Source organism: Ptychodera flava, unplaced genomic scaffold, assembly GCF_041260155.1.
Source record: "Ptychodera flava strain L36383 unplaced genomic scaffold, AS_Pfla_20210202 Scaffold_28__1_contigs__length_4768798_pilon, whole genome shotgun sequence".
NCBI lineage: Eukaryota > Metazoa > Hemichordata > Enteropneusta > Ptychoderidae > Ptychodera > Ptychodera flava.
In genome coordinates, this window is record NW_027248350.1 from 4,708,305 (window position 1) to 4,771,094 (window position 62,790).

At 37.8% G+C, this 62,790-nt stretch overlaps 2 protein-coding genes and 1 long non-coding RNA gene across 4 annotated transcripts; 2 read left to right on the top strand and 1 right to left on the bottom strand.

Moving 5' to 3' along the window:
• The first annotated feature begins 7,877 nt into the window (after window positions 1-7,877).
• LOC139127066 (uncharacterized) lies at window positions 7,878-15,631 on the top strand. The gene is made up of 3 exons (XR_011550917.1): window positions 7,878-8,021; window positions 9,410-9,569; window positions 10,723-15,631. It is a non-coding gene; the product is annotated as an uncharacterized lncRNA (long non-coding RNA).
• Window positions 15,632-19,611: 3,980 nt separating this feature from the next.
• On the bottom strand, window positions 19,612-21,508 carry LOC139127009 (uncharacterized). The gene is made up of 2 exons (XM_070692939.1): window positions 21,305-21,508; window positions 19,612-20,854 (listed from the first exon to the last, which is right to left on the bottom strand). The coding sequence occupies exons 1-2, from the start codon at window positions 21,426-21,428 to the stop codon at window positions 19,809-19,811; spliced, it is 1,170 nt and encodes a 389-aa protein (XP_070549040.1). The 5' UTR covers window positions 21,429-21,508; the 3' UTR covers window positions 19,612-19,808.
• A 2,967-nt stretch (window positions 21,509-24,475) lies between these two features.
• On the top strand, window positions 24,476-60,206 carry LOC139127076 (breast cancer type 1 susceptibility protein homolog). 2 transcript variants are annotated; one of them, XM_070692999.1, is made up of 12 exons: window positions 24,476-24,800; window positions 27,044-27,092; window positions 39,350-39,472; window positions 41,572-41,736; window positions 41,999-42,191; window positions 46,105-46,618; window positions 48,822-48,909; window positions 50,190-50,267; window positions 51,956-52,136; window positions 55,664-55,807; window positions 57,330-57,458; window positions 58,249-60,206. In XM_070692999.1, exons 6-9 carry the CDS (start codon window positions 46,172-46,174, stop codon window positions 52,027-52,029), a joined length of 687 nt encoding a protein of 228 aa, XP_070549100.1. In that variant the 5' UTR covers window positions 24,476-24,800; window positions 27,044-27,092; window positions 39,350-39,472; window positions 41,572-41,736; window positions 41,999-42,191; window positions 46,105-46,171; the 3' UTR covers window positions 52,030-52,136; window positions 55,664-55,807; window positions 57,330-57,458; window positions 58,249-60,206. The 2 variants fall into 2 exon arrangements, with proteins under 2 accessions (XP_070549100.1, XP_070549099.1); XM_070692998.1 differs by lacking the exons at window positions 24,476-24,800; window positions 27,044-27,092; window positions 39,350-39,472; ... (3 more) ...; window positions 48,822-48,909; window positions 50,190-50,267 and having other exon boundaries at window positions 52,024-52,136.
• Window positions 60,207-62,790: the final 2,584 nt, after the last annotated feature.

Here is a 62,790-nt window from a genome sequence, read left to right on the forward strand (position 1 = left end):
TTCGAAAAATACCATTTTAATATTTAAAAATCTTCTTCTCAAAACCAAAACACCGATTGAGCTGAAATTTTGCTCATGTCATCCTCAGAGGGATCTCTTTCAAGTTTGCGATAGGCGTTTTGATCAGTGACGCGGTTTGGCCGCCATATTGGATTTTGTGAAAATCGTGATTTAATATTTAAAAATCTTCTTCTCCACAATCAAAACACCGATTCGACTGAAATTTCACATGTAATATCTCAAGTGTAATCTCTTTCAAGTTTGCGAAAGGCGTTTCGATCGGACACGTGGTTTGGCCGCCATATTGGATTTTGAGAAAATCTTGATTTAATCTTTAAAAATCTTCTTCTCCACAACAAAAACACCGAATCGACTGAAATTTCACATGTAATATCTCAAGTGTAATCTCTTTCAAGTTTGCAAAAGGTGTTTGATCAGTCACGTGGTTTGGCCGCCATATTGGATTTTCCGAAAATCGTGATTTAATCTTTAAAAATCTTCTTCTCCACAACCAAAACACCGATTCGACTGAAATTTCACATGTAATATCTCAAGTGTAATCTCTTTCAAGTTTGCGAAGGCGTTTTGATCGGTCAGTGGTTTGGCCGCCATATTGGATTTTACGAAAATCGTGATTTAATCTTTAAAAATCTTCTTCTCCACAACCAAAACACCGATTCGACTGAAATTTCACATGTAATATCTGAAGTGTAATCTCTTTCAAGTTTGCGAAAGGCGTTTTGATCGGTCACGTGGTTTGGCCGCCATATTGGACTTTGTGAAAATCGTGATTTAATATTTAAAAATCTTCTTCTCCACAACCAAAACACCGATTCGACTGAAATTTCACATGTAATATCTCAAGTGTAATCTCTTTCAAGTTTGCAAAAGGCGTTTCGATCAGTCACGTGGTTTGGCCGCCATATTGGATTTTACGAAAATCGTGATTTAATCTTTAAAAATCTTCTTCTCCAGAACCAACACACCGATTCGACTGAAATTTGACATGTAACATCTTAAGTGTAATCTCTTTCAAGTTTGCGAAAGGCGTTTTGATCGGTCACGTGGTTTGGCCGCCATATTGGATTTTGAGAAAAATCTTGATTTAATCTTTAAAAATCTTCTTCTCCACAACCAAAACACCGATTCGACTGAAATTTCACATGTAATATCTCAAGTGTAATCTCTTTCACGTTTGCGAAAGGCGTTTCGATCGGACACGTGGTTTGGCCGCCATATTGGATTTGAGAAAATCGTGATTTAATCTCTAAAAATCTTCTTCTCCACAACAAAACACCGATTCGACTGAAATTTCACATGTAATATCTCAAGTGTAATCTCTTTCAAGTTTGCAAAAGGCGTTTCGATCAGTTACGTGGTTTGGCCGCCATATTGGATTTTATGAAAATCGTGATTTAATCTTTAAAAATCTTCTTCTCCACAACCAAAACACCGATCGACTGAAATTTCACATGTAATATCTCAAGTGTAATGTCTTTCAAGTTTGCGAAAGGCGTTTCAATCGGTCACGTGGTTTGGCCGCCATATTGGATTTTACGAAAATCGTGATTTAATCTTTAAAAATCTTCTTCTCCACAACCAAAACACCGATTCGACTGAAATTTCACATGTAATATCTCAAGTGTAATCTCTTTCAAGTTTGCGAAAGGCGTTTTGATCGGTCACGTGGTTTGGCCGCCATATTGGATTTTGAGAAAATCTTGATTTAATCTTTAAAACTTCTTCTCCACAACCAACACACCGATTTGACTGACATTTAATATATAACATCTTAAGTGTGATCTCTTTCAAGTTTGCGAAAGGCGTTTTGATTGGTCACGTGGTTTGGCCACCATATTGGAATTTCCATAAACATGCAATTCCTGGTGAAATGTACAGTAACTATGAGATGATGTTCAGAATCCTACTTTTCCAAGCTCGAATTTTGCACATAATATCATTAGTGCAAGAACTTTCAACCATGTTTACCGCTTGGGCCCCGCCAACGCTGCTTCCAGCTTTAATCTTAATCTTAATCTTTATTTCTTATATAGCGCATTACATGAAAAATAATCTCAATGCGCTTTACACTTAAAATCAACAAAGAGAAGGATGAAACATAAAATTGTTTTAAACTGACAGTAAAAAAGCAAAGTTAAAAATTAGCAACATGTTATAAAAATTCATCATAAAAACTACAAAAATTATGAATAAAAGACGTAAAAGGTGAGTTTTCAATTTACTTTTAAAAACATCGAATGACTGAACTGCTCGAATATGTAATGGCAGAGAATTCCATAAGCGAGCAGCGTGCGAAATTAACGCTGGTCGCTGGTCCGAGACCAACAGAATTCCCGACGGACCAGCAGTTTTTCCAGACCACTGGTCCTTTGGACCAGCGCAAAATTCACATAATAATTTTGAAAACCGAATTTGTTTGCCTATATATATCCAACTATTTGTCGGTCCGAACCCCTCTTGCATGAGTGTTTTTCCAAGTTTTGCTACTGCAATACGCAACGAATTACAAACTCTTCGGACAGAGAACGACAGCCGCGACAGCTTAAACTTTTTTAAATAACGCACGTAATTGGCCGATTTCAAAGGCAGGCTGTTATTTGACCAATCACAATTCTTGATACTGACAAAGTTTGTTAGAAAGGTCATAGGTCTTGCAAGTCTGCTGTCACACGTGCGCGACCTGACTACAGTGACTACGCTGTTGCGGATCGCCCTACCAATATGTGGCGGGGGTTTTTTTGAAAGATGTTAGCCCCCAAAGAAGAATACAAAACAAACGACGAGGAGAAGCAACAGGCACGAAGGGAATATGAGGCCAAAGAAAAAAATTGTGCTGTCCCAATCCCCGACCTACCACATTTTTTGCCTGCCGACCCTAAACTTTTTAGAGCTACGTAAACACGGAAGCAAAAATGAGAAAGAAAAAACCCGTAAAATAACTGTTCGTTACCTGGCACTTGAGTTTTGCTTGAACGAGGGTGTCTCTTATGTTTTTATTCCTTTTATATGTATGATACGTTTTTCTGGAAATGTTGTGGCCAGTGTTTGATCGCCCCGAACCCCTGAAAATTGCATATTTTAAAATGAAAATGTTTTGGAAAAAAAATCCCTACCGTCCTACCTACCCTGTTTTTGAAAACCATTTTATCGGAACAGGACTTTTTTTGCCTCATCGAGAAAGACAAAAACCGCGATCTTTTCAGCATGCATGGCAGAATGAGTTCCGCGACTGGTTGTTATTTGATAGAGTCGAAGATGCATGCCATGCCGATGAGCATACGGCGATCTCTCTGCCCATAAGGTAGCCGCATATCTTGTCGGTCTGCTTGCTCAACTTATTCTAAGGGTCAGTTTGTGGTTGGCACTAACAACTTTAGACACTCGAATTTAGCCTCGCACAGTCAGTCAGAGGTTCATAACATCACCGTGGAACACGCTAAGAACCGCCACAGCTGAGGTAAAACTGTAAAAAATGAATAGTGCGGTCTTCACAAAACTCTGCTGTCAGTATCTGTTCCGTAATGCCCATGCCATATGTATGAATAACCGTCCATAAAAAGATTTTGTCTGGATGGCTTCACTCGACGTCAAAAAGGAGTTGCTGACAGATGCTGTGACAGTGACTGCATCTACATCTACTCAGGAACAGGAAACCGTGCAAATGGAGGCAGATGCTACAAATGCAGTTGCTACTGAGTGTGCTTATCAGGACACTTATGTAGAATTAGAATATGAATCTGACTTTGAGTTTAAAGACTAGCTATATTGAGAATGATGATGCCCATGATCTGTTTGAAATAGCTGATGGTGTAAATGAAAACTGAAGACTTGTTCTTAGTAGAGATATGAGATGAAAACTGAAAGACTTTCCCCATGTTTATTTGAAATGAAAACTGAGACTATTTCCCATGTTAATTGGAAATGAGGACTGAAAGATTTTTTTTCATATTAATTTGGAATAAAAACTGAAAGACTTTTTCCCCATGTTAATTTTGGGATGAACTATAAAAACCTTTTCCTATATAGATCTTGTTCCGGGTGATACCTACCTCTGGTCATGGCATATATTATTTAGCAAAAAAATGTAAATTTTAAAATATTTATATTTGTTAATTTATTTGTATCAATGTTATATAACAACACCAGAGTATAAGAGACTGATAATGTACCATGTTATCAGCTATTTTATATTGAAAGTACATTTTTGAAGGGTTTTTTGTCAATTTTTTTTTGGACCAACATACATCATGAAGGACCAGCAGATTCCCTTGGTATTGGTCCTTCGGACCGGCATGCATTTCAAGTTAATTTCACACACTGTAAGCGAGGTGCTCAAATTGAGAAAGCCCTATCACCGTAATACACTGTGTTTCCTATTGGCTGATATAAATTTACAACACTAGAGTGAGAGCGAAGTGTGCGCTGAGTGTCACGGACTGTAAGCAATTCACCTAAATACTTTGGAGCGTGACCATTGAGTATCTTATAAGTGATGCCAAGAATTTTGAATTCTATCCTTTGCTTAACTGGAAGCCAATGTAATCTGTAAAGACTAGGTGTGATATGATCTGTCTTTCTTGTTCTAGTAATTAAACGAGCTGCAGAGTTCTGAATCGTTTGCAGCTTTTGAATTTCATAAGCTGGCAGGCCAAAAAGCAAACTGTTACAATAATCTAAGCGAGACGTGATGAAAGCGTGAACAAGTTTCTCCGTAGTGCTCTGATCTAAGATGTTACGAATTTTCACTATCTTCCACAACGCATGGGAGGCTGACCTACAAATATTAACAACATGGGCCGACATACTACCGACTGTAACCATCCTGTCTGTTTACACGATAACTCAAAAACGCCTGAACGGATTCAAGTCAGGTTTTGTACACGGGTACCATATGCTACTTGCAAGAACTGATTAGATTTTGGTCAGTGTGGCTTGCATATTAATGAAGTTATGCAATATTGTTTTTTCCGTACAATGGTTTCCCTATGGAGACGGTAATGACAGTGTAGACATATATCAAGAAATACTGCACCAAATTTCATGAAACTTTTCACAGATGACAGTCTTAGAACATTATGATGATACTGTGAGTATCATGTCAATTATCTTCTCATTTGCATATTTAATGAACTTTTGTTATCAGTGACATAACTCTGAAATTCCTGCACCAAACTTGATGAAACTTGCTACAGATGTTGATCTGATAAATATCCAATTGTACTGAGAAGCATTTAGCAGTGTCAAGTTAATAATTAGCTCATTTGCATATTTCATGAAGTTTTTATAATTAGTCATATAACTCCGGAATAACTGCATCAAACGTCATGAAAACTGCTACACATACTGATCCGACAGATATCTAACTGTGTTGTAAAGCAGTTAGTAGTGTAAAGTTAATTAAGGGTTCATTTGCATATTTAATAAACTTTGTAATGAGGTATATAACTCTGAAATTATGGCACCAAATTTTGTGAAACGTGCAACAGAAATTCATTGATAAATATTTACTTGTGCTATGAATCATTGTACAGTGTCAAGTTAATTTAGGGTTTATTTGCATATTTAATGAACTTTGTAATTAGTTACATTACTCTAAAATTACAGCACTAAATTAAATAAAACGTGCTACAAATGTTGATCTGATGGATATGTAATTGTTCCATGAAACATTGAGCAGTGTCAAGTTAATTAACAGCTCATTTGCATATTAAATAAAGTTTTGTAATTAGTGATTAAACTCTGAGAGTACTGTGCGAAGTTAAAAAAACCTGCTACATTTAGATATTATTCCCTAATATTTTTCTTCGTTCAGCGAAGGAAAATACGAGTGACATAATGACCGTGTCAACACGAAGACTCGTGGTGACACGGTCTTTACGTCACGAGTATTTTCCGAGCTGAACGAAGAAAGATATTAGGGAATAATATACTTATCACATGCACAAGCCAAGAATTCGTTATTTTTTGCAAAATAAAATAAGTTTTCCATGACGATTCCGCGTTTAAACTTTTGAACTACTTTAGGAATAATATCAGTACGCCGTGCACAAGTTGTCAATCATCAGTCGTCCGTCGTGTGCGTTAGCGCTCACGTTCGTTAGTGTGTGGAGCAAATGACAGCTCTCGATCTACACGTAGGCTACCTTCCGCAAAGTTATACTGTATTTCAAAGATAGCATAGTCCTAGAAATTTATCACAGACGAAGATACGCTATTTTTCGGGAACAAATATCGACTGAATCTCGACGGCGCGAACACTGTAAACGTCGCGCCTGACCCTGTTTGCAATGCGTACGGAACCCACGGTATACGCGACCAGCTTCGAGTTCGTTGTTTCCGCAAATTATTCACGTTATTCCTTCGGAATATTCAGGCGGTACACTTTTGTGTTTACATTGTTCGGATTATTAATGTCGTCGTCTGTGAAAATATCGATTTCAGTACATGACTTTTGATCGTGGGAGAAACATCGGCCGACATGTTGTTTGTTTACATATTTACGAGCACACCGAAGATCGACCAAAAAAAAGTCCGACGCACCAAAATTGATAACATAGACACGGGTTGTCGTGATGTAGAACGACCAGAGAATAATCCTGTATTTTTTGTTCGGAGACGACAAACTTGGCTTGTGCATGTGATAAATAGTGATAACATATATCTTATTGTTCTGTGAAGGGTACTACTATTAATAAACCGTTGTAAAACACGTTAGCATATTTAGTTCATATGTGGTTACGGTATAAATATATGTATTAGGCACCTTGTTTCTCTAGTATTAAACTGTTCATGCTGACTCCTGATTATTTTTCTTGATTTTGTAAGACACTTGTTGAAAGTTTAAACACTGACTGCCTTAATTTGTATAATATATTCAAAGTAGACATGCATTTTGTGATTGCTTGTAGTTTGTACTCAGGATATAAAATTTCACGCTTAAAGCGATGAAATTCGTTTCTTCGCTTCGATAAAGTGTGTATGTGCGATGTATGATAGTGAGCATGCGTGCGTGTGAGTGCTTCACGAACTCTACAACGTGTTGAAAGGTCTCAGTCAGAAAATGTTACAACTTAGCCGGCTATTGAACCACTTTTTTGGGAGTGGAGATTTAGCCGACTGGTTCTGTCTCATGCCTCTCAGCTAGGCGACTGATGCCGTATGTTGTGGGTTCGAATCCGATTGAAAACTATCCGTATTTCAATTCATGGTCCCATACTAATGCATTTTCTCAATCTCATTTTTAACATCCTTCATGATACTTTAAGTGTGAGTGTGTGTGTGTGTGTGTGTGTGTGTGTGAGTTTGTAAATTGTGTGAACTGTGGACATTCATTTGAATACACATCCTCTGACTGTGGACACACCTCCATAGAGGACGTCCACGGTTGTCAAATTTTTTAAGTCACTTAAAAATATATTTCTGTGTATTTGTGCATAACTTATGGGTTGGAAAATTGATTAATATTGTATAACAATGGTATGCTATGAATCTGTTGTCAACAGTTACAATATTATAGAAGAAATAGTGACTTGTTCTGGACCATGTAAACTCTATGTAAAAAGTTTTTTTATCTTCGTATTAAAAATCCATCAACATTTTCCTTATTGTTTTGTTCTTAAAGTTATTGCTTAATTAATATATTGCGATACATAGTATTAGAAATTATAATGATAAAGCAACTCTCGAGAAAATGGCACAAATGTTCGCACGTTCTCGCCCCCTGCTCAAATTAGCCTGTTGACTAAATGTTGAATAGCGCCACCAAACTTGCTATTATACACACGGAATCCATATGTCCACTATCGTGAGGTGAGAAACCAAGTCACATGATTTCAGCATGGATAGTAAGGAAGGCATGCGCATGCGCAAGATTTAGAGTGAATGACCTTTCAAAATGGCCGTGTCCACGGAGTTGTCCAGAGCGGGAAAACGGCGATTTTTGCCGCATTTCGAGGGTCCCTTGAGTTATTTTTAGTAAAATAAGGGCATCTATCGATTTCGTAAGTATGCTCCTTGCTGAGTGTGAAGTTTGAAACTCTGAAAATGCCAACGACCCCTTTATTTCATCGATTTTCGAAAATTCTTGACCGCGGACATCCGGGAACTTGCGGATTTTTACGTCATTTTTGCGTCACACTGCCGTGAGAACAAAATATGAAGTGTGGATTTTTCAACATTTACAACAGTATTCAAAGTTTCAACATTATGTCAATGATAAACACTAACTTCTGTACTTAGTCACACAATTTCTGCATTGTTCACTGTCCTGTATAGTCAAATCCCATTTCACCTCACTCGCGTGCGTGAGGTGAAAGTGACGTCAATCCCGCGGTCAAGAATTGAGCCGTGAAGAGTTTCCAACTTTCCCTTTTTTGTTGTGACCGGGGTGCGATATTGCAAGGCCCGGACATCGTTACGGCTGCCTGTGGTACACAGTACTACACAACTACAATTTCACGAGCTTTTTCGTTTTGTGTAATTTCAACACAAAATATGATGAAAAAATGTGTGGAGAGCTTTATAGTCATTTTTTTCATGGGACTCTTTTCATAGCCATCCGCCATACACGATACAGTCTCCTGCATGCTAACGTCTTGCTGCAGTTTCGTAGCCCCGCAACTCCCCTAGACGATTTTGTGTTGTACGGGGAGGTGCTCCCCGTACAACACAAAAATCGTCTAGGGGAGTTGTGGGGCTACGAAACTGCAGCAAGCTAACGTCATGACAGTCGACTATGCCCCTCCAAATTTTGGCTTGAATTTTGCCATTTCTGTATCCATGGACCTAAAAAAAATGTATTGTTTTTGGTCCATGCTCGATCTTAATTTTTTTTGCTGAATAATTGTCATATATGTTTCTCATCTGTTTCAAGGGGCAAAGTCTCTCTGTTTTTACTTTTTCTTCATGAATTTTGTGTGATATCAAGAGCTGCTATACATGTAGTTGTTTGACTACTTGAAACATGTCGATCTACCGGCGAACTGTACACAATCTCTGCTCATTGACAGACATCTGAACATGCATAAAAATAAAAGGTCTCTACCAGATATTCAGTGTTGACTGAACGTTAGCAGACCATATAACCAATGTTGCATAACGTTTAGACCACAGAGGGTTTGTAATGGGGTCTCAGAGTGTGGATTCCTTTGTTAGTAGATATGTTTTATTACAATGATTGTCAATAGAGAACTTGGTGCAGTCAACAGCAGGTTGTATGGTTTCTTCATGGTACAGGACAAAATTGCGAGTGAGAGAGAACAAATTTCAGTGATAATGCTATTAATTGATGTTTGTTTTTTATACTGATTACACATTTTGTAACAATTATGTACACATTTCATTAATTCCTGTACAAACTAAGACAAATAGTGTATATGTTTTCTTACAGAAGAGAGAGTACTTACTGAAGTGGACAGATTGTCCCATTTGGAGGTCAACTTGGGAGCCAGAGGAAAATCTGAACACTCCTCTAATACAAAGTTATGAAAATCCTGAAATTTCATCTTATGTACTTGAAGAAAACTTGGCAAACTTTTATTTGAATATTGGTAAGAAATCACCTTAATGGAGTTTTAGTGCATAACTATTTACAGTAAATGTTTTCCTCGTTCATGTATTAAATTGTTAAAAAAAATGAAGCAAATATAGAAAGAATGAACTTACTGCAATCAATTGAATGTGATACTATTTGACTGTGTTTGAATTAGCAAAAAAGTTTAACATGTAAGATTATATGAAACTTCTTCAACTACAAAATGTGTTTGTGTGCAATCTCACATAAATGAAAACCAGTCATTTGTTAAACATTTAGGGCAATGTCACTCAAACTTACATATGAGAAATGTAATGATCTGATTAATCATTGCTTAGAATAGAGCTTGTTAATTTTCTGATTTATTGTCATTGCATATCATGATTATTTGGCTTCGCTGTCAGCGATGTAGAGCTTTTCAGATAGGCTGATTGTCTGTCATCATCAGTTGTCTGTCCGTCGTTCAGCAATTGTCTTCGTCACAGAAACTGCTGGATCGATTGCTTTCAAATTTGATATGCAAGTCCCAGGGGGTGACCTTACTTGTATTTTTATATCAATTTTGGTTGGTTTTTGTCAAATATGGTCTTCTCTAGGATAGCCTATTTGACTGCTGTAAAAATTACTATGGAGGTCTCCATGAGTGAAGTGAGTCAAATCAAGTCAAAGTATGGTAAAATTTACATATTTATATTTCAGGACATTTGTTTCCTATGTCAATGAAATTCACTGCCACAGCCCCTACCCCATTTTGTCCAAAATTGCCTATGCAGCTCCTCTGCAGTTGCTATGTATGCTTCTGAGGTTGACTCTGGTATGATTTGTTAGAATGGCATGTTTCTGATTTGAGGGCAATGTAAAATAATAATCTCATGAAAAAAATGGTCAAACAAGTCATTTGGTATTTTTGTACAAATGTATCCTTAATAGCTACCTTGTATCAGTATGCCAATATCACAACGGAGCTCTGCAAGTCACTAGGTTGCTTGTTTTTAATAGCAAGCGCAGTATTGGAAAGGTATGGAATGAATCTATATGGACACCTCTATACCCTACTGTTGCTGGTATATTATATCATGAATCAGTGCTGCTTGTTCGACTATTAGTATAGATTCTTCATTTGGTTTAGGTATGCTAATTAGAATTTTTTTCTTTTTATTTCTTTATAGTACGAAAACTGAAGGGAGCCAGTAGGAATCCTGTCACATTCCCTTTTCGCCATGATGTGTACAGACTTCTCTTTCCTTTTAAAGATGTTGAAACAGGTTCAGATGTACACAGTTTCTTCACTTAGAAGATTTCTGTCATTGTCAACCACTCCCCCCTCATTGGTATCAATGGTTAGATAAGCATGGTGAAGGCTACAAGATATCCTTTCCTATGAAATTAAAACCTATCCTGGATGGTCACCATCGTCTTACACTGTAGTCGATGGACAATTCCAACAATTAAGATCCCCAGTTGAAAGCTTAAAAATTGATTTCATCAAGGTTGTAGTTAAGATGTAAAGACACATATCAGAGTTATACTTAAATCTCATGTAGACTCTTGATGAGGTAAAATTCCAGTCTTGACATTTGGTGAGTTAACATTCAGATAAAATTCCAATCTTGACATTTGGTGAGTTAACATTCTGGTAAAATTCTAGTCTTGACATTTGGTGAGTTAACATATTTAATTGTCTTATTAAAATTAAGATTTGAACCAAAAATACCCTGTCACCTTGTGTTAGGCGAAATTATAATTTTGACATTTGGTGAGTTAACATTCTGGTAAAATTCTAGTCTTGACATTTGGTGAGTTAACAATATGGTAAAATTCTAGTCTTGACATTTGGTGAGTTACCATTCTGGTAAAATTCTAGTCTTGACATTTGGTGAGTTACCATTCTGGTAAAGTTCCAGTCTTGACATTTGGTGAGTTAACATTCTGGTAAAATTCTAGTCTTGACATTTAGTGAGTTAACATTCAGGTAAAATTCTAGTCTTGACATTTGGTGAGTTAACATTCTGGTAAAATTCTAGTCTTGACATTTTGTGAGTTAACATTCAGGTAAAATTCTAGTCTTGACATTTTGTGAGTTAACATTCAGGTAAATTCTAGTCTTGACATTTGGTGAGTTACCATTCTGGTAAAGTTCCAGTCTTGACATTTGGTGAGTTACCATTCTGGTAAAATTCTAGTCTTGACATTTTGTGAGTTAACATTCTGGTAAAATTCTAGTCTTGACATTTGGTGAGTTAACAATATGGTAAAATTCTAGTCTTGACATTTGGTGAGTTACCATTCTGGTAAAGTTCCAGTCTTGACATTTGGTGAGTTAACATTCTGGTAAAATTCTAGTCTTGACATTTAGTGAGTTAACATTCAGGCAAAATTCTAGTCTTGACATTTTGAGTTAACATTCAGGTAAATTCTAGTCTTGACATTTGGTGAGTTACCAATTCTGGTAAAGTTCCAGTCTTGACATTTGGTGAGTTAACATTCTGGTAAAATTCTAGTCTTGACATTAGTGAGTTAACATTAAGGTAAAATTCTAGTTTTTGACATTTGGTGAGTTAACATAGTAACTGAATGATAAAAAAGTAAGACTTCTTAAACCAAAAAATTTTGACATTTGATGAGTTGACATTCTGGTTCTCATAATTTATGGCCCTAATGGAAGAAATTCTGAAAGAGAAAGTTTTAGTAAATACAGCAGTTGATAAGAGATTGACAAACAAATACTCTGATATCTGTCTCTCATTAGAGATACCTTTCACTCTAGTAAAAGTGTATGTTGAGCTGAAAACCAAGAACAAAGAGCTGTCATATCTTAGTCTGTTAAATTCTTCGTTACCAAGTTTTGTTCAAGTCAAAGCTGACTGCAAAAGAATAGAAAAGAAACTGAAAAAATTATGTTATGACATTCCGGCTTTGTTCAGGAGGAGTAGAGGTGGTACTGAAACTAAAAAACTCAATGAAAGAGTTTTTAGACTTGCAGTCTACAGATATGAGGTTGTTGATGTCGCTCATGTTTTGAAAGAAATCACAGAACTGAGGGCAGAAAATGAACATTTGGAAAAAAGATGTTCAGATCTTTATTCAGACTTGTTGAAAGCAAAAACAGAACGAGAAAAGGTAGAGTTCCAGTTTGAAAGTTTAAAATCTCAAAACCAGAATTTGTTTAACACTATTAAATTTATTGAGGAAAAAGATCTTCACAACGCTAACAAATGTTCACTTATTTGCAATCCCAGAAAAAAAGATGTTGGTCAGCGTCAGAGGAACAGACAAATTAAACAATTGAAATCCAATGTGGACAAGGCCTTGTGGTTTGCAAAGTCTTTTGCCTTCAGCTTGATTCTGTGAAACTTCATGAACAATATGGACAGACAGTTAAACTTGATTACACAGAAACAAATGGTAATGGTGGCACTTATGATAAATTATCTGAGCAAGAAAAAGAGAAAATTAGAAGTATTCTGTACATTATGGATAGGTTTTGCATAGGTGATGCATCTTATCATGAGTTCACCTACATATCTGATGACCTACCTAAAAGTTACCTCATCAAACAGTGTCGACAAAAATGAACGAGTGTTATTTTATTGAAAGAACACCTGGCTGGGAAGAGGGTGTCCAATTGAGTTTCAAAGCAGAACTTGAATCGCAAATTGCTTTCCATAATCTTGCTACAAAATCTAAGCAACCCATTAGAGTCAAAATTTCTGGTGATGGTGCTAAAATGTCGAGGATCACTAATTTTCTCATTATTTCATTTTCATTTCTTGACTCTGAAAACAATGTTGATGGTGAAATTTTTCAATTGCCATTATAAAGGCTTCTGAGTCGTATGAAGTTTTCAGATGATGTTTGCGTGACTTAATTTGTGAAATTAATGAAGTAATTGAAAATGGGAGTATTTTAGTAGGTGGCAATCTGTGGCTGTTTACCTGTTCTTAGGTGCTGATTATAAATTTCTTCTCTTAATTATGGGTTTTGCTGGAGCCACATCAAATCATTCATGCATTTGGTGCAAGATAGAAAAAGATCAGCGTTGGGATACAACAAAACCCCTTGACTTCTATTCTTCATCTAATATGATAAGATCATTAGATGATATTGTGAAGAATGCTAGAGTAAAACAATATGGCTGTTTGCATCCTCCTCTGTTAAAAATACCACTGAACAAAATTGTTGTTGATGAGCTTCATTTGATGCTAAGAATTACTGATGTACTTACCAATAATATAATTCAATACATGATAGATCTTGATAAAAAGAAAACATTTATGGGATGTGGCAAAAAGGAACATCTTTCCAAGTTATGTGATGTGATAAGGTCTTTTGGAATTTCATTTAATGTTTGGGAGAAAAAAAATGCTGATGGAACTGGTTCTGGAACTTATGACAGTACAAGTTTGATGGGTAATGATAAAAAGAAACTACTTAATCTACTTCCTGACAAATTTATTGAAATTATACCAGATGAAGGCTTGGCAAGACATTTGTCTTCACTTTGGAGAGAATTCAAATACCTGTATGACATTCTGTCAGAAATGTCACCAAAAGAAAATGATATACACAACTTTTTCATGAAAAGTAAACAGTGGCTTGAACACTTCCTGTTTTTTACAGATAAGTTGCCAGGGTTTGCAAAGAGAAATGTTACACCTTATATGCATATACTTATGTATCACGTGCCAAACCAGTTGAAAATGTATAAAAGTATTAAAAAGTTTACTGGTCAACATGTAGAAAAAGAGAATGATCTTGTGCGCAGTGTCCACATATTAAAGTCAAACAAACATGATTCATGCTATGAGGCTTTGGCTGCAACAAAGAGAATGCATGATTTAAGGAGGTGTAATCGAGTCAAACGTCAGTATATTCTTACACAAGAAAGAAGGGTGAGACCTAGAAAGACAGTAGGTAAAAAGATATTAGAGATGACAGTAAAAAGAATTGGAAACTTTGAAAGAATTGGAAATGCTCTCAGTGTCAGAATTGAAAAGGAAACTAAAACAAAATGGTGTCTCTACTAGACTAAGGAAACCAGAGAAACTTATTCAAATGTTACTTGATCTTTCCTGTTGATTTTCCTGTTGGATTTCTTGTTGGTTGATTGAAGGGACAGTCTGCTTCCATGCACAGTCTAGGGTTATGCTAAGTATTTTCACCCTCTGTATCAACAAAAGTGTTTTATTCTACAGAAGCATTTTTAATGTAATATGCAAAATAACAAACTGTGGCTGTATAGAATGCCACAACAAAATTTTATTGTTGACAAATGTATTTTTAAGGATTCAAATCCACTTTTCAACAATAAAAATGCATTCAACAAATTTGGCTGTGTTGATAAGCTAAGCTAGAGAAGTACCCATAGCCAAGCAGGGTTATTTTATTCCAGGTGCCATTATTTTATTGTTCTGAACTGTTTTCATTCTGGCCTTGCCACCTCTTCCTGTTTCAGATAGATAATTGCAGAAATTTCAGCAAGTCATACGAGAAGGACAAAGTGATTCAAACAGTCAAGCAGAAACAGACTCAGTCAAACCCAGTTCAAAATTAAATAATAAAACCTGAAGTAGAATAACCTTGCTTGGCTATGGGTAGTTCTCTAGTTTAGCTCACCAACACAGTCATTGCCTGCATTTCAAATACAGGTATAGGTAGGAGAAAAACTGATTTAATTATTACAAATGTATATTTATGTATGTATTTATTTATTTATTTATAATATTCATATTCCACTCAATTATATAATGTAAACGGCAAAATGTGTAAATTCTAGTGCCTTAAATAGAGAATTTTAAAAATTTGTAACCCAAAAAAATTTTAGAATTGAAAAGCCATACAATCCAGAGTGTGGAATATCACTTTTATATACTAGTAGTTTCTTATGGAAGATATGCAATGATGAAAATTTTTAATATAGTATTATTAATGGCACAGATCCTTTGTGTATAAATTGTCTGAATTCCAAATGGTGCTATAATTCTACAAGTAATTTTGCAAATGTATATTTTTATTCTGTATGGCTGATGTTAACTGTAGCCAGGTTAAATAAATCATTTGAATATCATTTTAATGTCATACAGATGTTTGTGTAATCTTTGCATGGGAGTTGTTGATAATAGACTCAAATATTTTCAAATGACTGAAAAGACACTCCTGACAATTTCGCTTACACATCATAGCTTTCATGACACACTAACACATGCACACACACAGGGAAAGAGTGAAAATAAAATAATGACATGGACTGTTCAATGCAGCTGTCATTTTGGGCTACAAATCAGTTCATCCATTTCAATTGTGCTCTAGTGTAACATTTATTTTCATAATTTCTCGACAATGTATGTGAAGAGAATGGCAATCAGAATATTCAGGCTGGTAATATGGGAGATGACTAAATCTAGTAAAATAATGACATCATGAGAAAAAACCTTCTGCACAAGCTCTGTGGGTATTCTTGATTAACATGACAAAATGGGATGGTACCTCATATTTGCTTTCAAATAAACAACCTGCATATTTGTATACAGTGCGCATTCAGTTTGTGACTAAGTCATCCTCATCCCTGGTTGTAATCCGGTAAAACAGCATTTTTTTTTTCAGCGGGGATTATAAACCTACAATGTTTGTTTCGGCCTAGATTTGCATGATGAATTGTTTGTAAAAACATTTCAAAGAATGTAACAAAGAAATAAATATTTCTGTTAGGTGTATTTTAGATAAAACTCCATTCTTTGATCTACTGCTTTGGTCCATGACAACAACACCAATTAGAGTTATTGTCATTTCTATGAATGAGAGTTATAACAGAAAACAATAGGTTATGACAGCTTTGTGACCTTTGACCTCGCCAAACCGGATCGGAAATCTATGTTGCGATCGAAGCAAATTAATAAAATGGCCTGATATGAACACTTTTTCTGTAAAGCAGTTCCCAAATGAGAACGTCACTACTGATTATGTTCACACGTGCAAGGCAAACCGTACAGCCCGACGAACAATTCTAGCGCAACCGGCATGTCCGTCAACATCCTTCACAACAGGACTTCGCTGGTAAGAAAAAAACCGTTGAACTTTGACCTATATGCACATGACTGGAGTCACCTGACGCCCTGCGTCCCACGAATGCCGTTCTTATCTTTTGACATGGTGCGTTGAATTTTGGGGCGTTTCTTTCAAGTAACGAAATGTCGGGAAATTTTCCTATCTTCTATCGATCTTTATCATTAAAAATGACATCTTACATGTAACTTAACTGAAAGACAGTTCTATTACTAACGTACGAGGCGAAAAATGATTCAATCGTATCAAAGTCAAATCGACGTCTTGCTACGCACATGACTTTGTTACTTACTTTAAAATGTCGCCCAAACCCGATATCTTTGAGGTGTATTTGCAATAAAAGAAAGAGACACACCAAGGACAAGTATCAAGCCTGTACATGCATAGGGTTTGAGTAAATATGGACGGCTTTACTCCAAAACATGAAAATACCACGGTCTTCACGCTAAAACACGTACACACTCAAACTGAGTCCAGCTACGTTTCCAGCGCATGCGCAGTTATGTAAGTCGAATATTTATCGCGATGCTCTACGGTCAAATTCTGCAGCTACCCAGGTATTTAAAGGCGGAGCCTCCCTTTAAAAGGGCGCCAACCTATGGCGGCGTTCATTGAGTAAGTGGACACCAAACAGGTACTATGAGGGCACACGCTCCAGAAAATGCCCCTTTTTAGTTTTTTCCTACTGCAAAAACGTTGACAGACTGCCAAGCGGTTAGCACAAAGCTGCTGCTGATCAAACCCTGTGGTTATATTCAAATTCTAACTTGACTGGACGATGTTTTTTAAGGAAATTCTAGTTCGGTGCAGTGGAATAAATGACCGTTGGCAATTTGAACCGACCGTCAATCAAACGGTTATATAAGCTCTGTTTGCAGGATTAGCAAAAGGTGACAAAAGATTGAGATCAGTTTGTGTAATTAATGTTATAGAAATCAAACATCGTACTGGCCATGTGTTTGACTGGGAGGAGAACTCCACTAATGCGAGAACCTGGGATTGAAAAGTGCGGCTTTAAGAGTGCCGAAAATGGAAGAGTGAGGGGCCAAAGTGCGGGACACGCAGAGTGTAATAAATTGGACTCTGCGGGAATTCCCGCACACTGTAAGATATGGGATGTGCGGGACTTTATTGTACGGGTGAAGTACATAGTAGCGGGGGTTGGCAATGTTTGTGACCACGGACGGGTGTTGAAAATAAATGATCGGGCGATAGCAGCACTCGTTAATTTGAATGACTGATCCCGAGTCTGAGCATAGACCCTCGTTTCTCGATGGTCTATGGTCTGACCGAGACTCGGGAAGTTATAACTTTATTGTACGATGAAACGGAATATTAAAATTATTAATCGTAAACACGGAGATAATTTATGTAAACAACGTGTACCAGGTGAATGCCAAGATACTCAGCGTGAATCTTGTCAGAATTTACCCCAAAATATGCTATTGCGTTTGTTTATTCTTGCCTTTATTATAACTTCTCGTGCGGGGTACCGTCAATTGTAGGGTTAGCGATAGTGCACGGGATTTTACGAGAGATTTTCAAAAATCGTAATTTTTATCAAAAGTATGGATTTTTATGAGCATACTTCTATACCACCGTGTTCCTGAATGAAAAAGAGAACGTGTGGCCAGAAAACAGCGTCTCTTTGCGATCTGTGTTCGAGAACGGGGCGATACAAAATTTGAGCGTAAATGGCAACCTGAATTGTTTTTACTATATAGTAGTAACTAGAAAGTAAGTTCGCGTTGACCTTGACGCGTCCCCAAACTGAAATTTGACCCTAAAATTTACATTTGAAAATAAAGGTCGTGATTTCATAACAATGGGCGGGAAAATGCGCAAATCAGAACGTCATTGGCTGGAAGGCGTTCCACATATTAATGAGATGCAAATTTTTATGCTAATGAACACCTCCTCAAAATGTCTTCTGATTGATCCTCATTGGCACACCCTTTCTGGATAATAAAGAAATGCTGTGTTTTTATCAAGACTTACTTGCTCTGGTATGACTACCAGATATCATCTAGAAAATAAAAGTGAAATAAATCATCTGCACCTCTTTGATTCATCAAAACCACTGTAAAAAGTAGCCAAAGTTGTGACTATCTTCATGGGAAATTAACTGTACCTTCATCCCACTCCATGTAGTTGATACACAGAATAGAATACTGAAAATATTTGTCAATCCCAGCTGATCAAGCTTTAACTCTTATCTCAATTTTTGATCGTTTATTTACTTTTCAGTGTCCATACTGCCATAGAGATAAGATGCATCTGCAGGATTGTGTGGGTGAAAGAGGATTTTGCCTCATACGTGGAGAGAATGATGAGATGAAGCTTGACAGAGGACATGGTTACTATTTTCAGGTTCAGGCACAGATTCACATAATGGAAGCTGAATATTGTGATTTCATTGTGTGGAATGAAAATGATATCTTCATAGAGAGAATAATTCCAGATAATGATTTTTGGTCTCACTCAGTACCAAAGGCTGAATATTTTTATCGAGGCTGCATACTGCCCGAGGTTTTGGGACGTTATTTTACAAAATCAATAATTTAAATCAGTATAATAAGCCCAACAATTGCAATAAGAGAGTTTTCCACATTATTTATATTTACTGTTCACTAAAGGAAATTAAAATATAGTTCCTATTGCTATCATTTTTGTGACCTGATATTTTTCAAAGTTCTTTATATCCATGTTCATGAACAATATTGAAATAAATAACATTTGATACCACTCATACTTAGCATTCATTGAATGGTTTATTAGAATTGAAACTGTCCTGGTAAGGATAATAAAATAACATGAAATTTACAGTACAATCTGCTCATTTTTCTCATTACTTATGAGCACAGTGACAATTATATCACATATGAATATATATATATATATATATATATATATATATATATATATATATATATATATATATATATATAAATTTTATCACAAATATACTTATGCTATAATAAATAATGTATAAATAATTTGATTAAAATTTAGCAATAAAAATCTCACATATATTTATGAAACCATCCATCATTTGTACATGTTTCACTTTTTAAAATGAGTGTATAAGTCTTGAAACCTAAATCTACACGCAAAATATTGTTCTCCTAGGCATTTTTTTTTTAATCATAAACTTTCCTTACTTCCACAAACAGTCCATGAAACTATGGCAATGCTACTCTGAGGGAACTATTGACTCTGATAAGTTTGTTAAAGCACAACATATAACCCCAATTTTATCAATAATACTCAGTGACTGCCCTGGTTTTCTTAACATGTATTGTATTGGAAGTGCTTTACTCTGCATCACTTGATATTTTCTTCGAACTAACCCAATTACTCTTTCAACATGAATACGTACATTTGCAATTTTTCTAGTTTTTTCAACTTCATATGGAGACAACTGCTGTTTCCCCCTTGTGAAGGCAGGGATTTGTAATGAAGCACAATAAAATCCAACACTTTCTTCAATACTGAACCCACGGTCAGCCAGGATAATGTCACCAGGCAAAAGATTTCTCAATATTCCACATTGCTCAGTAATTTCCTTATCAGTAGCCCTACCACCCCATGCCTTAGAAATAAATGTAACCAATCCATTTGGTGCTATGCCAATGAGAAATTTTACAGTATTGTGGTGTTTGTAATTTGACCATGTTTGAGCTCGAGCTAATAAGTTTGATGGTCTTTCAATAAATACTTCAAAACAATCAATTATAACAGACACCTTGTGTCCAAAGGCCTTCCTGAAGTCCATAGGCATTGTATTCCTAAGGATTTCCCTGTCTGGCCACTCAATTAGTAATCTCAACCTGATATAAAACACATCAATCCATTTATGCCATATTCTTGATGCAGTCATCAATGAGATGCCAAATCTATATGCTAAATCCTGCAAGGAAAGATTTAACCGAAGTCTCATAAACACCAATATCATTTGTTCAAATTTTCCCAATACAGAACGATGTGTATGATTTATATAAGATTCACATAAATTAAATATTTGCATTAGAACTAAAAAATTAGGAAGGCCAGTATAGAATTTAGTTTTTTCATTATTTGCCTGGAACGCTTTTTGATCTAGTTTAGTGTCCGATACTTTGTCTCTCAAATTATATAATTCAGCATTTACTTTCATAAAATCTTCTCTCATCATATCAAGTTGACAGCCGGTAAGTTCAGTCTGACAGCCGACACTGACACATTTGGGAGTACCATTTCCTGTAATAAAACAAAACAGAAAATACAAAGTTCATATAAAATAGGCTTTCAGCAAAACTTTGATTCTATATTTACTTTCAAAATTCAGCCATTATCATGGTAGTTAATAAGGTACCAAGATATTCTACCAAGATATTCATATATTTATGACACACCTGTCAGAGGCTATCTTCATCCCATGCCATGCGAGCAATCATATCTACTGTGTAATGATATATTTTTCATTGATCCTAGTTTTTGAAAAATACCAGCCCTCAGGTCCCCCCCCCCATTCATTCATGATTCTGTCAATACCACAATGTACCCACATAGACAAAAGAATATATATGACCGTTGTAAACATCATTTATCAGACATTTTTACAACAAACATGTTTAATGCTTTTATAATCATACTGGATTTGTATTTTACAAAAAAAACTACAATTTTAAACGAGATCAATGAAGGTACCTTTTTGAGATATTGATGTACCACCAGTTATGTTGTTTGTTATGTTCTGAAGACTATTCTCCAATCTCAACCTCTTATGAAATTCGAGTAGTGTCTTGGCTCCTTCTACATGTCGTCTCTTCATATCACGATGTTTCAGTCTACATTCTCTCTCTCTACCATTTCTCTGTGGAGTACTCTCCGTTTCTGACCAAGTGTGAGATTGACAGTTGGTGCCCAATCGACGTCATTTTCCTCAAATAGTTTACTAGGAAACCTACAATAAAGTAATCATTTACTTGTCAGACACTGCTGAAGGACTGAAATACAAATGTAGAAATTACTACTAAGATGGGTTCGAACGTGCTACAACTAGTAGCATGCATTTATCAAGTAAATAAATCAGAGTGACCTTGACATTTGTAAAGCTCGCGCTACATTGTTTCAAAATGTAAACATAACAAACTTGTGCGAAGTGCACGCGTACTGGTTAAAATCAACAATCTGGTCTAAAATATGTATATGTGAAATTTACCGAAAAGATAAAAAACATGACTGTGAGTAAAATCAAAGAACATGGTGTCATTCACATACCTTTTACGAAGTGGTCACTACAAACACGAGCGTGAGGAGAAACAACTTCTTTACTGTGTAACGGTAATGACAGATTTCCTAACCATCTCTCACGGCGTCGTTTACTTATCTCCTTGACTTTCGAGCCCTTGTGCACAACTTCCTTTGGTATCCTAAAGAATCTCTTACTAACATCCCTATTTGATCGATTTTTGCACCCGTGAACATAACAAGTGTCAGGCATTTTGCGTGGTTACTGAGTACGTACATGGCGTACCGCAGAGGCCTGCGTACGTACGTCGTCTGCATTTGCCCGTCAGCTGGGTAGCCGTTATACCATGTGACCGGATGTGACGTCATTTGATATCAAAGTATATGGGCTGTCGAGACTGACTATGTACTATTTAATGATATTTCCTGAGCCTCTCAGAAGATCGCCAAATAAACTAACTGGGGTATTCATGGTTTGTTTGCCCGTCCGAAGAGTGGAACAAAGAAAATCGCTGGTTTCCAGACCGGTGTGTGTAGCGACCGTGTTGACATCTAGGAGGTAAGTACCCTCTTTAATATTTCGTGTTTTTTTGTATGAATTGTGTAATATAGTGATAGCTTCCGACCCCTGGCCCCAAGACCTAAACCACAGTGCCTAAAACCCAGTACAGTAGTCAGCAAGGATTAAACTCGTTGCAGTTTTTACTCACATTTTCGTCATGCAGCTGACCTGCATGTACAATTTCTGGCTCTCTCCAATCTCAATTCGAAGGTGAAATCATTTAGGTGACACAACCTTCATTGAAATCTTAGGTCTTTGACATTCGGATCCGATAGTGATGCGAGTATCTGGAGTTCCCTTCGTGTGGCCACCTCTCCGCCCACACACAAAAATCGTCGAGGAGAGTTGCGGGCTACAGAACTGCAGCAACTGTCTATCAATATATGTACGAAATTAAAAGTCTAACTTGTCGGGTTTTTTTTGCGGATTTCACAACATAAACTGTATATTTGGGGATCATCTGAAGTGTGTGTTTTTTCCATAGTTGATGTTGAAACATCAAGGATCAGGTTAGCCCTGCGTACGATGCTGTGTGTTCCGCTACAGCTAATAGCCCCGCTCACCACACGGGGCTATTAGCTGTAGCGGAACACACAGCATCGTACGCAGGGCTAGGATCAGGTATGATGCGATGATGTCCACGGTTATTACATGATGTGTATGCGATAGTATACACACAACACGCCGGTCATTTTGAAGCGGCAAATTTACGATCGCTACCAATTTGAATCGTTTGTGTTACGAAATTTAATTATAGAGTTCTTTCTTGGGATATTTTGCAATCAATGTGATTTCATAATTTGGTGCTCCGGACTCGCAGCGCTGGGTTTGGCATGGCGGGAAAGTCAGCGCGCTGTGAACAATATGCCCCGGTACACGATGTCAAAGTCATGGTGCGAAATGTACGTGTGTCATATCTGGTAATAAGAGAAAACGGCCCCACGATCGATCGTCGGACATCGAGCATGTCGAGCGCACCGACACGTAAATAGTCTCGATGGGAAGCCAGCTTGTACCCGGAAGAGAAAAGGAACGTAATCAATCCAACGCTCGCGAAGGCAGGATGTGTTCGGTGATAAGAAATTAATTCGTCGAGGGGAAATGTGCGCCAAAATGCGGTCCTACTAAATATACTGCCCAGCGCTGCCCGGCACGAAATACGAGAGTCGGTTATCATAGGAAGACCAAATCTACATACCACGACCACTTACTCTTATCAAAAACCTAAAAAGCGAAAACTGAAGCCCCAAAATGTCGATTTACTGGTCAATAGTTTCGTCGTTCGTAAGCTCAGGCTGCCCGGCACTGTCAGTCGCTAACCGGCAACACTAGAGCACTGCCCGGCACGAAATAAGCGCGTCGGTTATCATACGAAGTCTATATCACAGCCCTATATGTACCACAGACTACTTAAAAATGTGAGCGTCTTCATCTCATTGACGGTATTTTTGCTAAATGGGTTGAAGGGGCCTTGAAAATTTTTTTATCCTCCACGGGAGGGGGGGGGGGGGTCTGATATTTTTGCTGGTTAGTGAGGGGGGATTTGAAAAAAAATATGACTAAAATCCAAATTCCCCTAGTCCCCCCCCCCCAATCACATTTTTTTGTGAATGCAGCCTTAATACCCTTGTTTAGTAAAAAACCCATAGTACCCAAATCATGAAAAGTTATTTTGGGTGTCGCTTTCTATCAAAGTATATTTCATATTCTTGACCGCGGACATCCGGGAACTTGCGGATTTTTACGTCATTTTTGCGTCACACTGCCGTGAGAACAAATATTGAAGTGTGGATTTTTCAACATTTACAACAGTATTCAAAGTTTCAACATTATGTCAATGATAAACACTAAGTTCTGTACTTTGTCACATAATTTCTGCATTGTTCACTGTCCTGTACAGTCAAATCCCACTTCAAATCCCATTTCACCTCACTCGCGTGTGTGAGGTGAAAGTGACGTCACTCCGCGGTCAAGAATACACATTACTCCAAATCCTCCCCGTCCGCAAAAATCAGAGTTCATATTTGCCGCATTTTGGTCATGTGACATGAAGTCACGTGAGGCCTTCACATCCAGTCAATGTTGAGTCTCCCAACTCCTCCACATGTGCAGTGACCCGAAAGTGTCTCCAGCTATGGTTTAACATTGCGTTGCCGGTAGCTGCAAAATCACAAGTCCGAGTGGATTAACCCAAACAAAGTCCGGGACGGATTGTACTTACGGGAAAATGTCTTGCATGGTACAGCCCAGTTACGTTTGTCATGCCGAATACGATTACGAGTGTGAGGAGAAACTGTGTACGAGACAAGTCGGGCCCCCGGCTGCAACGAACCTGCCCCCCACTTTCCCGGCCCAACAACTCGACTCGGCTCTCGCGGTTGATGACTTAAGGTAAATAATTAGTTAAACATACTTCTGTCCTACACGTATGTTTTACTTCGACGGTTTACAGGTTCTGTGTGCCATGCAAAGACGCTCGATTGATTTTGCAAGCGTACACACGTACGCTTTCTGCAGCCAAACTCTGACGTCTGCATGTAAACAAAAGATGGCAGCAGCAGCACAACAGTGCTCGGTGGCAGGTGACGTGCAGCTAGTAAATTCCGATCCGATTCTGCTAACTGGAACGACTTCTGGTGAAGATAAACCGAAAAAGAATGATATCTACGACAGTTAGATTTTCACTTGGTGAAATTTTGAGACTGCGGCCATGGTCACCGGGGTTCAGCTGGGGGCGGAAGGTAAACAGGGTCATGTCAACGGGCAAACTACAGAAACTACCGTCACATATTTTTCATCTTGCATGTAGAAAGTTACAGAAATAGAAAAGACAAGGTTTGCAATCTTGATTGTCAAAAAAAATAAAATAAAAGCGATCATTATGACGTTTTGACTATTGAAAGCGGGGCCGTTTTGACCATTACAGGTGGTGCCGTTTTGACTGAGGAACCGTTTTACTGGTGTAACCTGACCGGGAAATGCGGGGTCGCGTTCGTGTTGGGATTTGTTTTGTTCGTAGCTTCTGTCGTTTGCTGTGAACTTCTCCCGTCCGTGTTTGTCACAGCGGGTTTGTTCGTTCACGCCGCGCCATGCCAACACTCTCACACAGGTTTACGTGTTTCTGTACACACACTATTTCAACACGGGACGATATTTGTTGCTGTGTATTCGATTTAAAGGGGAACGATACCCAAAAATTTTGGTGTTCATCAATGAAAATGGAAAACTGGTGCGAAATCCGTATTTGTTATTCACTTTCACCCAATATTAGAGAGTTCAAGCAGGGCTTACGAGAACGAGACGAGAACGACAACGCTCATGTGACGTCATCATTCCATGCTGCGCGTCATCAAAACTTGTGGAACGCTACACCCTGTTTCTCGTCACTGAGTCGTTTTTTACGTGAAATAGGCAAGTTTCTCGTTATCAATTACGAGAGCATTTTTAGGCATGATTTTGACAACGTTATTCATTAATACTTTTCTGAATTATTCTGTGATATAAAAATCATTCAATTCCTGTAAAAAGAAGCCAATTCGATGTAAAGAAAAGGCGTACGAAGTGTTTCAAGGGGAGTGATGAACGGCAGGAAGTCGATCGATGACGATAGCAGACGACTCACTCGTATGTGAACACATCGCTAACGTTAAAACTGTGTTTTTGTCCGATTTTCTTGAACTACGCTTATCAAAGATTGTAATTTTATTGCTGGATAAACTATTCGAAATTTTCAGTGTCAGGTTGTACTGAAATGTTTACCCTTTATTTGCCGTGTTCTGCTTAATCGCTTATTGCACACCCGTGAACGAGTCGCTGACGAGAGGACGCGTTCGAACGCCACTCGTTCTCGTCTCGTTCTCGTAAGCCCTGCTTAAACTCTCTATTAGCGCGATGGCGACGCTTTAAAAACCTTTGTTTTTAGGCTATAGTGACGTCAGCGACTAGGGAAGCCCTACAAGTGCCAGTGCAGTGCACAAGCATGTTGCTGAAAAGATCAGCCTAAATTTTCTGTTTCTCTAAACTGTCCAGGCTGACTCTGCATTGAATTCAATGGGTGCTTCCACCCACTGAATTTTACACCATTACAAACGAAATGCGCACTTTCTTTCTGCGCTTTGAGTAAATTTTTGAGGACACCACCCAGCTTAAAATGCGCAATTTGCGTAATCTCGCAGTCGAGAGAAAACACTGAACATATCACAGACTGTACCGCTGCTGGAGTTGAAACTGCACTGATTGACTTTTTGATTAGAAAGAGAATAAACTATACGGACACATAAAAATACTCCATGTTGCTGTCATGAATACCAGTAATAAAAAATGACCACTTTATCATTACCTTGGTGTTATGTTTTGCAGTTACAAAATGAGGTAGTGTTCCTTAAAAAATCAACAAAAGGGTAGAATGACAAATTTTTACAATTCTTTTCTCAAAACAAGGAATGAGAAAATACTAGTATTCTTGTGATATAAATTGGGACCCCCATATTTTGATACAGGACCCCCATTTTCTAAAACCAGGAGTCCCAGGGACTCCCAAAAGTGAAAAGTGATGTAAAACCCTGTGAATGAGTCATTTAAAGTTACAAACTTCCTAAGGCAATTGATACCATTGATTTTATTGTTTTTAATAGGTTTGGAAATCAGCTTAAGATTGAAATGTCTTGCAAGCCACGTGTAATGGTAAGTATATTAACTTTCTATAATGGAAATTTTGTTCATAAAATATGGCAAACATATTTGCAGTTTTTAGCTCACATTTGGCACGCCATTGTGAGTCTGTCTGTCAGGATATAAAACTTGAGAACCACAACACCTACACCTACATTTGGTTTTCAGTCTGTAACTGATGCATGACAAACAATTTCTTTCGGGGGAGAGGGGGCAAGAGAGGGGAAAGAGGAATGATACTTTGTGGTCTACACAGATAAAACATCATTGCAGACATTAGTGGTTTATTTAGACAAAGCAATGTCGAGTCCAACACTGCAGTTTACAGTATCTTCACAGGTCTTTTGAAGTAAGGTATTAAAATAAAATACTTTTCAAACAAACCAAGGTTTAACTTATTATAAATGCACGTTTTCTTTTTTTAAATAAATGTCCCAATCAAGTTATTTCTCCTGAGTGCTACATTTGTATACTTGATTTCTCGATGAAACATAACCCGGGATGACTACATTTTTTACCTCCACTAGCACAGATAATGATCAACAGCATAAATCCCAATGACATGTACACTGTAAAATATAGCCTGAATTTGACAGGGTTATGATTGAAAAACTGTTTGTAACCACTGTTTCTCGACTTACATTAAGAATGCAGGACAAGAAACAGACCTATTCAAACTAAGAATTCTCTGACAAATACTGAAATGTGTACCCCTATAAACTATATACTGTTGGAAAGCCTTAAGGTATGTGGCAACTCCGCTATGTTCACATAACCGTCATTGTTTACATAAGAATCAGGTGACAGGGAATTTAAATACCCTTTCAAAACTCAGTTTTCCCCACTTTTTAGCTCCGCTGTCAGCGACGCGGAGCTTATGAGATAGGTGGACTGTCCGGCGTCTGTCCGTCCGTCCGTCGTCTGTCAACATTTTTTTCAAAAATCTTCAAATTGTGCTGATATATGCAGGATAGGATTTTTGGGGCAAATTTTGCCATTTTTGGTAAAAAATATTTCAAAAATCTTCTTTTCTGAAACCACTGGTCTAATTGCTTTAAAATTTTGTACGCAGGTTCCTGGGGGTGACCTCTGTCAAGTTTGTCCATTTTGTGGTGAAATATGCATATTTGTATTTTTGGTGCAATTTTTTCGCATTTTTGGTCAAAAATCATTTTCACTGAAACCACTTGTCAGATTTCTTTCAAATTTGGTGTGCAGGTTCCTAGGAATGACATAAGTAACATATAGTCAAATTGTGCTGGTATACAAATGTATGGAGGATTTGATTTTTCGGGCAAATTTTGCCATTTTTTGTCAAAATTATTTCAAAAATCTTCTTCTTTGAAACCACAGGTCCAATGACTGAAATTTTATGTACATGTTCCTAGGGATGACCTTAGCCAAGTTTTGTTTAAATATTGGTGAAATTTGCATTACTGTAGTTTTGGGGCAATTTTTCTGTTTTTTTTTTTTGTCAAAAATCTTTTTTTCTGATTTCTTTCAAATTTGGTGTGCAGGTTCCTAAGGATGATATAAATAACATGTAGTCATATTGTTCTGATATATGGAGGATTGGATATTTTTGGGAAAATTTTGCCATTTTGGTCAGTTTTTTACCAAAAAACATCTCTGGAACACTGGTCCAATTGCTTTAAAATTTTGTATGCAGGTTCCTACAGATAACCTTAGCCAAGTTTGTTCAAATTGCAGTGAAATTTGCATATTTCTTTTTGGGGGCAATTTTTCCTGTTTTGGTCAAAAATCATTTTTTCGGAAACTGCTTGTCAGATTTCTTTCAAATCTGGTGTGCAGGTTTCTACTGATTTAATTAGTAATATGTAATCAAATTGTTCCAATATAAAACATGTCAAGATCTCCAAACATCTAAAAGTTGCTTGAAATACATCTCAGTCAGGTGGCAAACATTCAGATTGTCATCTCAACCTGCATATAGTTCCTGCTAGCCAGTTCATTTCTGCAACTGATTACAGCGGTATGATTGGGTATGATTCAATTTTCCTGATTGAAAATTGATCAGAGGCTTGCATCAGAGATCCGAGATACACTTTTTGAAGCATATGTCAACATTTATCACATAAATTTCTGTCAGAAATCTTACAGCATTACCACAGGAAGAGGGGAAAACTGCTTGTTGGTAGAGGTTTTGAATTTTTTGTCACGTGATCCTTATGCAAATAATGATGACGAAATGTGCGCAGCTAAGGTGCCATGTATCTAAGCTTTCCAACAGTATACAGTTTATATGGGTTCCTATCTCAGTATTTGTCAGAGAATTTATAGTTGGAAAGGGTCTGTTTCTTGTCGTGGAACCTTAAATATTTCCAAGATTTTTGCGAGAAACAACAATCGCTTGTTACATATTACTACGTGTGCAATGCGGAAACACAGAATTGCCAAGGATTCAGATTCAGAGCATGTATTGAGCAGTTTTTGTCATGAATGGGCAATTTTGGCTCACATTTGGTATGCCAATGTGAGCTTATCATATAAGGTGAATGATGGCGTCTGTATGTATGTGTGTAAATTGTGTGTGCGTGCGTGCGTATGTATGTCCGTCAACATCAAAAACTCCAGAACCGCAGCATGTCTCAGCTTGATATTTGGTGTGTACATGCATCCTGGGCTGTAGATGGGATTTTGTACAAATGAAGGTGATTTTGCCCAAATTATGCAAATGAGCTTCAAAAATGTGAAAAATGGTAAAAAATTAATAACTCAAGAACCACTGTTCAGATTGCTTTGAAAATTAATATGCAAGTACCTTACATGTAGGTGGCCCTCAAACAGACTAATGTATTTTGTGAAGACATCTTGAATTTTCTATTTTTGCTGAATTTTGTGGTTATTTTCATTATTTTTGGTAAAAATTCATCTTCTCTGAAATGGCTGGCCCAATTTCTCTCAAATTTGGTTTGATGTTTGTAAGGGTGTTACCCTTCACATGTGTAAATATCACAACAAAATTGGCAAAATTAATCTTTTGGGGAAATTTTTATCATTTACAGTGTTTTCTTCAAAGCGCTTAACCGACAGCTTTGCTATTTGATATGAAAGTACCCTGGGATGTTATTAGATAAATTTTATGCTTGAAATGTTGGGAAACCCCAAAATTTGTATTTTTTGGCAATTTTCCAGTTTGTGACTTTAAATGATCTATTCTAACCTAGGGTATGATGCGAGACAATAATGAAGACTGAGAACACAATTTGTCATATTTGGTGTCAATTTGTAGTGAAATTTGATCAAGAAAACAAATCTGAGGGTAATTTTTTGGTTGCAGACCAATTTTTACAATTTTCCCATGTAAGGCACAAAAGATCTGATGAATGTTTACATTCAGCATAGTTTCAGATGTCACAGTGACTTCCTGCTGTGCATGGGGGAATTTCTTGTCTCTGGCACTCCATGAACAATGACTTTGAAATTGGTTTGTTGTACACAGTGTTGGGACAACATCAAAAGTTCAATTTTTCATATGAAAACTTAATCCTTTTGCACCCAGAAAAGCTTTCATTGTAAAATTGCCAGTATTTATATTTTGAAGCAAGTGGATGTGTTGTGTGTGACTTCCTTTGTTCTCTAAATTGGCCCATACATTGTTTGTTTACTTTGAATTCACTGGACTAAGAAAGATCATGGAGCATAGCTCAGTTTAAGTTGGTTAATTTTATAGAGGGAATGATGGGTCAGGAGGAAAACTAAGGGGATAAAGTTTTTCATCTTGTATTGAACTTTTGATGTTGTCCCTAAGTTATTGAACTCATGACAAAAGGAACATTATATTTTGGGGGTAACTTTTTTCTTTTTGTCTCTTTTCTTTTGGAATCACCCATTATAAATCTCAAAAACAAAACTGTAAATATAAATCTGGTATTTTGGGAGGTCATTGGTTGTTTTGAGTCAAATATTAACTCCCAGAATAAATTGCCTAGGTTAATTTAAACTTGACTTGTAAACAGCTTGTATTTTTGTAATTAAAACCAAATATTATGTCTTGTTCAATATCTTGCTGAAAATATGACAAAATTTACATTCAGTATATTTCTATAAATATTTTTCACTTTTGATAAAATTTTGAAACATGTCTATTCTAAAATTCAGAATTAAGAGTTACAAATGTCACTGCAATGGATTTTTGGCACTGCTGTAGGTATTTACATGTATATTACAGGTACTGATCAAATTTGTCACATACAAGTATCTGGATTTTGTATCTACAAGTTGTTTTCTGATATATATAAGTATTAAAACCCATTCTGCAAAAAATGTGAGCGTCACCTTCTCATTGACTGTATTTTTATAAACTGTATTTGATCACTTTTTGAAGCTTCTCTTGTCCTCCTTAAAGAAGACCCCTCTAGGTTTATATGAGATGAATGACCATGTAATCAGTTAGGCAGTGTGTCGCTATAGATCACCATGTGCTTATCACAGAGGAGATATTTATTCAGAATTTTGTAACCGACTGAACACTGTCTTTGAAAACATATCTACAACAAGAACAAAAGCACATTTTTTCATTTTTTCACAAATTATGGGTTGTTTTGATTGTAGCCAATACTTTGCGGTCACAACCATTTTGACGCCACTTTAATAAATTTGCAATGTTTGGTATATTGAGTGACTGCCAATGTTGGTTGTCAAATACTATAAGATTGCATGTAACTTGTAAGGACACTAGAAACCACTGAGCAATTATTCTGATTATCTTGGAATATTCAGGAATTATTGTTAAGAAAACCAAGTGAAATAATGTAAAATAAATAGAATGTCATAATGTTTGAGTTTTGCAAATATTAATGCCATAAACGTCCACGACTAGAGAAAGGGTTTTCATCCACAATCTACTCTCTTGTATGTCATTATATTGGACCTCCTCAAAAACAAGGATGTCATAGGAAGTCAAACAGCATCGGTCACCTGATTTAAAGGAAAGGGTGGGCAAGCATGATTTTAACACCCAAGTCTCCAAAGCATGGTTATAAAATACATGTCATTTTTGCCAACCACAAGTTATGCCTTTTAACAAAAATCCAGGGGGAAAAAGCTACTTCCTTAGGGCTTCATAGTCAGTGGGGAAAGCTACATGAACAAACCATTTTTGCTGCGGTTACATCCTGCTCTATTGACCCTATAACACATATACTGTTGACTGTATATCTGCATATCTATTGATTACATACATATCTGTAACAACAACGGTTTACTCTACAAGGGCTCCGGAGCTCTCGCCCATACACTATGAAGCCCTATGGAAGTAGCTTTTTAGTCCCCACAGACAAAGTCCTGGGGACTTACCGTTTGGGTCATGTCTGTGTGTGCGTGCGTCCCTCAATCCGTGTGTCTGTCTGTCCGTCCGTTCACGCAGATATCTCAGACATGCCTTGGTCAATTTCTTTCAAACTTTGCACAAGGATAGTACTTACCCTATGGCATACAGATGCACGTCGTTGGTTTCATGTTACAATCAAAGATAGCCGCCTGGCAGCCATTTTTTTTACGATTTTTTCACGTTTAGCGCTATAACACAGACATGTCTTAACCAATTCTTTCAAATTTGGTACAAGGGCATTGATCTATGTCATACATATTCATGTTAGGTTTTGTTGTGATATGATCCAAAATAGGTGCCTGGCGGCCATTTTGTTACAATTTTTTTGTGTTTTAAGCCATACATGTTCATTGTAACACAGATGCGTCTCAACCAATTTTTTTCAAATTTAATACAGGGGCATTGATCTTATGTCATACATATGTGTGCTGATTTTTGTGATGTGATCCAATATATGGCGGCATTGCGCCCATTTTGTTATGATTCTTCATGTTATAAGCCATAAGTCAGTCTGGTCTCAAAAGATTTCTTTCAAATTTGATAAAGGGGCATTGATTTATGCCATACATGGCCATAGCCATTTTGATGCAATTTTTTTTCACGTTTTGAGCCATAACTCAACTGATTTCTTTTAAAATTGTTACAAAAACAGAGACCTTTGTCATACATATGCTTGTGGATTTGATAATTCAAATGGACATTGTCTTCTGCATACGTACAAAGATCTGTGTTATACATATGCACATGATTAATTTTATGCAATTCGATCACACTGTCCTGTTCAAAAGCAGCTCACCAAGCCTTTGTCATGTTGCAGCCTATCAAGTTGTGTGTCCACAGTTGACTGAGACTATAGCAATGTGTGCCCCCCCCCCCATAGCAACCCAACAAGATGTGTGTTCACATTTGTATAGCAGCCCACCAAGTTGTGCACATGTCCACAGTTGTATAGCAGCCTATCAAGTTGTGTGTCCACAGTTGTATAGCAGCCTACCAAGTTGTGTGTCCACAGTTGTATAGCGCAGCCCACCAAGTTGTGTGTCCACAGTTGTATAGCAGCCCACCAAGTTGTGTGCCCCAGTTGTATAGCAGACCACCAACATTGTGTGTGTCCACAGTTGTATAGCAGTCCACCAAGTTGTGTCAACAGTTGTATAGTAGCCCACCAAGTTGTGTGTCCACAGTTGTATAGCAGCCTACCAAGTTGTGTTCCACAGTTGTATAGCGCAGCCCACCAAGTTGTGTGTCCACAGTTGTATAGCAGCCCACCAAGTTGTGTGCCCCAGTTGTATAGCAGACCACCAACATTGTGTGTGTCCACAGTTGTATAGTAGCCCACCAAGTTGTGTGTCCACAGTTGTATAGCAGCTTATCAAGTTGTGTGTCCACAGTTGTATAGCAGCTAGCCTATCAAGTTGTGTTGTCCAAAGTTGACTGAGACTATATAGCGATGTGTGTCCCCGAAATAGCAATTCCAACAAGATGTGTGTTGACCGTTGTATAGCAGCCTATCAAGTTGTATGTCAACAGTTGAAAAGCAGCTCACCAAGCTTTTGTTATGTTGCAGCCTATCAAGTTGTGTGTCCACAGTTGACTGAGACTATAGCAATGTGTGCCCCCCATAGCAACCTAACATTGTGTGTCCACAGTTAATATAGCAACCCAACAAGATGTGTGTTCACAGTTGTATAGCAACCTATCAAGTTGTGTGTCCACAGTTGACTGAGACTATAGCAATGTGTGCCCCAGTCAGCAATCTTTGTAATCTGTTGAATTTATGACAAAATTAGTTCAGATACCTTTTTTGGGCAATTTCTGTCAGTTTTGGTCAAAAATAGGTTTCTCCGAAAGTACAAGTACAAACGCTTTGGAATTCAATTTTTAGGATGTCAGAGTTATCCTTATTGTAACTAACCAATATCATGTCGAAAATACTAATGATGTATCTTTGAGGCAATTTTTCTCATTTTTGGTTTTAAATATTTGATTACAAAATACACCAATCCAATTACTTTTAATTTTGGTTTTACTTTTGAATTAGTTTGTGGGTTTCTGAGAGTATTCTCTAATATATGAAAAGTAAATATTAAGGTGGTTGGAAAGGCTAGAGCGTCAGGTATAAATTTCAAAAAAACTATTAAAATATAAAAGTAGTCAACATTCTCTGTGGAATAAAAAAAACTAGACATTTGGGCACAAAGGCATTGCAGAGTTACAGCCTGTTAAAACTTCTGAAAAACTGACCAAATAAGAAGAAGTTTGGGAGTCCTATAGTGTATTAACTATGGTAGAGGTCCCCTAGCTTTTAATAAAATGTTTGAAAAGGGAAAGTCATTATTTGCTGTTTTCAGGAAACTTTGACAAGGCGGTGCTGGCATTCAGAGTGAGTGACTGCTATTGTTAATGCATTTTTAGATTCTTTGAGTGTCAAAGAGGTGTCAAAAGTGAGATTAACCAAAAAATCTGCTCTATGACTTCAAAAGAGGGGTGCAAATATGGCTTGTTTTCAACATTTTTGACAGAATAACAGTTTTCCTACATAATTGTACACCAATTTAATCCAACTTTGAAATGAGATATGGATATGGAATTTTTACAGCCTATTAACAAGGTTACATATAAGATTTGTACGGCACAATTTTCCTGTATTCGAACTACTTTTTGAAAAATCACATTTTGAAATTTGAAAGAATTTTTAATAATTTTTTGATACATAAACCCATGTAAAATCATAAAAACAAATTTTATTTACAAATCCTGCCGTACAAATCTTACAATAAATAGTGTCAACATATTTATAACTAATTTGGTAATATTAATACTATCAAATTATTATTAAATTCAAATATGTAAAAAAAATATGAAAAATTAAATTTTAATATTTACTGGTGTCATATTTCAAAATCATGGCTACAAATATACCATTTTTATACTCTTTGGAGAAAATACTAACTAAGGGAGTTATCCTGAAAATTTGAACTAAATATCTTGATTCTAACACTTGAAACTTGACATTAACTCTGAGAAAAGAATTGGTGCAAAAATAGCCTTTCCAACCACCTTAAAAGTGTAGTTTTTGGACGATATTATCCTTGATATTTTTAATTTAAATTTTATGCAGCTTAAAACAATATTTGCCATTTAATTAGGTGGCAGCTGTGAGTAATGTTTACACAGAAATTCCTGGCTATAAATAGACTGGTGTTCTGGTCATGTAAACATAGGTATAGATAGTCCAGAAAAAGTTTCAAATGAAGAAAATCTTGGGGAAAATTTCTTGATTGCTCTACTTTAAAAGTAATTTATGTTGTAAGTTTAGTGAAATATGCAATCATAGCTGAACAACTCAACTCACACAGAGCAAAATTTAGCATATCTTAGGAATACCTTACAGTAGATATTTTAATCCAAACTTTAAATTTACAAGGAGTTTTCAAATTACAGATTATAAGTACATGTATTTACTCTTTAGTGATTCAAATGTGAACTAACGCCGTATCATTGGCGGTATTTTTTTGTGTTTAGCGCTGTTACACCAGGGCTCGAAATTCCTGGTAGCCCCGCGTCCACAGACTACCAGTTCTTGCCTGGAGGCTACCAAGTGTCACAGCTGGTAGCCCATTTGGGCTACTGGAAGTCTTTGGCTTTTTACATTGACTGAACACCAAGGTGGCCCGCTTGTATATATATTGATACATTTTGAGAAAAAAGAACAATAACACCATCAGCAATAGTTATTTACTACATACAATGTATCAAAATGATGAAAGGATAGTTTTGAAAAGCCAGTGATCTTGATAGTGTGTACCGCAGTGCGCGTACTCATGTCTGTATTTTGACTACACATGGACGTCTCTGGGCCTCACCATTATTTTAGGAGGGCCCGTAGCATACAGCTGAGCTGAGTGGCATGGCACGATCAAGTCGCCCTTTGAATATTGACCCTAACCTCTCTAAAAAATATGGATTTAGCTTTCATTTTAGCAAAAATCATATTCAATCACAAATACTTTAAACTTTTGGGATTTTCAAACCTGTAAGCTGGTGATCAGTGATGGACTTTGCAGCAGGAAGGACTTGACCCCTCATTTGCATGTTATAATCAGACATGACCTCAAAGTAGTTATCTACATGTATTGATCCCTTGGTTTTATCTTATTTGAAATTTAATAAATTAATTGGAAGATGATTACAGTATTCTTATTGAAATCATGAGGCAAAATAAAATTCCAAAATAATGAGAAACAATGAACTGAAGTGGTCCCAGCTTTGATGTTAGTACTTATCATGTAATTTTGTAATCCTAGACAATCAACAGTGGATAGATCGAATGGGAAATTTGTATATGACTTTGTGATAGCCAAACACTGAAATAATTGTAACTAATTGTGAATTACCAGTTCATGCATGGAATTGAATTATTTATCCAAAGAATAACTGGCCTGGGTTAGGTTTTGTTTAAAAAAACATGTATATGTAATATTGTATTTACCTTAAAATATTAAAGCAAGGTCTTTGGACAGGCCTCACCTAAGAAGTTTTGATTCATAGAATAGAGCTTCTCTAAATACCTGTCTTTGTACTTCTGTAGTTTTGTCTGTCAACTCATTCAAACCAAATGATAAGAGGGAAACATTTTTGTGATTAACTTAGGTTTGATACATTCTTGATAAATATACTGCAGCTACAATATGAATACATTTATCTATAGGAATTGTTTTCCAATGTTATTATTTAATAGTAATTGTTTGCTTTTAATTGATTTTGTTTATTTGTAAGTGTTGCAAATGCAAAAAAACAGTGTCTATGTTATCGATGCAAAAAGATTCAAACAAAAATATGATTGCAAAAAAAAAATGAAAAAGAAAAATATGGGCTACCAGTTATTTTTGCTGGGCTACCAGTGTCAAAATTGGTAGCCCACCTGGACTACCAAGTAAAAAAACGAATTTCGAGCCTGAACACAGACATGTGTCAACCAATTTCTTTCAAATTGGGTACAAGGGCATTGAATAATGTCATTCATATGCATGTTGATTTTTGTGTGATACCATCCAATATGGCCGCCTGGCAGCCATTTTGTTATGATTGTTTGTGTTTTAAGCAAGAACTCAGTCATGTCTCAACCGATATCTTTCAAATTTTATAAAGGGGCATTGATTTATGCCATACATATGCATGTTGGCCATAGCCATTTCGATACAATTTTTTCATGTCTTGAGCCATAACTGATTTCTTTCAAAATTGGTACAATGAATAGACCTTTATCATACATATGCATGTCTATTTGATAATTCGAATGGACATTTTCTTCTGCATACGTACAAAGACATTGACCTATGTTATACATATGCACATGATTTATTTTTATGATTCAATTCATTGAATCACACTGTCCTATTCATTGATACATCAACATGTTTACAGTCACAGTAGACTACTACCACACACGTTCATTTCCCTGTCCCATTATAACTGATATCCCAAGTACAAGTGGGGACTACGTCATTGACAACGACTTGTAAAAAAACACCTTACCCCGAAAAAATTGCAACAAAAAGGTGTCTCAATGTTTTTTTCTAGAGTTAAATCTGCTTAATAACATTAAAGGTCTACCAAAATCTGACCACTGGAAAGGTTTTATTTTCGAGCTGGTGTCCAAGATGGCCGCCATAACTGGAGAATACTTTGTTTTCACTGGAATTAATTTTTCCTCACAACAAAAACTGTGGACATAACTTTGATTTAATGTTCACTCTTTCTTGATGCTGTATGTGTACAGAATAGAAATAAAAATTTCACTTGGATTTTATTTTAGCGGAAGAATGAGTCTACATGTAGTGAAAATAGTGAAAATAAGTTCTTAGTGAAAATAGTCATGTAGAAGTTACGACAATGGCTAATAATTTTAGTTCTAAATTAAAACTTGTACATCTACCTGTACCTTAATTTTGTGGAATTATCTTACCATCTTCTATTTTTAATTAATATTTGGCTTTAGATGACCTTAAGTGACCTACCAGTATACCAAATTGAAACATGCAATAATAATCTTTACGGCCCTGATACAGGTTTTGCGGACCGAGGTCGTGCGGCGGAAGGGCCCGAGCGTGCGAGGGCCCGTAAGCCGTACGACCGAGGTCCGCAAAACCCGTTTCAGGGCCGTAAAGGTTTTATCATATACTTTATAGAATATTTTTAAAATGTTGAAAGAATATTTTAGGGATAGTTTACGCAGGTGGGACTTAAAAATTAAATATTTATTCCCAATTTTTTAAAATGATCGGGAAGCCTTAGCACTCTCGTCTTCTGCGGATCGATATGTCATTTGTTTATGTATCAATGTTCTAGAACGCGTGCGTGCTTACAGGGATTGGCTGCATGAACGTCACTCTACTTCAACTCTGAATTTTTTGAATGACGTTGATTGGATAATTTGTGGATAATCACCGCTCTACTTACGATAACCCTCAAAGAAAACATTAACTGGATAAAGTCGGCATTATAATTTCCGAAAACAGCTCTAAAACATTTCTTAAAATAGGGTTTCCGACAAAATTCTGCGATGCGGTTCCCCACATGCACGCGCTGTCGCGTTTTGAAATAGATTCGGCTGCACGCGCTTTGGCGTTCTTAAATAGATTCGAAGTACGACGCGCACATCCAATATGGGGACGCCGGGCCGGGGCGTGATAAGTAAAAAAACTGCACGGTTGTGAGGGCGCTTTTTCCCATAGGTTAACACGGGCGCGCAAAATCAGGTATATGATAAGACTGAACAGAAACACAGACAATATACTCCTCATTTTCAGTACCATGCTAATGATTAAAAATTCCTGTTAAATGTGAGGGACACTGCATTTTTGGCTGTATTTTTTTATTTTTCTTTGTTTTTTTTTGACAAAAATATTTGCAGACAAGGCGTCAGAGGGCATCTCCAGAAATCACTCCATATGACCAAGCGCAGAGTGTGTCACGAGAGGTGCTGACCTGCCAAAGGAGGGGCGGTTCGAAGTACGTTTTATAAACACTGTTAAAGGTGAGACACCAATACGACATCGTTAACAAACTTGTTTTAAAAGATTTGATGAACCTGAAAGTATATGAATTCAAATAAGCAAAATTTCCAGAAACCAATAGTTTGACTGCTTTTAAGTTTGTTTGCAAGGTCCTTTGGGAATTCTTATTGTGAAAATATAGAATATTTTCTGCAGTTGTCATCATTTTCTAACATATTTCTATCACATACTATTTATGCAGTGGAAAACAAGTTGGTATTTAACCAGTTTAACTGCTGTGGATATGAATGTTTACACACAGTTCTACATTTGCCTGACAGTTGTGTAAACATTGATAAATGTTTTTGTGTGATTGGTTTAGTTTTATTGAAAAATGTCATTAGCTGCCACAGCTTACACCAACCCAATTCCCAGTTTCTTGTTCAACTCCTTAAAACGTGTTTAAGGTAGTGACTCAGGTTCCTGGACACATATATTTTCAATAAAAAATTCACATGAAAAGCGGGACCTCACACCCAACATGTGGTACATTTTCTGTTTGGTCTATATTTGAAGTAGGTAAAAATTGTGTTTAATTGTCAAAACATGCATTTGTATGTTTGTTTAAGGCAAAAACGTGTGAATTTGAGTTTTTCACTTAAAAAGTATAAGTAAGAATTGGCAGCACCCCTGAGTGGTCTGTTTACGGCACTAGACATCTGGGTATACTGGGGAAAAAAACGTGTTTTGGATTTTTGAAATTCGCTTTTGTTTCTGCACAGTGAGCCTTTGAAGTGTGAACTGTCAGATTTTCACATAAATTATCGGCTTTTGTTCACGTTTGTCAATTTATCATCACTTTTGGGGTGTTTATCAAAAATCTAAAACACGTTTTTCAGGTCTATTCATGAAATGTTTACATGCAAAGAATTTGGGGAATCCGCCCACGCGTCGCTGACTTATACCCATTTGAAGGGGTGCATACATAGCAAAAAACGGAACTGATGAGATGACCAACCCTCGATGCTCTAAAAATTTTGTAGGCCTAGTCGGCCTATAACTAACTTTCTGTTGTGACGGGACAAAGTCTCTAGCATCGGCTGCGTCCCTACCCAACACTGCGTCCTCGTCTTCCGATAAAATCTGACTCATCAGAATTTTCTTGGCAGTTTCGCTTACGTCCATCAGCTCTGTATTTTGCTTCTTTGGCCCCCCGTTTACGTTTGTACACTGCTTATACTCAACCATGTTAACGTTGGAATAGCGTAACACACATGCGCAACAAAGTGCGCAGAAATTTACATAAACTCCTTGAAGGTATTACAATAACGCTGGAAGTAATCCGGACTGTTAAAACAAAAAGAAAATAATGACTCCCGCAGTGGTTAGAAGGCCGTGTTTTCACTAAAATTACAGACATTTCATAGTAAACTGTTACCTCACAGTTTTCTCTTATATGAAGATCATATTTCAGGAGTTCAGAATGTAAAATAATCACAAATGAACTCCTGAAATATGATCTTTATATTAGAGAAAACTGTGAGGTAACAGTTTACTATGAAATGTCTGTAATTTTAGTGAAAACATGGCCTTCTGTTGACATTTGAATTTTAGTCCAGACTAAAAGACATTTGTCAACAATTACAATGTTCATTGTACATGGGCTGTGTTGATAAGCTGGAAACTTGACATTTCCACATGTTTTGAGGAAGGAGTTGAACAAGAAATTGAACAAGAACTGAAATATATACCTAGACAGTGTTCTGCCGAGGCCGCGCCCTTGAGGGATTCCCCCCCCCCAACTGAAATGTTACAAAAACAACATCGACAGGTCGCAAGACACAGTCTTCATATGCCCCAGCCAATCTGCAATAGAAGCATTTGTCCATGCCTTATCTTTCTCTTCCCAGTATCAGCTTATGGAGCTGACCTGAGATGTGATGTAACCATAGCAACGTCTTATTTGCATGCTTTGAAAGACCTGTTTTCATTGGCTTGATAAGTTTGGCCCAATCACTATCTTGTTTCATTTCGCACTCATCTCAACATGTGAGAAACAAGTGAAGGGAAAATGGCTTCGTGCATGTGATGATCTGAAGTGCAGTGTCTGAGCAACACAAAATTTTTTTTTTCCCTACAGGCAAGGGTGTGTTTGCAGTCCGAAATTTCAAAAAGGGGGTTATTTGATGTGGTATGATGGAGAGAGGTTGACTGGAAAAGAGGCTGCTGAAAGAGAGGATGTTTATGACCGAACAGGCGATGGATCATACATGTATTTTTTCAAGGAAAAGGGCAAACAGGTGGTGTAAGTAGAATTTTTTAATTCTTACCTGTGTTTTGTTTCTAAATTACTTGCATTTAGCTTCTCAACGTACATTTGCCTTTGGTAAAGTATCTCAAACTTACACATGTGAAGTAAGTGAATTTAGGTCATTTACTTCGTTTCTCATATTGCTAGGAATCAACTAGTTTTACTACAAATTCTCAAGCAGCCAATATTTCTTCATAGGTAAAAGATGGAGTTTAACACTACAACTGTATTTTTGTATGTATCATTTCAATTTAAGTATTGATGCCACAAGAACAGATACTATTGCCAGATACATCAATGATGAACACAAAAAGCCAAATTGTACAGTGAAGAAGATTGCTGATATGACAGGAACTGAACACCTTTGCCTGTTTGCCATCAGAGACATACATGTAAATGACGAGATTCACTATAATTACGGAGAAGGTTTAGACCTGCCATGGAGAAAGGTATTTTGCTTTATTATAGGAATCACACAATATTGCTTTCTGGTACACAGGAGAAAAAAATCCCCCTCCCTGTAACAGACCCTGAACAGGCCCTAGCACTTTGTGTCGGCAAGGACAGCATGTCATGGTTGTAACAGAGTCTGCTATACAGGTCTGTATAAAGTGCTGTGAGAACATGGCTGTGTAGCTGTGATGTGGACTCTGTGCTGTGACAGGGTCTGCAATTTCTGCCTGTTCCAGCACCTGCATTACAGGACTGTACCAGGGCTCGAAATTAACGGTAGTCTCGAGGCAATTGACTACCAACTTTTCCGTCCTGACTACCAAATTTGAAAAATGGTAGTCAGGTTGACTACTGGTGGAACTCTGGATGCACTTACACAGAACATAGTATTACCTGCATATTGCGTATCATTAACCATATCTATATGGGCCCTAGTTGTATTGATATTGCTAAATTCACGATTCCAGAGTGGTAATAATCTATCTTTAGCATGGTCTTTTTTTTTTCCAAAATTTACGCGAAAATCTACGTCTTCAAACTGCATCAACACTGGGAGTCATATGGGTATAATCGCTGACTCGGTGTCAACCGGTACCCTTGCCTGCGATTTAGACTTTAGGCGGGCAGTGAACAAACCGTCCTAAATTTCGCAACATTCTAGAGGTTGATTTTGTTTCAGTGCAAAACATCCTGACTACCAAGTTTCTCCTGTTGACTACCAACTTCTGAAAATGGTAGTCAGCTTGACTACTATCACGAAAAGTTAATTTCGGGCCCTGTGTACACATGCAATTATAAGAACCATTAGCAAATAAAATGGCCAATTTTACTGAAAATGTACACCCCTGAAATCTTGATAAAAATTGTCAGAAGCTGTATCTCAGGCCCTGTAAAATCAATACTGACACACCACAATCCATACACCTGTGTTTTCAGTCCTGTGGCCACAGCACTGGATCATACAGTCAGAAAGTACACCACACTGACCAATCAGACTAACTGTAATCTGCCTGTGGTTTTCTTGTTGTGTATGTTTGTAATGCAAGTTTAATCTACAATTACTTCAGTGTCAATAGTCATGGAGAAAAATAATTACCTACTTTCCAGTTCTACCCACCATTTTGAATTGTTTTTCTATTATTGTTAGGGACCACATCAAAAGATTGATGTCTGATAAAAAATTTAATACTCTAAGTTTGGGGTGGGGGGTTTTTGACCCCTAGAAGTTTTCCATCAGACAAAATCAAAAATTCTTTAAATTACATATTTTTATACCATTTGTGGAAAAATCCAGAAAACTCAGAAATGAACAGAAATAAATGTTTTTTTTTTTTATAATATTTGGGTATATATCATATATCAATACCATATATGTGTGATAGTGTAGTTTTCTATCCTGGTTATGGTTTAATTATGAATGGAGTTGTCACAATAAGGAAATAATGGGAATATATTCTCAATTAAGTTAGGGGGGGGAGGGTTTGGAGCAAAACTTAAAGAATTAAGTTTTTATCAGACATCAATCTTTTGACGTGGTCCCTTAGGTAGGGTCAACAGGTAAACTTGGTTAAATTTAGCTATAGACCTCTTGACCTCAATTCAAGACATATGAACGCTGACATATGACGCTGCTTGTCCTAATCAGATAACTGACTATTTCTCATCACCCCAGAATCATAAGCTAATAAAATGGCTTTCTTTATAATAACTGATGTATACATCACTCAACTGACACATTTATGCGGCATTTAATCTTACCTGTAATGAAACAGTATGTGCTAACAGGGATTACCCTGGCTGCTCAAGAACTGCATGAGATAAAATCCTTTATGAAAAAAACGGTGAGAGAATTTTAAACTCGTAGGGATCTCGTGACGGTAAGTGACCGGGAGTTAAATATGGCAGTGTTCTGTACTTCACAAGCACAAGATGAGCGACATAAAAATATTCACAAAACAAAAATATGACTAGTACAAAAAATTATTACAACATAAACACACCAAAATATCAAAGAATTTCATGATGAAACAACATAAACACCAATAGATTCCTGGGGTATAACATTATGAAACACAGTTGAGCATACACTGGACATTCTAGACATTGTAAAAATAAAAAGATATAAAAATATACAAATAGAATCTATAATCACATATTAAAAACATTTCACTAAATAATTCAGAGTGGATACAACTTTGATATTGATCATATATTTCATTGACAAAAAAACTCACAGATTAACACAAACCAAGAGAGACACCTAGAAAATACCCTGGTTACTTTATAGAAAATCACCAACTGAAAAAACTAGCATTCAAAGGTCAATTGAGAATTGAATTTAAAAGTTCAAAACACACAAACAAGCACTCGTTTTTAGAAATTTGATGGTTGATGCTGTATCTCAAATCATGTCACTATGGATCAATACTGCCTTTGTCTACTATTACTAATTACTGCCCCCGTCCGTCACAGTATATGCACTGCCCATAGAGAAATAACTAAGCTCCAAAAAGGCGATCAAAACATGGTCCACCTTCCAATCTCTCATTAGCGGCCACCAAAATTGATTCTGATCACAACAGTTGAAAAAACTGGTAATGGTCGCGGTCAAAATGTCAAAATTAAAGAATCAGAGTTTGTTTTTCACGCTATTTTTCAAAAATTGGCCAAAACTTGAGTCCACTGAAGGCATACACACTGCATATAAAATTGTGAAGCACACGAATCTCGTATTATAACGTAGCCTACACTCGGAATGTATGCAATGGTGTGGCGAGCAAGGCACTTCGATGTATCAAATACCTGTTTCTACAGATTAAAACTGCAATTTATCATGGGCAGCCAAATGCCATGACATTATTTGATACTAAGACATCGACTGACTATGAAACCGATCAGTTAATTTAATGACGGTGCTTATGATGGCGTTATCGGAAGGTAGGACCATCTCAGGGAATCCGTCTAATCTCACCAAGGCTAAAGAGTACAAACAACACAACCCGTGCAACACCAAATATAATGTAAAAATAGGAAAAGTTAGCCTGTGGAATGCTTTCCATGTATACCTATAAAATGCACCATCGTCGAGGAACGTTTTGGGCTAGTAGTAGTAGTGTAGTATGGGTATCGCAAGCCCACAAGTTTGAGTCCAGTACACAGCAGCCGACTTTACTGAACAGAAATTTGAAGTTGGTCTGAACATCACCAATACTCGTCAATTTTCTGTCCTTACTAGCGGAGGTGGTTCTAGTGAAGGAGTAACTGAAGTACGATAATCTAGATAGTGCATTTCGTTCGCACTACAACTCGTATGGGAAATGAGTTCCTCAAAAGCGCCATTTTGCAGCAGTGACAACACGCTGTACATCAGCAACAACCCTTGCTGTCTTGACTCCATTGATTTGTCAATGAGCGTATAACTTCCCCATTGACAACCAATCACATACGCTGTTTGAAATAGGTAACTCTTGGCATGTTTTAGGTACAGAACCACACCGAATCTTGCGTTAAACTTATGGTTCAAGCCTGTACCGGTATAGCGCTCTTTACGGCGACAGAATATACATGGTTCTGTACTGAATACTGGTAAAATATTACTGATAAATTTAGATCGCGTATATGTATCCCTGGCTAATATGTCTTTAAGTCAATTTTATGGTTACCATCCAATAATAGATTTTATCACAAATTTACTAATAATGTAGTATTTGAAATATGTTTTTGAAGCCCCCCCCCCCTCCCCCAACTAAAATATTTGAAGGGATAACAGCGTGTAGAAAACAATGAATCATTGGATATCTCTCCAGCTACTGCGTTACATCTGGATCCAAGCTTTACATGACTTAACATTACAACAAACAAAATCAAATACAGTTGAATGAAACTAATGAAATTGTTGTCTTTCCACAGGAGAAAACTGTGCTGGACCCGTTATCTGCTGTTTCTCAAGGTTCAGACGCTGTATCTGGAGCCAAAGATGCTGCTGTTTATCAAGGGTCAGACGCTGTATCTGGTGTCAAAGGTGCTGCTGTTTCTCAAGTGTCAGACAGCTGTATCTGGAGCCAAAGATGCTGCTGTTTCTCAAGGGTCAGACGCTGTATCTGGAGCCAAAGATGCTGCTGTTTCTCAAGGGTCAGACGCTGTATCTGGAGCCAAAGATGCTGCTGTTTCTCAAGGGTCAGACGCTGTATCTGGAGCCAAAGATGCTGCTGTTTCTCAAGGGTCAGACGCTGTATCTGGAGCCAAAGATGCTGCTGTTTCTCAAGGGTCAGACGCTGTATCTGGAGCCAAAGATGCTGCTGTTTCTCAAGTGTCAGACGCTGTATCTGGTGTAAAAGGTGCTGCTGTTTCTCAAGGGTCAGGCGCTGTATCTGGAGCCAAAGATGCTATGCTTGTTGGTACAAATTTGACCAGTCAGGAAATGGTGAGTAAATGATAGTTTCTGATGCAAGACACACATGTTTCTTGTCATTTAAATAGAATGCTGGTATGTATGGCATTTGCTATGTTTCTCTGTCAGAACTGATTTATTTGTCAAATAAGGTGCCAAAACATGCAAACTAGACTAGGTTTTATTTTTGTTGATAAAATGTAACAATTATTCATAAGAGGTCGTATTATACATGAATCCTGCATATTTGACACAAAAAGGAACACTCAGGTGTAACTGGCGAGTTAGGGAGTCCTGTGACGTAATCACAGGAGGATTAAAGGGGAAGTAAAGCTCTATATCTTGCAGTTAAGGAGCCTGTGGAAAGGATATCCCGATAGTCACTGGATAAGTATTCTGATAACAGAATTAATTTACATATAAATTTAAATTTATTTCATTTAAATTTATGTTGATCATTGGCGATTTAATTTGACCTGAGTATGAACTGGTCAAAAGCTTGTGGTGTACCATCTCTGGAGGTGCTTTATTAGTCCCTGCGGACAACGTCTGGCAGGAACTTATAGATTGGGCCTTACTGTCCGTCCGTCAGTGGCCATTTCTCAGACACCCCTGAACCGATTTATTTCAAACCTAGCACAAGGATAGAGCCCTTCACCATACAGATGCAAGTCGATTAGTTTCGTGCTACGATCCAATATGGCCGCCGGCGGCCATTTTGTTGCCATTTTTTCATGTTTTTGAACAATATCTCAACTGTCCTTGAACTGATTTCGTTCAGTGTTGGTACATAGATAAAGTACAATGGTATATATATATACATGTCAATTTTTTTCACGATATGATCCAATCTGGCAGCCATTTTGTTGCGATTTTTTCAAGTTTTTGGACCATAACTCAACTGTCCCTAGAATGATTTTGTTCAGTGTTAGTACATAAATGAAGTACTATGGAATTTTTGTCACCCTATGATTCAATATGGTCTCTGGGTGGCCATTTTGTTGAGATATTTTCATGTTTTTGAACTATATTTCAGCTGTCCCTGACCAGAGTTCATTCAGACTTGGTACACAGGCATTGTATTTTAGTGTCCATGTGCATATCAATTTGTTTTGTAATAATATCCAAGATTGCAAAATTTTGTCTTTTAGCCATAAATGAATTATCCCTGAACTCAATTCAAAGTTGGTACATGGAGATGTATTATAGTGTGCATGTGTAAAAGTTTATAGTCCAATGAGATCCAATATAGTTAGTGTGATGTGATTCAGTATGTGCTCCAGATGGCCATTTAGTTGTTTTTGCTATGTAATTATATATATGTCTCTTATGCTACCTGTAGAACTATGAAAGAAAATGCATAAGTCCAGAGAGCACACTGGAACCAATGACTGTTGTTTGCACAGGATAAACAACCAGTGATAGTGCAGGCACAATTGACTGCTCTAGTGTTTATCCTGTACAAACAATTCAGTCACTGGGTTCCTTCCTGTTAATGATATGAAGACAATTAAGTGTGTGTAAGAAAAAACACTTCGAAATATCTCCTGCAGTTGCTTTTGATCAATACATGTGACTGTTTTGCTACCTATAGAAATATGAAAGAAAATGCGTGATCTACCAGGTCAGAGAGTATCTGTAATGTGCAAATGTGGCATGCATATATCACATATACTATAAGTGCATCCAGCCAAATGAATAAGAATATTCAAGAAATAATATCCAGTGACTAATGAATCATGACATATATGCATGCGTGAATTTTTTTAGTCACGGTACAGTTTTAAGAAAAGGGCCACCTTTTCCTTCATTTTGAGCACTAACCCAACATGTCACAGCCACTTTGGTTCAAACTTACTATAGGGCTGTATAATGTGCAAATGAATTCTCATTGAAGTATGGTTCAAAATGCCTGCCTGGTAGCCATTTTATTCAGAAGTATGGAGCCCCAATTCAGACGTGCCTCAGCCAATTTGGTTCAAACTTGGCACAGCGTTATGACCATGACATGCATGTTCTAGGAAGTTTTGTCGTGATATAATAGAAAATGACTGCCAGGTTGAAGGCCCTCAGTATATGTCGAAAATCATATCAAAGTTCCAAAGATTTAAGCAACATATATTGAACCAGCGGGGACTGTGTCATCGACTGATGACTTGTTGCGTAAATAATGCATTCTCCTATGACAGATGCATGCCATTTTGAAATGAAATCTGTATGTATGCTTTGTTGACAGGAACTGCTAGAGTATTTTGCAAATGAAATTGGATCAAAGCTGCAATCATCGTTCACAAATGAGACAACACATGTGATTGTCAAAACAGGTAAAGTGCTCAAAAGAAGAAAATATCACCTTTTTAGTTAACAAGAGGAGTCTTTGAATGATAGAATGCTGTTTAGCCTGGTGATTGGATGGTATCTGTAGCCCTAATCTGTGCTTCGCTGGTGCTCATAACGCTTGTAAATTATGAAAAAATGAAAATTTAACAAGATGTGATTGGTCATTTTACCGACAATTTTGCCATTTTTAAGCCCAGATTTTCAGTAGAGAATATTGATCTTTGCATGAAAACCACCCTCACTGGCGCCCAAAAACACACGCATGGGTCAATGATCAACATCACATGACTACATAACCATTGCTACAATAAGCATGCATGAAAAAGTTTCAAGCTCTTCCTATCATTTTATTGTAGTATCAATGCATGGTCTATCAGGTATAGTTTCGAGACACCCAAATATTGTCACATGCTAGCTGTCAACTTACTTATCAGCATACAAATGTCAGATAGGAGAGAAAAGGAAAACGGGTCGGGGAGATCGAAGAGGAATGTTATGAATACTTTCAGTGTTAAAAATAATCGGTGGCAATGGTGGCAAGTTTTTTACCCATTTACCACCAAAAATTCTTGATGGTGGTATTTTTTTGCCACTTGTTTCTGCCACTGAGAAATTTGACGAGACTACATCCAGGCTGTTTTGTCGTATTGTCACGAAATACGAACATGCGATCCAACCATATTATCACTTTAGACTTGCAAAACATTTTATATGGGAGCGCCAGTACCCGTTCTGTTTCTGTACAAAAAAATAAGGTTGCAACATTTTGCACCCCATAAGAAAACATTGCATGAATCAACACATCTTATTGGTTCATTGTGAATTCGTTGCTAGCATGACATCTGGCTTTTTTGCATAGTCTGTAGATCACATCAGACAGTTTATTGAAGAATTGCAATGTAGGATTATTTGACATTTTTCTTTTCAGTTTTGGTCAAATCAGCCAAGGTTTCTCAGCACAATATGTCTTGACAAGATTCCTCCTCACGCGAATAATAGGGAGCCCATTGATATTTTTTCAATTGTATTCACTATGTAATTACCCTAGCATTATGAGCACTGAGAAATGTACATTTATTACATTATTGATGAGGTCTGTTAATCAAAGTTCAATAGATCCTGGAGGAAAGATTTGGCAAAAATAGAAACTGAAATGTATACTGTAGTACTAAGGACATTTTCAAATGTGGGGGAAAAAAACTTTCGCTAAATTATGTTACAGATAACAATACAGTGTGTTTATTCCGTATACTTCTTTTCACAGATTCTAATCTTGTTTGTGAAAGGACGCTTAAATACTTCTTTGGAATTGCAGCACGCAAATGGGTCGTCAGCTTCAATTGTAAGTCTCTTATTAAACATTAACATACCAGTTATTTATCCTTACCATGAGGCGACATATGCAGTTATGAATGCACATGCTAAATTCTTCTGTGTATATATATGCCCTGCCTGGTAATCTACTGGAATACCTCCACAGGGAAGGAAAATGTACATGCAAACTTCAAGGAAGCGTGTATGAAGTTACTTAATTATTATCAGTGATGTGTTTTAAGCTTATAGTCACTATAACAAATGACCCCAAACTTGTTATCTGTAAAATGATACATCTTTTGGGATACAGGCATGCTTACTAGATACATTTATAACACACCATGCTGTTCTGTGATTAACTACATGTCACATGACCATGAAATAGATTATCAAAGTACCTTTGAAGCCACTAGCTCAAAAATGGTGTCATTAAGTGAATACCATCAATAACAAAGTTAAACTAATGAAGGCATTTCATATGCTAAAGGGGTAGGCCGGCTTGCATAGTCTCGCTTGCCAGACCTCGTCACTTCGCCACTATAAAGTGCACCACTGGCGGTAGGACATGTGTGGGCTGATGCAATTCGATGGGGTCTGTGCTACAATTGATTTCCTTATTCCAAGATTTTTATACCACAATGTAATAGTGTTTTCTCTAGGACAGGCGATTGCGTGAATCCCCTATCTAATCAAAATCCCCCATAAAATAATCACTAATGGGCGACTTGTTGCCCTTCTTCAATGAGGTTTTATCTCATGATATACAAAGAGTGTTTGTAGTAAGCATTCCCCTGCATGTTTACTGTCTATGATGTAATATCATACAGTTGATGTAATCTACTATCTGTAGCTATAGTGAAGGGATACAAGCTTGCTTTATTGGATAATTGGTATAAGTGCTATAACCTTAAATTTGGTAATACCTTGTACAAAAGCTTAATTTGCATAATTTATTATAGTCCCCCTTCATTTACAACCAAATCCCATATATTTTGAAGCCAATGGGGGACATTCCCCCCTTTTCTCAAAATCCTGAGAAAACACTCCAATTACATAACTCAATCGGCATTTAAGAAAACAGGTGAACTTATCATATATATTCAATAGGAGGGGCTTGTAAAAATAACTGCCAAAAACTAAATGCGACTTGTGTAACTCACCATGCCAATCAGCTCATCACAAGTGATACACACATGACATGATGTATCACTAATACTAAGAGGGATTCCTCCTAGTTCAAGGGTCATTTGTAATATGTATTTGGTGCTTCATATGCCCAGCCCACATCATTACAGTGGGATGAAGTGATTATCGCCACACCCTCACCTCTTGTGACCCAACTCAGGGCTTCGCAACTCGCCCTGTCCTACCACCAGCAATGCACTTTTTACTGGCAAAGCGACAAGGTCTGTAGTGAGACTAGTGCTTGCACTGCTTTGTCAAGAAATTTGCACAATTACTGTAGTGGAGAATTACTGATGTGCAAGTCAAAATAATATCAGTATGAGCATGTGGTTTGTTATAATGCTTGTTTATTACCCAACATGAGGGTTAACAAAATAGTATGACTCTATTTCCTTTATCGTACAGCCTCAGAGCAATGCTATATTTCTTGTCACCTGACAGACCTTCAGAGTAATTAACAGGCAATTATAGCCCAAACGACAAGTCAAAAAGTGGTAATTACTCTGGTATGACACTCACTATCATTTACAGGGATTCTAGCATGTGTAGAGGAAGGTCGTGTTATCCCCGAAGAACAGTATGAGGTTTGTGGTGATGTGTGTTAATGGACATAACCATAAAGGGCCTCTGAAAGCCAGACTGACTACAAACAAATTACTGTTTCAAGACTATGAAATATGCTGTGTGGGCTCAGTGCTGGGAATAAGTAAAGGTATGTTTCTCCTATCACCTTTGAAACCTCTGCTGGTATATATGCTGGTATTTGTGGGTAATATTCAGTGTTATCAACAAAATGCTGCACATCCTTTCACCACCATGGTTTGGCCCAAGTCCATTGTTATCAATGGTGATTATGGACCTGTTTACAGGGAATTGGGGGTGAACAGGTTAAGATAGTCATGTTGCATACAGGTCAAATACGTTTTTGAAGGACATTTTGCATTAGAGATGAACTGTGCATTGAAGGGAGAATCTTTTGAATTTTATGAAATATTATTCTATTCCTGCGTGTAATAAAATAATTCATGTTTTTTCAGCAAAACCTGGGCATGGGCATATGATAAATTGGTTATTACCCGATATCACCTGTTCCTTGTCTCATATCAGCATGTGGGTTTTACCAGACACTAGACGAAGTCTAGTGTCTGGTACAACCCAAATGACAATCTCAGATATGACACAGGAACAGGTGATATTGGGTAATAACCTCATAGTATCAGCTGTGCATGAAGTTTACAGGCAGTGCCAAACAAAGCATTTGAAAAATATTGAGTTTGAACAGCTAATAGCTATGCATTCTTGCTAACTTAAAATAAAGGATTTTCAGTGGGATCACTTTCACTCCAGCTTTTGGCCATACAAATTTTGACGTGGCCACAAATCGGTATAGGCCCTGAGAACGGAATACTGGCCATGTCTATGAATATTTGGCGTGAACCAGAGGGATAAAAATTCAAAGAGAAAGCTGGTCAGACTGCGAGTAACGCAGGGCTCGAAATTAACGGTAGTCCCACATCCCGGACTACCAATTCCTGTTTCGGGGCTACCATTTACCTAATTTGGTAGTCCACTTGGGCTACCGTGAGTACACGCGTCGTGCAAAACATGCAAAACATCACGGTCACTCAACCATGAAAATACACTGGATAATTGCCCCACACGTATAGTTAACTACACGTGCTGTGTAGAATACATTTTGAACAATCCAATTTGATACACAAATGTAACAATATTTTTATCAGTAACTGTCAAACTAAATCACTCACGTCCAATCAAGATGTCGGGAAAAAAAGGAACATGCGCAAATTTTGTTTTAGGGCTTGCCGCGGCAGCATGTTGCTCTGTGTGTAAGTGTGGAGAATTCAATCATTTTTGAAACATCGCAATTTGTACACATATAAACGTGATCGTGCTAAAATGTTGCTCATTCCAGACATTCGCAGATTTTTTGGAGTGAACATATCGTCATTCTGCACTGCTGTCGAACTTTTACCATCAAAATGAGTCTGTTGAATTATTTTTGTGTATCAGAACAACCTCGCAGTTTGAGTTCGAATATAGTCGCGTCGTCTAACAGCGAACAGGGAGAAACTGCCCCCAAAAGAGCTAAAGTCGGAAGAGTTAGGAAATTTCAGCAGTCAATGAGTCGTTGAATAGAACTGAAAGCTCCAGCTAGACGGGTCCATGCCATGCCGACGTCGACGTAAATGCCAGCAAGACTGCTTTGATAACCTTGTGTGTGAGGGAAATAAACAATCGCTTCAGGTCTTTCGACGAAGACCCCGTGCTCAGAGCCGCGAATGTTTTCAATCCGACTAATTGGCCCCAAGATAATAATGAGCTACGTAATTATGGCCGTGATGATATCATGACCCTGACGCGACATTTTCGCGACTTGTTAGATAGACGTACCGACTTTCGCGAAGATGAGGCATTAGCTGAATGGACTGGTCTAAAAGCTACCGTCAACATGATGTTGCGGCAAATGCAGGTTTGCGGTTTTTAGACGTCTGGCAGCGCATACTTCGCCAAGATCGGGTTGAGTTTTATAGAAATATCGTGTGGCTTGTGAAAATAGTTCTGCTGATACCTATACATACCAGCGAGTGTGAGAGAGGATTTTCCTTAATTGGTCGAATCAAATCAGACTGGCGTGCGGCACTGAACACGGGAACTATGTGTGCGTTGATTAGAATCGCGCTTCATGGGCCAGCTGTCAATGAATTTAATCCGAGCCACGCGATTGACCTTTGGTATCGAGCGGGTCAGCGACTATGTCGTCCTGACTAGCCGACTGCGCACCATACAAATTTGACAATTTAAACTCCATATCTTGCCTGATTCACTGACATGTTTAATTAAAGTGTTTCCCAAATAACAATAAAATACACTGCACTGCTCATGATTATGTAGTACAAAGCATGGTGTATTTTATTAAAAATAATGGCTGACAGATGGCGGGCTACCAGTCCTTGGCTTTGGACTACCAAATTCTGAAAATGGTAGCCCAAGTGGACTACCCAAAAAAAAGTTAATTTCGAGCCCTGTAACGCAAACAAATTATCTCCAATGTAATCCCAAATTCTACACTCGGCTATCCCTCTGGTCAGTCCACAACCACTGCACTGGATAGTTTGATGACCATTGCCCACTGAGGGGCAATCGGCACTGAACAATAGCTGTGTCCGCGGGGACTTATAGATTGGGTCCTGTCCGTCCGCAGCCGTTTCTCAGACACTGGTGAACCGATTTCGGTCAAACTTGGCACAAAGACAATACACTCCGGCATACAGATGCATATTATTTTTATTTCACGATACGATTCAATATGGCCATGTGGCAGCCCTTTTTGTTGCGATTTTTTTTATGTCTTTGAAGCACAACTCCTGTAAACTCAAACATCCCTGAACTGATTTTGTTCAAACTTGTACAAACGGCAAAATGTGCATTTTTCTTCGAAGTAAACCTGTTTACGGCACAAAAAATCTCCCCAAGTTGGTTTATAACAAGCGAGGGACGCCGTAGTGATGCTAATTTATATGCTTTCAATCACGGAATGATGCGTTAAAGATGTGAACGGAAGTTTTGCTGTGTATTCAGTCACGCAAGGAGTACCCATGATAATGACTTGTTGACCAGGTACATAATCATATGCATAGCCACACCAGTAGCATCCCGTTTATGGTGGGCTTATTTCTCTCCCGGGCTGCAAGATTCCAGCCTTTAACTACCCCCACCCCAACCCCCACTGTAAATAACAGCAGGCCAACTGGATGTTGACTACAGTGTTAACATTATCAATGAGTTTGATCTGATAACTCGTTCCCAACTTCCTGTAATTGTAATTAGCCACTTTATGGGCTTGGACTGGCAAACATAATTTAAACCTATCATGGTAAAGGCCACATTCATGTATTCAAAATGCAGTGAGTTCAAGAAACCCTAAATATAAAATATTGCTCTGATTGCTTTGCATTTTGATAGTAGCCTTCTTTTGGTATTATTCCTTGTGTGAAGTACTACTTGTCATACAAAAAATTTTGCCCGTTATGTACTGAACCATAGACCCTAAAGGGTCTATGACTGAACAGACAGACAATTTTTTTTCAGTACCATGCTAGCAATGTTTCCTATCAAATGTGGGCGACACAACATTATTGGCAGTATTTATTTTTGTTTATTCTAATTATTTGCAAAGTTCAACCCATATCTGATTCAAAGTGACTCTGTTGGTTTCAGATCAATTAAATTGGATACTACAATTGAGTGGTGCTGATATAATCACCAACCCATCTTTGTTTAGCAATGATCAAAGCAAAAAACATGTCATTATCATGGACCCTGATGCTGATGATGATATGCCCGATACCATCGATTGCAATAGTAAGTAGTTTTTACAAATGTTTACGTAATTTGTACTGGAGAATGTAAATGAAAGTATGTATAGATTGTTTTTAGTTCTTTGGACCAATGATCCAAAGGACATACATGATCACTGTGTATGCGCCATATGCAATGTGGTGCATGCTGTATTACCAAGAGCCGTTGACACCCACTGTTTGAAAATGCTTCTGTAACTTTTGCTTAAATTTGGCAAGATGGACACTTTGGTCAGTGCCTCCAGCATGCTATTTCGATTTTTTGACCGAATCATTGCAAGTGCTATTTTTTGTCATATTTTGAGGTAACTGTTGCTGTTTCAAATGAACGTGTCATGCATATTCAACTGGACTACTTTCAGAAGGTACACGAAATACTTTGATCTCGTAATTATTTGTAAATGCAGACAGCAATAATATGACCAATGTCTATGATTTTTGAGGTGATTGTTAAAATATATTAATAATGTTTAATATTATATTCATAGACCAAGTAATTACAAGGGTGTGACGTCACACTATAGTAATATGAAATCGATACATTTCATAATACTATAGTGTGACGTCACTACTACCGGAACTACTTTCAGTATGTAAACAAACAAAAACGAAGCAAAAATATGATGTCGACAGAGTTTGGGAAACATTGGGTAAGAAATAATAGAACACAATCTTGTGAAAATATGGTTCTGAAGTGTTTTCTCATTTTTTGTGGGCATCTTGCTATGGCGATTGTCGTCTGCTCTGCGCAATCATTCAAAGATTTAGACACTGATAAGCTACTTGGACGGCATCTACACCCGTCCGACAGATTCAGTCAATGTAAACAACCCCCTTTCACCAAGCCACATCTGTCTCAGTGTCTCCCTTCCAGTCATCAGACTAGCGGCTGCACCTGTGGGAATGTTTTCCGGACCCACCGGTGTCGCCGGTGCAGTGGGTTGCGCAGCGATAGCGAGCATTGAAGCGTTGTGCCGACGTTATTTATGATACAAGTGACAGTTCACAGGATTGAAATGTTGAATTTTACTTCAGGGACTTTTGTGACTATTGAATTTTTTGTAAAATGTTGAATCTTTGAACTGTTCGACTAGCGTTTTCTCAGAATTCGACGTTGTACATGTCCACTTCACTTCGAATGACCATGTTTGATCGTTTTATGAATGAACGCTATTCGCCTGAGAACTTTTCTCTGTATCAAATTAATGCGCAAAAAAAAATGAAGTCTAAACGGTTTTAAAATGGATTTTTTTTGCAAAAGTAAACATTGTAATGGGTCTATGAATATAATAAATACATAATTTCCCAATATTTGTCACTTGTATAACGTCATCAAGGACTCGTGATTCCACCCATAGCTGTATCCCTCCTCGCCTGTCGGCTCGGAGGGATACAGCCGAATCACTCGTCCTCGATGACGTAATACTCGTGTGAAATACTGTGAGATTATATGTAATAGATTTCTTCCCAGGATTTTTATTTCTGTAAGTTGCATGTTGACACAATTTTTACACATGTTTTGGTAGGTAAATCTGTGTTGGTGGCCAGTATACCATGGATATTTGATAGTGTATCTCAGTACAGTCTTCAGCTCATCTCGCCGTATCTATTGTTTGATATCAAAGATACCCATGTAGATGACAGCAATAAATCAGGTATCTTGCTTTCTTTTCTTTTTATTGCTCTGGGGTGAACACTGGTTTATTAGTCCCGCGGACGAAGTCAGGCAGGGACATATAGATTGGTGTCTGTCCGTCTGTCCGTCCACAGCCATTGCTCAGACTGCTGAACCATTTTTGTTCAAACTTGGAACAAAGACATTTAACTCAGGCATACAGTTATTTTTATTTTGCGATAGGATCTAATATGGCCATTTTGTTGCAATTATGCAGTTCTTTGAAGCATGACTCAGGGTTTTACACCATTGTTGCCAGCGAAATAAAACTGGTATTTTCACCACCTATATGCAAATGATATGAAATAGTCCTGCCTTTCTGTAAGAATATTGTGATGAGGAGTATTCTGTACTTTTACTCGCTGCACTTGTGAAAGTACTGCCGCAGAATACACTGCATCACTCGTGAAAATAACTTCTATACGACACGACACGACGACACGACACAGGTGGCGTGTAGAGGTCATGAGGTTCTGTCATAATACACGTAATACACGTATGTGCATGATATTTTTGACTGCAACGTAATGCACATCAAGCTAGCTCAATGTACTACCTATACATGTATGCCTGCATGTCTCGATTCAGAAAATCATGTAAGTAAAATGAGCCCCACCAATCTGATCGAGTAACCGAACTATTTGCATATTCAAACAAAATCTGTCAATGTTTTGCTGTACATGTGAAATAAGGAGTTGTCCTTGGATTGGATGTTATTATTTGTGAGTTTAACAGAAGTGGTTAAATGATGAATTTGTTCATTATTATAGGTTCCCCCTCACTCGAATCTGAATCATTCGAAGAGTGGTCTGATGATGATAGTGATTGGCTACCAGCAAAAGATGGTTATGTTTCCACTTCTGATGACAATGACAACAGTGAATCTTCATCTGGCAAAGTTCCGAAACGGAAGTTCTTGTTCCCAGCACTTTCTTGTATTAATGAAAATAATAAAGATATGACTGCTCCCCCTCAGAAGAAAATTATTTTGGATTCTAAATCTGCTACAGAACTGCTGATCGTCAAACTTTAGATTCTGTATCTCATGCCAAAGTTGCTTCTGTTCCTCAAGATTCAGACTCTGTATCTATGTCTGAGGTTGCTGCTGTCCCTCAAGATTCAGACTCTGTATCTATGTCTGAGGTTGCTGCTGTCCCTCAAGATTCAGACTCTGTATCTATGTCTGAAGTTGCTGCTGTCCCTCAAGGTTCAGACTCTGTATCTATGTCTGAAGTTGCTGCTGTCCCTCAAGGCCTTCAAGTGTCAGACACTGTATCCAGTAAAAACTTTGCCGATCCGCAAATTTTAAATTCTGTATCTCATGCCAAAGTTGCTGCTGTTTCTCAAGATTCAGGCTCTGCATCTGTTTCCGAAGTTAATGCTGTTTCTCAAGATTCAGGCTCTGCATCTGTTTCCAAAGTTGCTGCTGTTTCTCAAGATTCAGGCTCTGCATCTGTTTCCAAAGTTGGTGCTGTTTCTCAAGATTCAGGCTCTGCATCTGTTTCCAAAGTTGGTGCTGTTCTCAAGATTCAGGCTCTGCATCTGTTTCCAAAGTTGGTGCTGTTTCTCAAGATTCAGGCTCTGCATCTGTTTCCAAAGTTGCTGCTGTTTCTCAAGATTCAGGCTCTGCATCTGTTTCCAAAGTTGCTGCTGTTTCTCAAGATTCAGGCTCTGCATCTGTTTCCAAAGTTGGTGCTGTTTCTCAAGATTCAGGCTCTGCATCTGTTTCCAAAGTTGCTGCTGTTTCTCAAGATTCAGGCTCTGCATCTGTTTCCAAAGTTGCTGCTGTTTCTCAAGATTCAGGCTCTGCATCTGTTTCCAAAGTTGCTGCTGTTTCTCAAGATTCAGGCTCTGCATCTGTTTCCAAAGTTGCTGCTGTTTCTCAAGATTCAGGCTCTGCATCTGTTTCCAAAGTTGCTGCTGTTTCTCAAGATTCAGGCTCTGCATCTGTTTCCAAAGTTGCTGCTGTTTCTCAAGGGCTTCAAGTGTCAGACTCTGTATCTGGTATTGAAGTATCTGGTGTTTCACAAGAGAAAACGGCCCTCAATTCCACATTTGCTGATAACAGTTTGCCTCAACCTTGTGACCCAACAACTGTTCCACAAGATAAAATTTTTGTTTCTACAACAAATAATACTGATGGAAAACGTGTGTGGGATAAAAGGTATTACTGTTTATATTGTGAGAAGGTGCAAGCGAAACTCCCAAGACACTTGAAGACAATGCATGGGAACGAAGTGGAGGTTGCTAAGTTGGCGAACATGGATGTCAGAAGTCTCGATTACAAATTGGCCTTAACAAAATTGAGGAATTTAGGTAATCACAAACACAATTGCCGTGTTTTTAGACAGGGTTACGGAACATTATTAGTGAACTACAGGCCCAGTAGGAGTGACAGACCAGCTAAAGCAGAGGATTATGGGCCCTGTGAATTCTGCTATGCCACAATGGTAAGGGCTGATTTATACAAGCATAAGTGTCTACTAAAACCAAAATCAGACGGAAAGATGAAGCGACCAATATTGCAGCAAACAGTAAACTACTTCTGCCCCCTCCTAAAGGTGCAAGTGCACAGTTGAATACTGTGTTGTGTGGTCTTGTAGAAGATCAGATATCAAGAGTTGTAAAAAGTGATCATCTTATCTTATGTCTTGGAGAGAAATTGTACAACAAAATGGGACACAACAAAGAACGACACCAAGAGATCAGAACAAACAAAACTGCGAGAGATGGGAAGATTGTTGATCCAGTTGCGTATTTCCAGTGGCAACCCTCTGCAGGACTTGATGTGTTCATTAATAATGTACACTTCCAGCTTGTTGTTGCTGCAGCAAAGATTGTTGCTGGTTTCAATGAAGACACCCACCAATATGCAATCCCTTCTCTCGCGCTGAAATTGGGACACAGTCTTGGTAAATGCGCTGTAATACTCAAGGGCAAAGCTTTGGAAAAGGGTGACGAGGTGAAAACTAAACAGGCAGACCGCTTTTCCCAACTATGTGAAATGAACTGGTCTGACGAGGTGTCAGTGCATGCCAGAAGAACACTGCATGACAAGAAGTTGAATTCTGTCAAGGTAATTCCTCTCACTGAAGATGCAATGAGACTTGACAAATATCTAAAGATTGTTGAAGCAAGAGAAGTGGCCAGGCTGACCAAGGATAATAGAGCAGTTAATTCATGGGTGATGTTAAATGAAGCTGTCCTTGCGCAGATCATTCTATTCAATCGTAGACGTCAAGGAGAAGCGTCACGTTTAAGTACTGTTGACTTCGACAAAAGGAGCAACAATCAACCAGACAAAGTTGTGTTGAACAGCCTCAGCCCATTGGAACAGAGATTGTGCAGAGCCTTTTATCGTGTTGAGGTTATTGGTAAACGGGGGCGTATTGTGCCCATTCTGTTAACAGAAAAGTTGACTCAGTCGGTACTGCTGCTCAACAAAACTCGTGAGTCTGTTGGAGTAAACCCACAAAATATGTATGTGTTTGCTCGTGCTTACTATGCTTCTCTTGGTCATATCAGAGGATCAGATTGCATCCGCAAGTTTGCCAATGAATGCGGTGCCTTGTGTCCAGAACTCTTAACATCTACTGGTTTGAGGAAGATATGGCCACCATATCGCAGATTGTGAATTTGAAGGAAAATGAAATGGACATCTTGGCCTCTTTCTAGGACACGATATCCGAGTCCACAGAGAGTATTACAGATTGCCCAGGATACCATGCAGGTGGCAAAGGTCTCCAAGCTGCTGCTTGCTGTGGAAAATGGTTTATTGAAAGCAGGGACTAGCCTGGATGATATTGACCTGGAGGAAGGAAGTGTTGTTAGTCCCGTGGGGACTTACAGATTGGGTCCCGTCCGTCCGTCCGTCCATGTGCACTGGGGTATATGCTTGCATAAATTTTTTAGTCATGATACAATTAAAAAAGGCCACCCATATTTGTGTATTTTCTATATTTTGAGCACTAACCCCAACAGAGGTCAGAAACTTTATACTGTAGTCATGCATTCCACACAAGGGTGGGAAATGCTTTTGTTTTTATGTGTAAAACACTTGGATGGACCCTAATGCAGACCTCACCGCCAGAGATTATGTATGATATGTCACATATAATGTAATGACCTATGACATTGTACAGTGTACCCTGTGACATTGTACGGTGTACCCTGTGACATTGTACAGTAGTGGAACTACTTCCAGGCTCAACATGTGAATATGGGACTGTTTATAATGTCAATAAGCTACACATTGTATTGACAAAAGGTTTAAATTCTCGAAACTGACCTCTTATTAAGTTCCAACGCTTTCCAGAGGAAAGCGTTGGAACTAAAGATTTCGCTGCATTTCTTTCGATGTCATAATGATATACCTCTTTTTCCTCAACACAGGCCAGACATCTATACCTCCTTTTATCACTGAATATTCAAATTTTGTCCAGGTGTTAAACCGCCAACAATACTGCATATCTGCCGTTAACACGTCAGTACAACTTCAGCACTCACGAAGTTCACACGTATCTGTCCTGCTGTCCAGAACTGTGGTTTAGTCTTGCGTTTAATCAGCCTCCTCTTCTCCTGTACACTTGAGAGTATTTGCCCGTTCGAGGTTTTATCTACGGACCGTAGCTAAGTAGTTATTTTGTCGCTCCTTTCGAATTTTCGTCCTGTCTGAAAAATTTTCAGCACAAGTTTTCCACTATGCGGTGTGGGTGGTTGGTGTAAGTCGCCATCTTTGTTTTTGAGTTCAGTCTATTTCTCGGCAAATTTTTCTCTGTGCTTTTGTGGTTGTAGTTATTGGTGTATTTTCTACCGAAATATGAGTCAGAAGAGTGATTTTCAATCTGTTTCTTCTTCACAGAGTGTTGTGAATGGTAATGTGTGGCAATGTTCGGTTTCGCGTACGCGGGCTGCTTCGGATGCAGCGTACGAGACTGGTATTCTTTCCGAGATGGCTAGGGAGTTCGGCCAAGATGGCGGCGATGCGTCGTTTTCAGCTGTTAATGCTAAGCGTCGTCGTGTTTCTCAGGATTTAGGGGATTTTCCTGGTCCTTCATCATCTGTGTTATCGTCTTCGACAGCCGTTTTTGATGTTTTGTATCACCTGGCCATGGATAGGGCTGCAGATGAGCCAGGATACCTTTGACTTATGGGTGGGCAGGTATGTCATATGTAATGGCCACAGCTGCGTCTCGCGACACGGTGGCGGTTTCAGTTTTGTGTGATTTTGGTCATCCTTCGGGATTTCCTACACACATGTCCCCCACGCCGGCTTTTCCCTCGTACACTGCCATGGTTTCTTTAGGTTTTGA

Bases quoted from the DNA above. Each gene is read 5' to 3' on its own strand.
- LOC139127009 (XM_070692939.1), bottom strand. From the start codon at position 21,428: ATGAAGAGACGACATGTAGAAGGAGCCAAGACACTACTCGAATTTCAT. The intron at 20,855-21,304 runs GTACCTTCATTG...GTTTTATTACAG, and splicing joins TACATCAATATCTCAAAAAG to GAAATGGTACTCCCAAATGT.
- LOC139127076 (XM_070692998.1), top strand. From the start codon at position 58,568: ATGTCTGAGGTTGCTGCTGTCCCTCAAGATTCAGACTCTGTATCTATG.